At 39.3% G+C, this 70,000-nt stretch overlaps 4 protein-coding genes across 8 annotated transcripts in view; 3 read left to right on the plus strand and 1 right to left on the minus strand.

Annotated features, from left to right (window-relative positions):
* gys1 (glycogen synthase 1 (muscle)) overlaps positions 1-1,672 on the plus strand; it is an 11,327-nt gene extending 9,655 nt beyond the window's left edge. For all 4 annotated transcript variants that reach the window (XM_027143749.2, XM_027143748.2, XM_027143746.2 and 1 more), the window contains exons 15-16: positions 402-482; positions 862-1,672. In XM_027143749.2, coding sequence (XP_026999550.1) covers positions 402-482; positions 862-1,074 — 294 coding nt within the window. In that variant the 3' untranslated portion in view covers positions 1,075-1,672. The remainder of the gene's footprint in view (positions 1-401; positions 483-861) is intronic.
* Positions 1,495-5,837, minus strand: aspdh (aspartate dehydrogenase domain containing). Its single transcript, XM_027143751.2, has 8 exons — positions 5,585-5,837; positions 4,224-4,280; positions 3,546-3,690; positions 3,321-3,405; positions 3,080-3,229; positions 2,551-2,774; positions 2,222-2,361; positions 1,495-2,138 (listed from the first exon to the last, which is right to left on the minus strand). The coding sequence occupies exons 2-8, from the start codon at positions 4,276-4,278 to the stop codon at positions 2,101-2,103; spliced, it is 837 nt and encodes a 278-aa protein (XP_026999552.2). The 5' UTR covers positions 4,279-4,280; positions 5,585-5,837; the 3' UTR covers positions 1,495-2,100.
* A 1,772-nt stretch (positions 5,838-7,609) lies between these two features.
* On the plus strand, positions 7,610-9,535 carry tmem86b (transmembrane protein 86B). Its single transcript, XM_027143756.2, has 3 exons — positions 7,610-7,770; positions 8,019-8,262; positions 8,797-9,535. Exons 1-3 carry the CDS (start codon positions 7,720-7,722, stop codon positions 9,255-9,257), a joined length of 756 nt encoding a protein of 251 aa, XP_026999557.1. The 5' UTR covers positions 7,610-7,719; the 3' UTR covers positions 9,258-9,535.
* A 25,679-nt stretch (positions 9,536-35,214) lies between these two features.
* stk17al (serine/threonine kinase 17a like) lies at positions 35,215-47,341 on the plus strand. Of its 2 annotated transcripts, XM_047800909.1 has the most exons (8): positions 35,215-35,619; positions 39,375-39,587; positions 42,935-43,079; positions 43,842-43,968; positions 44,537-44,585; positions 44,838-45,017; positions 45,827-45,896; positions 45,927-47,341. In XM_047800909.1, the coding sequence occupies exons 1-8, from the start codon at positions 35,507-35,509 to the stop codon at positions 46,116-46,118; spliced, it is 1,089 nt and encodes a 362-aa protein (XP_047656865.1). In that variant the 5' UTR covers positions 35,215-35,506; the 3' UTR covers positions 46,119-47,341. The 2 variants fall into 2 exon arrangements, with proteins under 2 accessions (XP_047656865.1, XP_026999526.1); XM_027143725.2 differs by having other exon boundaries at positions 45,827-47,341.
* Positions 47,342-70,000: the final 22,659 nt, after the last annotated feature.

Below are 70,000 nucleotides of genomic sequence, written 5' to 3' on the forward strand. Positions count from 1 at the left end.
GTAAGTCGTACACGCGCACACACGCATTTACACATACAGGTGATATCTGGGACAGGTCAGTTTCTCTTACACACACACACACACACACACACACACACACACACAGGTGATATCTGGGACAGGTCAGTTTCTCACACACACACATACACACGTACAGGTGATATCTGTGACAGGTCAGTCTCTCTCTCTCTCTCACACACACACACACACACACACACACACACACACACAGAGGTGATATCTGCATGGTCAGTCTCTCTTTTACACACAAACACACACACATGTAATGTAACCAAACTACACAGTGAAAATTCTTTCTTTATTAAAATTCTGTATTTTAAAACCCATTTTCATTCGTTCATATATATATATGAATGCTCACTGTTCTTTCTGTCTCTCAGTATTACGTGTCTGCTCGTCATATGGCTCTGGCCAAAGCCTTCCCCGAGAGTTTTATGTACGAGCCCCATGATCCATCCTCGGTAAGCATTCTTTCCAAGATGTTAAAATAATTGTAATTAATAATTTAAAGAGTTTAAAAGAGCAGTTTGTTCAGAATTCTGTGCTCAGACCATACACATGCAAAAATAAAGTTTCTACAAATTAGGAATCTGAATTTTTTTTCTGACCATGAAATAATGCTTTCACTGAAGAGGAAATTTAGAAGACTTACATGGTGTAAGCACAGGCGGTCATTTGGTTGTAGGAGATCACTTAGGGTTAATGTTTTTATTGTGATTACATCGTGCGCTACAAAAATCAGACTGCCCCTTTAAATATTTCCTTATAAAGCGTTGTGTGCCAGTTATTTAGATGCATGTGGTTCTTACACATCACACTTTTTTTGGTTTTTGTATGTAGACTACGGGCTTCCGTTACCCCCGTCCTGCCTCAGTGCCACCCTCTCCTGCCCACTCCCTCCATTCATCCCCTCATCACAGCGAGGCCGAGGATGAGGACGAAACGTACGACGAAGACCTGGAGGCCGAGAAAGACCGGCTGAACATCCGACAACCTTTTAATCTGCCGAACAAGAATAAAAGCCTGGTGGATGACCTTCCTGAGAAAAACTAACACTGTATAAACACACGCACGTGCACACTAACACGCACACACACAGATGACCTGGTCACCGCCTGTTGGTTATTTCTGGGGTTTGAAAAGTAAACTGAGGTATTTATTTTAGGAAACTGTCGTATTCACATGAGAAGTTACTGTATTTTATTTCCCAAAATAGGCAAACTATAGTCTTCTGCACTTCTTTTTATTCGAGGCTACGTAATACTGCATCAATTAAGAAGTTTAACTGTAATGGTAGCCAGTTGCTTTGTGTGGAACATCCGCCTCTACTGTTCTATAGTATTATATCTCAAAAGGGCCAGTTATGCTGATATACTGATACTAAAAAACAGTGGGATTGTAATACAAGGCAAAGCATTGTACCACAAACAAGCATTAGAAAAATAACCCAACACAAAACACGCTGGATCCGTCTGAATGTTGTTTTTTTACTCCGTTGTTGATGTCTAGCCTTGTCCCAGTTTTATGCTAGTCGAGGCACAGCGGAGGCAGAAAAACGGTTCTCTGTTTTTGAGACAATAGTTTCAGGTCATATAAACACACTGATGCTGTAGCGTTACCTCTCTGTGAGAATAAATCTGTATTTCTCAGACATCTTGTCCTTGGACTCTGTTTTCATAACGGGAATAGAAACTGAATGGGAGAAATGTTCATTTATTTCAATGGAATTTTCATGTTTTCAGGTTAACCTGTCTGTCTGTTTCTCTGTGTGTCACGCGTGTGTGTGTCTTTTGTCTGTATGTTTTGTATGTTGTGTGTGTTTCTGTCTGTGTGTGTTTTTCTTTCCTTCTGTGTTTTTTTTCTGAATGTGTGTCTGTCTTTGTCTGTGTGTGTGTAGTGTTTCGCTGTCTGTATGTATGTGTCATGTGTGTGTGTCACGTCTGCCTTTCTTTCCTTCCTTTCTCCCTTCCTTCCTTTTTTCTGTCTCTCTGTATTTCTGTCTCTGTGTGTTGTGTGTCTGTGTTGTGTGTGTGCATTTCTTTCTGCCTGTGTGGTGTTCTGCAGCAGTCCTCTTCCCTTTCAGCACAGATGGACTCTTCCTCCATGCCCTCTGCAAACTGAAAGACAACCTGTTTTATCTTCAGCTTTCTCACATGCAACACACCCTCTGTAACACAGTCTGTTGTGTTCATATTCATACTCAGTAAACTGCTCCAGAACGAACTGTAGGTGGCGCTGCCTGTAACTGCTCCCAGTTTGGCCGGGTTACGCCTCACCGTTTTCACAGAGAAGCCGTCTGATCCTGTCACCTCCACCTCCACAATGTGATAATCAGCCAGACTAGAGAGAGCGAGAGCGAGCGAGATGATAATTTGAGCTAGAGGTTTACAGCAAAGTTTCTGGATAAAATACACTACCGTTACTTTGTCAGCTACTTTATCTTAGGTCCAAATGTAGACAAGTAAACACCAGTCAATGTTCTGGGGGATTGATTACACCAGGGGTTTAGTAGACTGCTGAGTGACTCACGCTGTATCTGACACGATCTCTCCAGTGACCCCACAGAAGCCCAGGGTCGACGCAGCGATGGCAGCTGCCGCCATGGTGTTCACGTTGTTAGGGGCGAGGGGACAGAGTTCAGCTACTGAGCCATGAAAAATCACACGCCTCCCTTCTCCTTCTGACCAATCAGAGAGCAGGTTTCCAGCCAGCCGGAAACAGGAGGGGTGTTTGGACATGCGGATTGAGACGGCCTGTAGTGGAGTCATACAAACTCTTACACAAACTGAGCTTTTGTCTTGGGTCTTAATTGCTTAGGTGGAAATTTGGACAGTTAACCACTTATGCGATTTATTTATTCTGAATAAATATTAAAGCTTTTGAATATCAAGTTCCAGGGTTATATTGGGGTTAAATACGTACAAAATTAACTTTCTATTATGTAAAAGATTCAAGATTTTATTTGTCACATATACAGTATACAGCTTGCAGTAACATCTAACTGTGGCCTAATCCTCCTTGCAAAAAATAAGAACAAATGACTAAGAAGACACCTCACCTTTAATAATCCACTGTCGTTCAGTCTCTGGATGTCCTGCCCGCCCCATAATGCACCACTGGGCACATAGAGTGTGTGTCCATGCCGCTTTGCTGCCAGTCGGAGCTCATCATTTAGCTGAGAGTCTGACAGAGCTGAGGGACTGCCTACCTGTGGTGTAGAGAAGAACAAGTTCTGCTGAACTATACATCTCTCAAATTTAGTCATCGATATCAGGAATAAATCAATACAACGCCGTTACCAGGAAGTGTGAATGTGATAAGAATCGTGCTCCAAAATCTTTCACTATCTGTGGATGACAGACCTCTACTATCACGTCAGCATTTCTGGAAAGGAAAAAAACACCAATGTGAAAAGTTGTCCTGTTCTTAGAAATAAGATACAGTAGATTCATGAATATTGTGTGTGTGTGTGTGTGTGTGTGTGTGTGTGTGTGTGTGTGTGTGTGTGTGTTTGTGTTTTTTACTTGTCAGTAAACTCCGAGAGCTTAGTCAGTATGAGATCATCAGGAACCGAGCCATTGAGTTTATCTGCATTTCTATTCCAAACAAAAGCCAAACTGAGTCCAAATTCAAGACCTTCCTTCTGCAGACGATCCACCAGAAACTGACCTGAACAATAAGAATGATTTAAATTAATTCTTCTTTACATTTTCTTTACAGGTTCAACAGAATGGAAATCAATTTATGGGCCATTTTCAATCAGTATAAAGAAATTCTTTTCTGTCTGTGAGTCATGAAATGAGTCTTTTAGGGTGAGATGTGTTTTTCCATCTGTTGATAACCTTCTATAGATTTTTAGTGGTTGAACATAACACTGGGGCACTGATGGCTCAAACAGTTAAAGCACTGGGTTCTTGAGCAGATGATCAGGGTTCAAACCCCAGAACTACCAAGATGCCACTGTTGGTCCCTTGAGCAAGGCCTTTAATTCTCTCTGCTCCGGAGGTGCTGTATCATGGCTGACCCTGTGCTCTGACCCCAACCTCCAAAGTTGGGATATGTAAAGAAAGATTTTCACTGTGCTGTAATGTATATGTGACAAATAAAGGCTTCTGTTCTATTTTATAACACCTTCAAATATTAGATGCTAATGATCAGGCACTTGAGCGTCTCAGAGCAGTGTGTGCTTTTAAAAGACTCACCTAAATGTCCGTATCCCACGATTCCGACTCTTACTGGTGATGATCCCTCAGTCATGTCTGCACAGAGGTGAAAATATAATGAATTGCAGGTAATGTCTGTTATCTGAAATTAGGTTTTGCTGTTATACCGGGTCTATAGTATATACTGTTCTAAACTATTTATTTATATCCAGGAATATTGTATACATATTACATGTAATACATAATAGCAGAAAATACACAATATTTTCCAGCAGCAGGATCCTGCAGAATCCCTCGGTCTCATCACCGCAGCCACGGGTTTGAGTCCCAGGCAGAGAAGCAACTAAGCCACTGGGGGTTAACTCTCAGTACCGGTCCCAAGCTCAGCTAGAATTACATCGGGAAGCTCATCCGGTGTAAAACCTGTGCCACGAAACGATCCTCTATGGAGACCCCAAATAGAGAGCAGCCAAAGGACAAAAACAACTGCAGAGGCATTTTTACGAATGTTGTAGTAGCCAAAATCAGATTTTCTGAATTTCTGATCAAATTATCTTCCTGTCTTACTGGTGCTGCAGCTAGAGTGCTTAGATGATCCAGGAGAAGAGATTACATTACACCTGTTTTAGCTCATTTGCATGGGTTACCTCTTAAGCACAGGATTCATTTCAAGGTCAACATCTTTCTGACTGTTTTTCAGAAGTGGTTCCAATTTCATAGTAAATGTTACTCTCCCAAAATCTGGAACCGTTTACCTTGAACCCTATTAAGTAATATTAGAGAACTGAATAATAATTCATATATTTAAAGAAATAATTAAGACATCTTTTGAAGCATTTCCTTAATATACTTTTATATAGTTATTATATTCTGTATTATTATTATTATTATTAATATTATTATTATTATTATTAATGTTAAGCTTCATTTTATTTATTAAAGGGGCTATACAAATACAACAACAACAACAACAACAATAATAATAATAATAATAATTATTATTATTATTATAACTATTATTATGATTATTATTAATTTTATTATTATTATTATTATTATTATTATTATTATTATTATTATTATTATTATTATTGCTGTGACCATGCTTGCTCTCTGCAAGCTTTCATTGCTAATTTACATTTACAGAGGTCTTTGAACCACTTTCAGCTTGCTTCAACTTTACCTCCAACATCTGAGTTGTATGCATTAAATGCCATGCATTAAAATAAAGTTAGGCATTAAAGTTGACACACAGTGTAATTCTTCTAAACAACCAGGCCTTCTCCTTTCAATAACTCCTCCTATATTTCCTTGTATCAGTGTATCTCCAAGGCTTCACTCTCACCTATACCTAAATAATCTCAACAAGTATTTCATAACATTGCTTGCCATTTTCTCACCTTTTCTCTACTTGTCTCGCTTTATCCGTTTTTCTCACAGGCTCTTTCTGTGTCTGATCCCAATGAAGTGTTTAAACCAGAAGGATTATGGGAGGTTGAAGTTCATTGTATCGCGTTGTTGTTAATGATTGACTCGTGCACCAGAGCAAAGATATACAGTTTCTGTGATTTTTCCTGCTCCAGCTGCTTTTCCCCAAAAAAATACCATGCTGGATTGACTGATGATCCAATAAAATCCTGTAGCCTGTATATTAGAGGATCATAAATCCATACACACACACACACACACACACAACACATACCATTCATGTCAATGCAAGCACAACACACTCAGCTTTTTTTTTTTATGAGTTTCCACATCCTCAGTGCAAATCAGTGTAATCTATAACTGATCACAGTATATTTATGCTTATCAAATACATTTTACTGACAGCCAGAGCTACAGTATAAATTCAACATCCACTTTATTAGGAATACCTGTACACCCTGATCATTTGTGTAGTTTTCCAATTAACCAATCATATAGCAGCACTGACTCCAATGCATTAAATTATACACAAACATACAGGTCAAGAGCTTCAATTAATGGTATAAATAAATAAATAAATAAATAAATAAATAAATAAATAAATAAATAAATAAGTAAATATGTAAATAAATAAATAATAAAAACTTCAGAATGAAGACTAAGTCTCATCTCTGGGACATTAACCATAGTGTGGATGTTGTTGCCAGTTTGCTTTGAGTATTTCAGAAACTGCTGATATGCTGGGAGTTTACACAGAATGGTGTCGAAAACTCCTGTGAACAGAGGATCTGCAGACTGAAACACCTTGTCGATGAGAGAGATTAGAGATGAATGAGCAGACTGCATTACAAATGCACTTGAGGTGAGTGAGCTACCACAGCAGAAGCCCACATCAGGTTCCGCTCTTGAATAGGAAGCTGAGCCTGTCATAGACATAGACTCATGTAAACAGGACAGATCAAGATTACCCAAAAAAAAAAAATTCCTGTTCTTTTTCAGAGAGTCTTTCAGTCTTCAACTAAGTTTGGCTGAGTAATACAGCATGTGACAGTCATCGATGTCATAATCTTTTAACATCCAGTATATCCATAAAACCTAAAACACCAACTGTCTTTTTACTTCCCTTTTATTTAACGTTAACGGTTTGCACTCCCCTGTATTGGGACATAATATTTAGATCTCTCTCTCTCTCTCTCTCTCTCTCTCTCTCTCTCTCTCTCTCTCTCTCTCTCTCTCTCTCTCTCTCTCTCTTTCAATCTCTCTCTCTCTCTATCTCTCTCAAAAAAGTCACTATCCTGTATGTAATTGGTCTGCTTTTCTGTTTTTATTACAGTCAATATCCACCACAAAAAGGAAACCATGATTACTATGAATAAAATGCTTACTAGAAATTGAAAAATGGACAAATGCTGCTATATATGACTACACATGATACCAGTCGAATATGTCCTCTGTAACCAACATCGCATGTAACTGACAGTTTTTACTAGTGTAAAAATCATAGGAGGTTATACCAGGGATCACATGTACAACTATAGGTGGTTATACCAGGGGTCACATGTAAAACTATAGCTGGCTATACCAGGGGTTACATGTAAAATTATAGGTGGTTATACCAGGGTCACCTTACAGAAATTTCTCGATATCAACATATTTTTAATATGTTTATGTGGAGCGTCTGCTATAAAAGTCCTCGTCTATGTGTCGCTGCTATATAAAAATAAGATTAGATTCAATCATTCAAGAGCAGCTCTAACAAATTATTTACACTGACCAGAAGGCTGCACTCATATTGTTCTTTATTTCACTTACTACAAACTATATACTGACAGAAATGACCAGATTAGTGATTTTCATTTCTTTTCAGCTTCTGTTGATTCAGATTTATTTATTTATTAATAACCTTTGCTCATCCTGATGATGTTTCTGCAGGGTCACATGTTCTGAATAATGGGGGCAGGTTGTTCGATGTTTATTGCTGCACAATCTGACAGATAATGAATCACTCATATTGGTCTAAAGTTCAAACTCAGCTCAGTCAGTTAGACCCACAGAGACACCGCTTTCAGAGGCTCTGTGTCTGTGTGTGAGAGGGAGAAGGAGAAAGATGGATATCCTGGAGACGGACGCTTACGATAGGAGACAGCGCAGGAATACGGTAAACTCATACACACATTCTCATATGTACATGTGTATGTATACGAAAGATATCCAGCTCAGAATTTGTGTGTGTGTGTGCGTGTGTGTGTGTGTGTGTGTGTGTGTGTGTGTGTGTGTGCACCTGATTATTTCTTGTCTATCCTATCAGATACAATATAACCATAATATTCCCTTTACTGTACTTTTATTTGGGGGAAAATGTCTCACTATACTGTTTTCATTTCTTCCCCATTTCTTCATCTTCAGTCCTGTGTGCTGTTTCTTTTCCTCTTACCTTTCTTCGCTTCTGCAGCTCTGTATTTCTACCTGTGGATCCCAGATTCCGCTCCGTCCATCCTGGCCGCAGGTGTGAAGGCAGCCCCTGTGCTCTCATTGGCATTCGTGGTGCTGAAATACAACGGAGGAGGGAGCCTTCTGGGCGTGGCTGGAGGACTGGTGATGTCAGCGGGAGGAGACATCTGTCTCATCTGGCCAGATCTCTTCCTCATGGGTAAATAAAACGTAGTGTAATGCTGTGTATCTTGTCCACTGCCCGTGATGATATGATCATATAATGAATCAATAATGTACTGAGATATGGCACACTATGATTTCACTCACTGGTCACTTTATTAGGAACCTACTCATTTATGACTGAATGTTCAGCACAACACCTCAATTCATCAAAGCAGAAATTCACATTTGGTTTGTTAAGCCTGTGCCCACTGTTGACGTGTAGTGCTCAGCCCTTAGCAAATTTTTCGGACAAAAACACGGGAAGTCTAGAGCCAGGCCCAGGGGACTAGGCGGGGGGAAACACTGAACAGGGTGTCAACCCATCACAGGGCACATTCGAACACACCCAAACACAATTTAGAGAGGCCAAAAAGCCTAAAACACATCTTTAGACTGAGGTGCTATGTGTTTTTGGATGCAACACTATCAGTGTTTGATCGAAGCACCTAATTCATGGATATAATTTGTAAAATATTTGGATGCAAAGCTATGTTATATATCTTTCTCATTTCCTTTCTCTGTCTTTTAGGAATGGCCTTCTTTGCTGTGGCCCACCTACTGTACTCTCTTTCATTCCTTACTTCACATTATTCCTCTCAATCCTCTTCTTCCTGTGGCCTTTACTTCTTCTACCTCCTGCTCTGGGGAGCAGGTGGTGGAATTTACTTATATCTCCTGCCCTTCCTAAAGAAGTCTCCGGCTCCTGAACTTTTTGTCCCAGCCGTTGGAGGTTATGTGCTTCTCATTGTTCTAATGACGACTTTTGCGGCACGAACGAGGCGGCCTCTGATTCTGCTGGGTGGCCTGGTCTTCATGGTGTCTGATTTCACCCTCGCCCTGCAGCAGTTCAAAGTGGTTGAGCATCTGGATTATGGCAAGCATATTGTCATGACAACATATTACCTGGCCCAGCTGCTGATCGCCATTGGTGACGTAAAGACGATGATGGGAAAGCAGGCTGAAGAGCTCCTCAAGTTTAAGAGGTTATAGGGGCTGCATGCAGACGTGGGCATGTGGGACTTACGCGGATTTCGTACAGACAGACATAATATGAATCATTACTTACAGGAGATTCTGTATTTCTATGTTTACATAATGTATAGGTCTGTATTATTTAAATACGTTCTGTAGGATTTAAAGGGTTCGTGAACATTTATAGCTACTGACCATGCTTATCACCTGTGCACAAACTAGGACATGTCCAATCATTGAAAACCAAACAACAAAAACTTTCTATGTAAGAAGCATTGAATAAAGTTGGGAAGTGTCCATATCTCTCCTAAATCCCTGTTCACTATTTTCAAAGTTTCTATTATACAGTATATTGCTTTGTACAATTATGGAAAGAACCCATAAGGCCATTGTAGTCAGTCCTGACGTGATACTGATGTGTGTGTGTGTGTGTGTGTGTGTGTGTGTGTGTGTGTGTGTGTGTGTGTCAGTCAATTACATCAATCAGTCCTGATGATTAGCAACATTTAATTTCCCCACAAAGGCCTGGACGATGATGTTTGCTGACTTTTCTGCAGTTGCCCCGCTTACAATTCATAACAACCTCCAAACACATTAGTCATCTGGTATCTAAGGCTGGTTATTGGCCCTAATGCTATTCAACATACACTAGACTTACTACTAAAGAGTACGAATGTTGTCAAATGGAGAAGTCATTTTGATGTATGTGTTTTGTCTAGATTTTTCATGTTTATTCAAAAAAAATTCCAAGTGTAGAGAGAAACACTGACCTTGATTATATCATGTGTATAATCATATTTTGCTTATTTATTGGAGACATGTAAGCAATTTATTCCTTTATGTTTAACTCATTTATACTAAAATGCATGTTACACACACACACACACACACACACACACACACACACACACACACACACACACACACACACACACACATGCACAATATTTTACCTTTGTTGATAAAAACTTGTTGGTATAGCATTATTCAAGGTCATGTATAAGTGGCATCTTTGGATAGATAAATAACTATCTAGCTATCTACCTAACTAACTAACTAACTAGATAACTAGAGAGCTAATACAAATTAACATCAGCTAGCTAGCTAAAAAGAAACCTAGCACGGTTCTGAAATCCAAACACCTTGTTCAGTTAGCTAGTAAGCTCAATTTCTTGAATGTTAGCCTTTATTTATTTTTATTCGAGTGAATTATTAATAAAGTAAGAGCACTTTTATTCCAGTCAGCGTGTTTTGTATTTTTAATATGAATTTATAAGCGATGTCCACCAGGTGCCGCTAAAGCTCTACTCTCTACTCCACTCTAAATTTTCCTGATTTTCCTCATATAAAAGTTTCTAAAAGATGATAGCAAAAGTTACAGCAATATTCATGACATACATATCAAACGTCGTATGACACTATGTTTATTGGATTAAATGCTTCTTAAATTCATCACAATCAGCTCTGATGTAGGAGGAGGAAAAGCGTCCGGGGTCACAAGACTGGAACAAATGAGCATTTTCTGTCATAAATGCTAACAGATAATGTAGGGTTTCACATGAGTAAATTTATCTCTGACAAAAACTAATTGCTCACACATTCTTCATGCATATAGTCAGTTTTTCCAGGGGCACCATTAGGACTTTTGAACCCACTTACAGGTCGGGCCTCTCATACCTCATTCTCCTGGATTATTTCTGTTCCCGAGGGTCCCCTTGTCCTTCCAGGATATTGTAATCATCTCACATTTCTAACACTCTATGTGAGATTTTTACCAGAGATGAAGTGATACAACTCTTTCTCTTCTGATTCTGATTTTCTGATCAGACGATTTCCAATCTCATACCATATAGTTTTATTGAAAATGTCGTATACATTTACATTTACGCAGACATCCTTATCCAGAGCGACTTACAAAATTGTTTTGAAGTCTCTGGTTCACTAGGTCACAGACTTAGCATACCGTTTATCTTTAAATATACACATAAAAGAAATTTTCTGTAATGCTCATTTATTAAGCTCAATTAAGCTCACCATGTTTACACAGAGTATATAGCTCACCATGTTTACACAGAGCTATAGAGTATATAGCTCACCATGTTTACACAGAGCTATAGAGTATATAGCTCACCATGTTTACACAGAGCTATAGAGTATATAGCTCACCATGTTTACACAGAGCTATAGACTTCCTGTTAGATCAGACCACTCTGCTCATAAGCACTTACCTTGTGACAATAATAATATACGCTTAGCATCCACTTTATTAAGAACACCTTTACACCTGTACATTTATGTATTTATCTAATCAGACAATCATGTGGCAGAAGCATGAAAAAAATCATGAAAAAATCATGCAGATACAAGTCAAGAGATTCAGGAATGCTCTGTGCTCTATACTGTACATCTGTGCTTTCACAAAAAAAAACTTGGCATGGTTGCTTCTTTCAAATAGGCTGATATGAGTATTTCATAAAAGTCCTGATCTCATGGGATTTTTTTCTCACACAACAGTCTAAGAGTTTATACAGAATGGTCCGAAAAACAGAAACATCCTGGGTGCAGACAATCTGCAGGCTGAAATACCTTTGCTGAGAGAGATCAGAGGAGAATGAGAAGACAGGAAGTCTACAGTAACTCAAATAAGCACTCCATGCAAACTTGGTGAGCAGAAAAGCTTCCCAGATGCTCAGAGGATCACATCATGAGGTTAATAAATAAGCAGGTGTCTAATAGGTGTTCCTATTAAAGTAGCCAGAAAGCATATAATAAAGTGTAAAGTATATTTTCATTATGTTTTATATATATATATATACAGCTGCAAAAAACAAAATAACTACTTTTTCCAAAATTCACAGGCAAACAATCACTGGTAAAGATCCGACATTTGATGTTTTCTCTGGTATCTGATTTTTTTTTTCTGGTTTCAGTGAGATATCAGATACTATGTATTGGGTTGGTGCCCTCTCTCTCTCTCTCTCTCTCTCTCTCTCTCTCTCTCTCTCTCTCTCTCTCTCTCTCTCTCTCTCTTTCTATAATTTAACATCCTTTCTTCAATCACAGAAACACTAAAGATGTAGACTGAATTATCACTTATTCCTAAATTACATTATGGACTCAGTTTCACAGATCATCTCCAACACTTTCTCCTTATCCATCTATCCTTCTTTCACATCATTTCTGGTATTAAATATTATTCATGTACTACCTTATTTTCTCTCTCTCTCTCTCTCTCTCTCTCTCTCTCTCTCTCTCTCTCTCTCTCTCTCTCTCTCTCTCTCTCTCTCTCTCTGTAGAAACATATTCCATTACCATGTTAAGGTTTTGATACCTTTATGTAAAATTCCCGTAACATGATTTATTAAACATTCCATGTTCCTGGAATTGGAATTTCCTTCTGCTTTTCTCGAATCAGATCAGATCGGCTGTGGTTCCTGCGGCTCTGTCGACAGATAAGGGACAATTTTGTACTTGGCTATCAACTAAAGCCATCAGCCCAAACAATGGAGCACAGGGACAATTACCGACATTATGCTGCAGCTGCGGTGTGTAAATAAAGTTAAAAACCTCACAGTACATATTTTAGTTTAGGAAAGTAATGTGGTTGTAAAAGAAAAACAGGTGTGGGGAACCAGGCAAGCATGACACCTGCATGGGGTAAAACCATCCATCCATCCATCCAATGCCCCCACACCCCACACCCCACACCCTAATGTTCCATGTGTCTTAGATCAAGTGCTATAACTTTAAGGGAAAACCCCACTATAAAAACTAATTTGCGATACACTAAGCGATTATTGTGCTAATTATTTGGTCTGTGACTGTCTGCCACTGCTAAAATTATGTTAATACAAGATCCAATGTAAATTTAAAAGCAGAATTCTGTCAGAAAGGCTTTGAGATCATCGCGTATCTGTGTTATTGGGCGAAGGTGAGAGATACAGGACTAAAGTGCTGCCGCATCGCTCTATTTACGTATAGATGAAGCAGCTATCAGCGATGGCATTGTGGGGAATGTAGGAAACCAAATCAACAGGTCAATGAAAGACGGTTAAACAAACAAACATAAAAAAAAAACCCAGTGAACTCAGACAACCTTTACAAAGCAAACCTTGTACATCATTCATATGGTCACATGTCAATTGTTAAGATATGTATGTGAGAGCTGGACAGACTAAAGGAAGTAAAGCGCTGCTACATCGCATTCTTTAGGTTGAAAAGAAGCAAGGGATAAATCATAGTATAATATAAATCATAGTATATATAATAGTGTTGTGCCTCATGCATGTCAAGCTTCTTATATTAGTAACTGGAAGGTTGTGAGTTTAAATCTCCTGCCACAGAGCCACTAAGCAACATATTAAAACTAAATTTCACCTCAAACCTAATCACCAAATGGAAAACGAGCTCCTCGCAGGCTATTTGTTTATGTCTGTACACCAGACGCAATGAGGGAAAAGACTTTATTACAAAATCACTGAAAGTAACCACTGTATCAGTGCCACAGAGTTGACATTGTGTCATTACACGTTATGAAATGTCGCACCAGTGAGTATGTCAAATCATTTGCTAACACTAAGGCTTTGGTTTTACACGAACAAACCAGTATACAAATCCGGGTTCAGCCGGTTCACAGCTGCAGCTTTAACAGCATGACTAAATTAGAATAAAGATGATTGATTATCTTCTTATTATCACCTTTTATATTAATGAGCCTAAGATCTGTCTGAGATATTACTGCTTATTATTATTATTATTATTATTATTATTATTATTATTATTATTATTATTATTATTATTATTACAGTGGAACTGGTGATTTAGGAAACAAAATTCAATGTCACATTATCCCAGATTCCATCGCTGAGACCCACAACACCCAGACTTTCTCATGTTTATGTTCACCAGACTACTGAATACACACTCCAGGACTCAGGATCTTTTTGGGCAAGACTTTGACCTGATGTTAGACTTTCTGGTTTTGACATCACCTTCATTCACCTCTTGTTTTGTTCCTAGATTAAAGATCATCATGTACCTGCACTTGTGTCCACGATGAATTCTTGACACTCAACATAATGAGTGAAGACATTATCTATGCTGCAAACATTTGCACCCTGAACGCAAAAACGGTTCATTACCTCTGGGTAATGTACAGTATGTTTCAGCTCAATTCTCAGAGAATTCTCAATTCTCTTTCTCAAAGTACTTAAGTGTAATGTTTAGTATGACTGCAAGCAGAAAATGTATCTTATAGTTTTATGATTTAAGTACTGAGTCTAATGTAAAAGCTTTTTTTAATCAAAATCTCTGCTTCCACAGCTCCATACTTTCAAATTTTACTTTGTTGAGAAGTCTGTTAACACAAATATCTATGAATATTAATGACTTGTGGGCAGGGTTTACTGTTGGTTGGTTAAAAATACTGTGCTGTACATGTGAGAGGCTAAAAGGAGTGACTTGGTGTCAGTGCAGGATGTAGTGTATGGGGCTAGAAACTGTTTATTAAAATGAAGCACCTGTTCAGTGCTACATAACCACACCAGCTTTCAGGTCTGCACCCAAACAGGATGTTGCAAATTTTGGTTCTGAGGTGAACATTCGCATGCGACGTCGAGCAGCGCAGACAGAATGTTAAGCCATATGTATTGTGCCACAGAGAATCTTTCGTTTTCACATCACACTGGCTTCGAGATAAGAATACAATGCAGACAAACCCAAAAAAATAAAAAGGGTTTCGTGCTATCGTTAGTAGATTAAGTTAGAATCCCAAAGATGACACTGGGTTGGGAGTCTATGAGAGCAATTTTGGATCATGGTGGGAGGGATTTCATAAACTATCTCCGCTGTCAATCACAGTGACACTAGCCAATCAGTGGTGAATATACTGTATGTGGAAGAGGGAAGAGAACAGAAATGTGTTGCTTGTAAAACATGCAGTTGGTTAGTGAGTAGGAATTGGCCAAGACTAAATGAAGGACTAATAATGGAGACAACCAAAACAGAATACGGCTGATAACATTAAAATATAGCATGAATGGAGAGAACATACTGGAAGCCACTATGTACCTTCATTAAAGCCAAAGTTTCTTTCTCCACAGAAGTAGTGATCAGAGCATATTAACAATCAATACAAAAAGAAAATCTGCCCTTATTGCCTATTTGCTTAAAAGTACAGTGACAGTTATAGTTTTAGCTTTCACCAGGACAGCACCGCTCAGATTTTGCATGCTCAGAGATACTGCAGGAGGTAAAAATAGGATCTGGTGGAGAAAAACATTCCAACCTGCAAAACACATCAGAAACACCCAAATCCAGCCAAGTGCAACATAAAGTGGACATGCTTACAAAGCACCACCTGCAGAGGAATGTATGCGGATGTGTGTGTGCTTGTGTGCGTGTGTGTGTGTGTGTGTGTGTGTGTGTGTGTGTGTGTGTGTGTGTGTGCGTGTGTGCGTGTGTGCGTGCGTGCGTGCGTGTGTGCGTGTGTGTGTGTGAACGTGTGCTAAGGGATCCTCCGGTGGTGCATTTTTTCCTGTGTGTGAGGATAGGTTTGGGTTTCTCTGTTCTCTGGGAAAGTCATCAAGGCTGACTGGAACGCAGAAGATTGCGATGATTAAGACACTATTGCGCACAGGTAGCAGCTGAAAGTGTAAGTGTATGTATGTAGAAATAAACTAAATAAAATGGAGATATTTCTGATATCTGTAACTTCTCTTGATATCTGTACTCACTCACTCTCTACCGCTTTATCCGAACTACCTTGGGTCACGGGGAGCCTGTGCCTATCTCAGGCGTCATCGGGCATCAAGGCAGGATAGGTTGGGATGGCACTCCTTTAAGTAGTTGGCACTCCTGGACGGAGTGCCAACCCATCGCAGGGCACACACACACTCCCATTCACACACTACGGACAATTTTTCCAGAGATGCCAATTAACCTACCATGCATGTCTTTGGACCGGGGGAGGAAACCCCCGAGGCACGAGGAGAACATGCAAACTCCACACACACAAGGAGGAGGCAGGAATCAAACCCCGACCCTGGAGGTGTGAGGCGAACGTGCTACCCACTAAGCCACCGTGCCCCCATTGTAAAAATACATCTTATACAAATGTATACAACACATCTGAGTGAACTTCAAACAAACTCAAGTGCAGACAAATCAATTTTATTGATTAGCTAGATCACTGAACAAGTGACAGCTCCAGTACGTGTTTGTCACCTGGAAAACATATTGAACGAAACGATGGTAGCTTAAATAATGTAACAACATATTCACGAGCTTGTTAGCTAGCTGAGTAAAACAAACACGTTTACGATCAGCACATTGTTTAGGCTCTCGTCAAGAGGACAGCAAGTCACTTTTCCTCATGAAATGTGCTAGAATGAAGATTTTACAGCAGCTTTGCTTATGAGTTTGTCTGTGTTTTTACGCCGATTCAGAAACTTTCGCATCTCGTCCGCGTACGCTAATTATTCCACCTGTTAAAAACCCGCCTTCAGTCAAGACCCAAGCATCGAGTTTTAAAAAAGTTTGAACATCAACAAGTGAAAAATGTAGCTTTACGAAAGTTAATACAGTGAATTTGTTTAAAGTGTTCAATGCGAATATGAATACGCCATTTAAATCGTGAACGTGTTATTAAAGGATGCACATATTCAAATAAGAGGAACGCTAATGTTCTTAAGGGTTTTTTTCTTCTTTTCGAATGTTCAATTTGCCAAAACTTTGCTCAGACAACTAGAGGCGTGAATTGAGACTGGAGTCCCACAGACAACGAAAAAAAAAAGTTTCCAGAAGGCGGGAGGTTTTTACTTTTGTGTGGGCATGAGCAAGTCCTCAGATTTAAAGCACAAATAAAGACCTCAGCAACCGCCTGGTCTGAGTTGTGCCAGTTTAAGTTAGGCTACTATTTTGTTCATATTTTTGGAAAGAGAATCAGTTCTATTTAAAAATATCATGGTCATGTAAAACCAAAATACTAACCCAAGACTAAACTGATTCAATGATAACAGTTCAAAACAAAAACCTCTCTGGAAGATATGGGGTTGTTTGAGCCACTATTCACTGGCTTTTCATCCATCTCTCTCCCCCCCCCCCAATTGGTTTTCCATTTTCATTTCCAGTTTTAATAATCATATTGATGATAATATATATATATATATATATTTTTAAAAAATCTGTTTTAAGCCACGCCCACTTCAGGTTTCAATTTCAATACAACTACAGTGCAAATATTTGATACATGACACAGATACCGATACAGGTTGTGTTACTGTAAGTGTAGAGAAATGTGTAAGTCTGGAAATCAATATCTTGTTTCTTAAAAGTAAAACCAACCATAATCAACCTTAAACTATAGAATTATTAAACACAGGTACAATTCTGGTTTCCATAACGACTCCCTTCATTCATTTACCTCCACTCTGAAAATGACCCCTTTACTCAGTTGAATATTTTGCACCAGACAGAGCAGTACTGTAAAGCGGTGTGTAAATAAACCTTGAATGTGTCCTCTTACACCCACTGAAAATGATAATAACACACTGGTGAAACATTATTGGAAGCCTCGACAAACTTCTTTTAAACATGACTACTGGTTTAAAGGTCAGCTTTGCCCTTTAATTCACTTCACTGAGCAGATTTCAGAAGGCAGATCAGCATCTTCGAGCACATTCTTTCTTTCTTCTGTGGTCATAGGATAACATACGAGCCAGGCCAGAATAGAAAAACTCAACATCCAAAGCAAACAGCCACAGAGAGAGACTTGCTATTTGTTCTTGGTTGTACTTAGAAGTTCTGACCACGGCCTTAGGGAAAGTGTACACTAGCAACTGAGGTTAGAGGCTGTCTGATTGGATAGCCATTTGACCTGCAGGTCAGAAATATGTCATAAACGTAATTCATACCCTGCATGTATGTACGAAGAAGTGTACTTCTGTCCCCTCGAGGAACTCGGTCTACGTCAGTCATTAGCAGTAAGATCATGACCTTTAACCTAGATCGTTTGTGTACTTGGCTAGCTCTAATATAAATGGTTGGTTCCTCTTTTGGGGGAAGAAGCGAAGCTTGGGAAGTAAGTCGTGGGAAAATGTTCCCATCTCCAGCGGCCAAAAGGAATGCTTGATATTGACCTTTGAGCTCAGATGGAGGAATGAGGAACAAGGAACATCCTTTTCCTGCTTTCAAACCACATTTTCAGGTCAGAGCTTTTGTTACTATTATGGACGTGTATTATGAGGAAACACCACAAATCGGGCATTACAGGTTTCATAAATATGAAATGACATACTCATCTAAAATATCTTTGCTGTTGAGTGACAACTAAAAATTCTGCAACCAGGATATAAGGCTCTTATAATGTTAGATTTTTTTTTTTTTAAGGAATATTCTTTTGTACTGGACTTCCTATGGGCACTACAGAAGACCATCCACTCTAATATCAGGAGATTATTTGAATACCAACGATGGTAAAGAATAAAGATATTTGGATTTCAGAGGAATTGATGAATGAGACAACAGATCAGAATTTTAACATTAATTTCCTGATATTTACATAGAGATGTATTATGAAATGGGGCATGGAAGCTTTTATTATCACCACATACTGTATACATTGGAGCACAGTGGAATTCTTTTCTTCACATATCCCAACTGAGGAGGGGGGGTCAGAACGCAGGGGTAGCTATGATACAGCACCCCTGGATCAGGAAGGGTTAAGGGCCTTGCTTAAGGGCCCAACAGTGGCTGGGGCTTGAACCTCGACCCTCCGATCAACAACCCAAAGCCTTAACCACTTGAGCCAACATTAAACAGCTTAGAAAATGAAAATGACCACAGAATTTCTAGTTTAAGCGAAAGTATTGAAACTAAACAAGTTAAAGCATGTCTTAACCGAGAAACTTCATTTTAAAAGGAAATGGAAAATATTTGTTTGGACAAATATTCTGTTTACTGTGAAAGATCATTTCCTAGTTTCATTTCCTAGTTAATATTTTGTAGCCTATCCTTTGCTTGTAGTAACCACATCTAGCCTATGAGTCACAGACATAACCAACTGCTGCATTTTTCTGTTGTGCTGCTTTTCCAGGTTCATACCACAAGCTGTCAATGTTGGGCCCTTGAGTAAAGCCCTTACCCCTGTCTGCTCCAGGGTACTGTATTTTGACTGACCTTGTGCACTGACCTCAACTTCCTGTGAAAGAAAAGAATTTCACTGTGCTGTAATTTATATGTGACAAAATAAACACTGCTTCTTAATCTGTTTAACGTTGTTTGTTTTTTTTTGGGTTCTTCTTTCAGTTTTCTCTTCAGGAGGTGAAATAAATGCTCAGTTTAGTCAGTGGCTGGTGATTGGCTTGGCAGACTAAATCCTTTCCCCTTATGAAGTCTTTTGTTATGTTGGCATTGTGTTTTGTGCTATTGTGAGGAAATTCCTTTCGGTTATATTGGATGCATTTCTCTTAAAATTGGTAGACAGAATGCTAAATTCATTCTGCTGCTTCAGTCATGATTTCCAGCATCAATAACGATTAGTGAATCCACTAAGTGAGGTCCAGACCATGACACTACAGTACTACCACCACCATGTTTCACAGACAAGCATGCATATTTTGGATCATGATCATTGTTTGCGCTACACTTTGTCCTTTCCATCACTTTGCTAGTGCTTCATCATATTTCTGTTCTCAAAATCTTCACTGAACAGTGGTTTGTTATACATTCACCCCATGCCCTGAGGAGGTTATTGGTGATGCTACAGTCTGTTCTTTTTGACAATGTTTTAATTATAAACTGCACTTGGTTTCATTTGCTAAATTATTTTGATGGATGCTTAGATTTCTTTTAGGCGATATTCCGATTCATCTTATCGGCTATGCGTGATGCTTGTGTAATGGCTCGGATCAATTTTCTTTCTTTTTTTCGGAATCATAATGGTTTCAATTTCTCACACAGACAGCTTTCTGGTCTTTGGAGCTATTAATTGTTTGAGAACTCAATCTAACAGGGCACACCTGGGCAACTAGGAACAAGAAACTCCTGTCTGTCACATGTTACCATATTTCTGATCAGTGGAAAATGGGTGGGTTGAAACACAAGGTGACAATTTTTAGCTGTTCAACATGTTTAGATGGAATTATTAGGAAAATAAAACTGAAACGATTGTCTCATTTTAATCATTTGATCTCAAACCATATATTTCCAGTGTACAGCACTGATAAGATATATCAGCCTCTAGACTTCCATTACAGGAGTTTTTTTCTGTGTGTTCTCCATGGTCCAGTAAATAGGAATTTTGTTTGAAAAATGCCTTAAATCTTAATCTTCATTTCTGAGATGAGAGGAATGACTGACTCTCCTTTGACCTTCTAACTACAGAGCTAACAGGGCTTTGTCTAATTTTTACCAGAAACAGAAAATTACTGCCCTGTCATTCCAAAGGTGTAAGGTGGTGTTGTTCAGATGAAAGGAAAAAGTGGAATGTTTTGATCTCTTGGAGACAGTTGGATGAGAAAGTAAAAGAAACAAGTGAGTAAGAGAGAGAGAGAGAGAGAGAGAGAGAGAGAGAGAGAGAGAGAGAGAGAGAGAGAGAGAGGGTGGGAGGAGAGGTATGTGGGTGGATGCCACACCTGCAGCTCAGGTATGGAAGGGGGACTCCAGAGGTTTTAACACTAACATGATGACACATCAGATGTTAAGGATAATGTTTCGAAGGAGTGGCAGCAATTCTCTCTCTCTCTCTCTCTCTCTCTCTCTCTCTCTCTCTCTCTCTCTCTCTCTCTCTCTCTCTCTCTCCCATACACAAAAACAAAACAAAGTCATTGTTTCAAGACAGTGTCCTTTCTTTGCCTTCTCTAAAGTGTATTCTTGTAAACTATCTAAACTTACGCTTTCCTCTACCTGCTGATGTTACATGCTCCTTCCTGTTTCACTCCTCTGATGTGCGGATGTTTTTCACACACGTATATCAATCTACACAACTCCAAACATGAACTTTGAAATCTTTATGAGCTTTCTTCATAAACAATAATAAACTCTAGACAAGACTTGAGTTCATTGCATGGCACCACACACACACACACACACACACACACACACACACACACACACACACACACACTTATTTATTAATACATGAAGCGTCATGCTTTTAAAGTTACAGTTTATTAATTTTGTCCGATGTCCATGTGGCAATTTAGTTTCTACAATCCGGTAAAAACTCTCTTCAGACTTTTTTTTCTCTCACATGAAATTAAAAAAGAAAAAGAAAAAATACCTTGTCTTGTTTCCATGATTACAACATTCCGACACTGGTGATTTCTTGCATGTACTGTATATTAAATAATATCTCTATAGAAATAGAAGTTTTTTTTAAACATTACTATGAAAAACATTACCTAGTAGGCTAGGTAAAAATAGAAAAACCTGAAATAAAAAAACCTGCAAATTCTTAAAGCCCTGAGTATCTACTTTCATATGAGTCATTAAGCAGCACTGTGTAGTGAGACATGACAAAGACTTTCAGTGCAGAACAAGATCACAACAAAACAGGAGCAAATTCCATTCTTTGGCCTCTGGGAAAAAGAGCTAAATAACAATCCTTTCCTTAATCTCTTTCTGTAATTAGACTCAGATTATATATCTTGTCACAAAATACATATGACATAATGTATTTTGTGATGAATTTACATTTACAGCATTTAGCAGATGCCCTTATCCAGTGCGACTTACATTTTTATCTCATTTTTATACAACTGAGCAATTGAGGGTTAAGGGCCTTGCTCAGGGGCCCAGCGGAGGTAGCTTGGTGGATGTGGGAATTGAACTCACAACCTTCCAATTGGTAGCCCAACACCTTAACCACTAGGCTACCACCCCCCCCCAATTTACAGCCAGAACTAAAGTCAGAGCTGCTTTTATAGAAAATTCATCAAGACCTACTGACCAATCAGATTCAAGAATACAATAAATGTGATATTAAACCTTATCACAACAATTGAAACTTCAATCTTATTTTTCATTCAAGCCTTATCAAGTATTCCATAGAGGCATGAAGAAACAAACAGAAAAACAACCTCTCATGCTTAGAGAAATATGCCACAGCATTCCATAAATGCCACGGTTCTTTATTGCCTTTTATGTCCTTTCTGCTAAGCAGTGTGTGTGTGTGTGTGTGTGTGTGTGTGTGTGTGTGTGTGTGTGTGTGTGTGTGTGTGTATGTGTAAGTGAGTGTGTATTGCTTTGGCGGTGCCGGCATAACTTTAAATCACCTGTGTCATTCCAATGAACCTATTTCTCTCTGCCCAAACATTATAGCATGAGAAGATTTTTTATCACATGACTAGAAGACCTAATGAAGCCTGGGTGTTTTTTTTTGCATTTCTCACATGCATGGCATAAGCCATATAAGCTCTCTGCTACCAAAATAGGAAATGTCACCTAGCTTCATACTTCACATTTTGCACATTGCTGCTCAGAAATCATTCCAATAAACACCATGTAAGTGTCTTATTAAATGGTCCGGAAATGTTTCTTTTAATAGTATGTGACTCTGCATTGGATTTGTGTCATATGGAGCATGGTGTGCATGTGCTATGCTAAAGGAGGAGGTGTGTGTGTTTTACAGTTTTGCCTAACAAACCCATCAAGCAACCCAGTCTGTCTGATTGAAAAATGTACAGCTAGCAAAATTGCTGATGAACCTAGCAAAACTTTGAGAAAAGCTGCCTATCAAGTCAAGTAAAGAGCCTTTAAAAAAAAAAAATTCAAACATATATAGCTGATGCAATACACAATGAAATGAAACATCCTGGTGATACAAAAAGACATAACAGATAAATATTTTCTGCTTGGATATTTGTGCTTTGAGTGGCTATTTCCAATTTTTCATTTAATTGGGTGTTAAAAATTTTCTGCTGAGGCCTGCATGTTTATTCAGTAGCTGTGAAACCCATTTTGGCACACGGTTCGGAGAAAAGGGGTTCAAGGAAGCCATTTTACACTAAAGCGCAGAATATAAAAAATATGAAAGATAGTTGTCACATTCAGGGAGTGAATAGTACTTGCTGGATATTCCTGCAGCATATTCCTGCAGTTGGAATTCTCAATATTCAATATTGAGAATTCCAACGAATACCAGATTACACTTATTTATTTGTGATGCAAGCTAGTTTACTAACAGTTAGCTAACTGAATAGCTATGAATCGCAGGTGAACATGGGAGCATTTCTAATTTCTCCATTTATACCTTTTTAAAGAAAAAACATTTCTTCATGTTTAATAATTTCATTATTTTACATAAATTACCTTAACGGTAAATTTCTCCGGATGAATGTTGAACATTCACATTGCATTAAAACAAACAAACAAACAAACAAACAAATAAACAAATAAATAAATAAATAAATAACCTGTACAACGCCACTGAAGAAAACCCATAATGGTCATATTCTTTTGTAGCAAACAACCTCCAGCTGTGCCTTCACTATCTGCCATGAACTACATGAGGAAAGCACGATTGCATCTGAAATAGAACTTAAAACAAGGCTTAGTGTTCCATTTTGAGTCAGTAATAAAGACCTTAAAGTGACACCGAACTGGAACTGCTGAAGCAGGCAACATACTGAACATGATACACCGAAAACTGCGATAACTGCTTGAATTAGCGTTAGTTACCCAAAAGAAATCCCCACATAGTTCAAATGTTTTTTTTGTAAAATCTGCATTAAAATGTATACAGACAGCAAAAGTTTTTTGGCAGGTAACCCAAAACCTCATGAAAATCTAAACCCACTATGAGCTACCTCAGAGGCTTACAATCGCCCCTAAATAACAGTGGAAACAAAATCGCAAGTGGAAAAACTAAGAGGCCAGTCAGTTCAGTGTGACCTCTCAAGATCTTTACTGTGATGATACGCTAAATATGACGCCATATTGTACAAGTCTACAGGATCCAATGAAAGCAGCTACTTTGCATTTAAAAGTTCAAGCTACAAGCTCGCCATACCACTCTTTCCATGAAGTAGCAAGCTAAGAAAAATGCAGCCAGTTACACTAAAGCTACTTTGTCAAATTGAGAGAGAAAAAAAGTAACGTTAAAAAATTTACTTTGCATTTGAAAGCTATGCTTCATGCTACAGGCTAGCTCCAGCCAAACTATAAGCTATTAAGAAAAAAATAGCTAACGACTCTTAAGCTAATTTGTCAAAACTGATTTTTACTTCATTTTATTGTTTATTCACAATGCTTATTCAGTTTGTTTCTATCTAACTAGTCTAAAAACATCAAGCAAGTTTGTAGTTAGCTAGACATTAACAGTCTAATTTCAGATTGGAATCAAGAGTCAAAGAGTCTTACTGGAAAACCTTATTTTGAACTCATCTACAATGCTAATAGTTAAACTAGTATCATTGTTACTCGTAGCTAGCTTCACCCCAGCACAGTTTAACACTGTTACCTTGTACACTTTAGCTCATATTGCTACAACTAGCTATTAGCATCCAGCTAGTTTGTATCAGCAGAGTTATTATTATTCTAGTAAACATTTTACAGATTAACAATAAAGCTGTCATTAGTTAGATTCTAGATTAGTTTATTGGCTCCTTGGTGAAAGAGACCCTACTTTCTTGCACATTGAGTAGATTTTAGTTTATATACGATTACTTTTACTACCTCGGATTATAATATAATTAAAACTGATTCACAGACTGAAGCCCGCAGTAGCTACATCACTATTTTATTTTCACACATAGAGAAAAATGGGACATTCCAGAGGATGAGCAATGTCATATCTTTTAAGCTCATCACTTCTTGGGTTCTCTAAAAATAACTAAGGAATGTATTAAGATAAAAATGCTAAATGCTAATTTCTTCTACTTTCTTTTGGCAAAGAAGATGTACGTGCTGGTTAAATATCAGCCTCCGTCTGCTTGTCCTCAGTAAAAGCACATAGCGAACACTTTCCATCATCTTTATGTTGAGGATGAACGTGCTTCACAGCACATGTCCTCAAAACGGGACAGATTCCTCAGTAAAGAGCTCTGGGTTTCCGACCTCTCCACTCCTCCTCTTACAGCGTTGGACCACGGCGTTGGTTTTTTTGAGTGTAATTGCATAATAATTCATGTAGATTATATTGTTAAGGGAGCAGTTTGACCTAGAGTGACCCAGTATCATCTATTATGGTTGGGGAATGCAAGTAGGCAACTGGTCACATTTATTCATGCATTATTATTATTATTATTATTATTATTATTATTATTATTATTATTATTATTATTCAAAATAAAATTTATTTATCAATGGAAAACTCCCAGGAATCATGAAAGATTTCATGTAGTTGTCATGAGCTACAAGCTTATTCCAGGTATAATTATTTTCCTAAAAACAGTGTTCAGTTTCCATGGTTTCTGGTTTGTTCCAGCCTCCTAAAACCAGTAAAATAAAGTAGGTGAATTGGCGACACTGCATTATTTGGAAAGTCGTAATTCACTTTGTCACTTTGGACCAATACGGAGGTGTACGTTCTCTTAATTAACTCCAAAAAAATATTACAGTGAGGTCCAGGAAGAAAAAGAATGCACATGGGGTATGTTCTGTTTTTGAATATTTTTAATCAATTTATGGTGGTGGCACGGTGGCTTTGTGGTTAGCACGTTCTCCTCACACCTCCAGGGTCGGGGTTCGATTCCCGCCTCCGCCTTGTGTGTGTGGAGTTTGCACGTTCTCCCTGTGCCTCGGGGGTTTCCTCCGGGTACTCCGGTTTCCTCCCCCGATCCAAAGACATGCATGGTAGGTTGATTGGCATCTCTGGAAAATTGTCCGTAATGTGTGATTGCGTGAGTGAATGAGAGTGTGTGTGTGCCCTGTGATGGGTTGGCACTCCATCCAGGGTGTATCCTGCCTTGAATCGGTTACGACTTTGTGGTGGCATTTATGTGCTTTCAACTAGTAAATACAATCTTTCTGACATGACTTGAATGCACCAATAATCTATTAAAAGCGTAGTGTTTAAACCAGATGTTTAAATCTGATTGGCTCTTGTAGTTTATGATGCAATAATACTTGCCGCACTTGAACTCAGATCAACAGTTTATTAGGAGAAAACCTAAAAAACAACAACACAGAATATTTTTACAATCATTATTTAATCAGGCTACCATTCTCTTAAAGAGGATAATTCTGCACATTTTGTGATATTTAAGATGGCCTTAAGTGATACTTCTGGGGTTGGTCAAGTAACCTGCTAATCTTCTGTTATGTGTCTCTGGCTCCAAGTAACCTGCTTCTCCTTTCTCTCCCTCTCTCTCTCTCTCTCTCTCTCTCTCTCTCTCTCTCTCTCTCTCTCTCTCTCTCTCTCTCTCTCTCTCTCTCTGTGTTTGCATGTTCCTACGCACATATATGTGTGTGTCTTTTGCCATACCTCACCATCACATTCTAACACACGTCTGAGAAAAATTTCTATGAAAAAGTCATCATCTGATCCGAGACCTGGTATAGTCTCTGTCTCACAGTGCGTGTAATATGGCTCTACGTCACAACACTGGTCTGGGATCTGCAGGATGGAGCCGTTTCCATGCAGATGCTCTTCAGGTCAGAGGGTATTAGCGTCAGTGGTAGGGATTCCTTAAGAGCTTTTGTCAGGGGTGACATTCTTTTTCATGTCGCTGCGTCTCTGTGTCAACAGTGGGAGAAAGAAGGTCACTGAAGAAGCTTGCGCAGCTGAGGAGAGACGGGGGGACAGAGAATGTGAGTGTCACGAGGTACTATGAGTTCTGGACATTGCTGCGCAAATAAAGCTAATGGACTGAACACACACTCATAAAAAAGTCAAAATGGCCTCTGCCCTTGTCATTTGTCAGGGCTGAATATGAAAAAGGCAGAATGTATGGCACATTTTCTCAATTCTTTCTTCTCCGATTCCTTTCATAAAGCTGAGAAAATATGAAAGTGTGTGTGTGTGGTGTGTGTGTGTGTGGTATTGTGTGTGTGGGAAATTTAGCGAGCAGTTCTTTTTCTGGGAAGTAAAATAAAAACAGCTGAGTGTCCACACACACACACACACACACACACACACACACACACACACACACACACACACACACACACACACACACACACACACACACACACACATACACACACACTTTTGCAGGAAACTGTGCTGCAAAGATGTATAACTGGGATGATGCATGTGAGACAAGGAAAAAACACTTGCAGATTCTTATCAGATAATAACAGTAATAATTGAATTCAAAATATATAATTTAATAATAGTCCTTATAATTAAAAATATTTAAGGATATATTTTTTAAAGTCTTTTTTTTTTACTTTTTGTGTGTTTGAGGGAAAAGAAAGAAAGACAGACTAATATGAGACATCATTCATACAGACTGTATGTACACAAAGGCTGTGTTTTTTTAACGCCTGCATACATTTGGTCTGCTCTCACAGCATCTGCTTTTCGATGAGAAGAAAAAAATAGTGGTGGGGTTGCGTGCTGTGTAAACCAACAGAGAGTTTAATGGGGGGAAAAACTCCAAATGATCTGAGTAAATCCTGAATAAAAAATAAAAGGTATGATATAATTTGGGTGGGAGAAGGAGGGGGGTGCATTTGGCATTTGTCAGCTACTGGTACTCAAGAGCACCTTTAGCTGAGACAGGAAATCCTGGAAATTCCTAAAAAAGACACGGAAATCCGTCAGCTGTTCGACGCAGGGATTGTTTCTTTCTCTCTATCGCTTTTCTCTCTCTTTCTCTCTCTCTCTCTTTCTTTCTTTCTTTCTTTCTCTCTCCATCAGTCCGAGCGCCGAGCTGATCTGAGCAGCGAATCAAAGCATCATGAGCAATGATGTCAACTAGTATTTATAAAAAACAATATTTGCGGTATCATTCATAGCCAAACAGTGACACACATCCAAACATTTCTTTCTCATGAAATGGGTCAGTGAACTCATAAGTCCTGGGGATTAAAATGCAAAGCCTGTGGTTGAATTGAATTTCTGTAGTTTCATCGCATATTTTCCAACGCAGTTAACTATTTTTTTTTTTTTTTTGGAAATCCATCTCCAAACCACCAGCCTCTCCCATTTAAATGATGGAGTTCCCATGCAGCTTCTCTCTCTCGCTCTCTCTCTCTGAATGCTGATCTTCCTGGCACTGAAGTCTAAAGGCCAAAAATTACACTCAATTTTTAATTTTATGGGAAAGAGGAATTTGAGTTGATGTTTTTTTTTTTTTGCTGAGTTCACATGACTAGTAAAGAGTGCTCACAACTAGTGCAGTTCACACACACACACACACACACACACACACACACACACACACACACACACACACACACACACACACACACACACGCATAATTGTCTTACTGTTATGAGGACCTTCCACTGACAAGCAGTTTTCCTTTAAGGGCACCAGCCAAAAGCACCAACAAACACACACACACACTTATGGAATCATCACTACCTTTATTATAAGCTCCAACACACACCTGGAGACCAAAGGACAAGAGCGTAACCTCCTGCCTAGACGTCTCCGTGGTAACCAAAAATGTTTGTTGATTTATCGATTGATATTAACTAGGTACAAGTTAATGCAAATGTACGTAGCCATGCCATTTTATAATAGCTTCTTTGCACAAGAACAAGGACACACACACACACACGCAGAGCCGGTTGCGTGTGTAAGTGGTTGGCTGCCTTTGCAAATGAGCTCAGAAAGCAGGATGTGGGCAACGTAAGATCACGCTGTTACCTGCAAAATCTTTCATCTTTTTTTTTTTATTTTTCTCCTCAACTGCTCTGCTCTCGTTTTTTTGCTGCTGTTCACCTCCCACTCACTGCAGAAACACAAACTGCTGAGACTTCAGTGGAACTAAACCCCTTGTATCAGCAAATGTCCCACATCTGAGAAATCACTTAGCAGATAAATGTGATTTTAGTTTTTGCGTCATCAGGACCACTTTTTTAATCACTATCATGTCAATGCTTTCTTAATACAGGTGTGTATCCTTTATAAATTGCATCTATACATCCTTTTAGTACACTGTATATTACAGGTATGTAGAATACCGAATGTTCTACTATGTGCTGATGTTTAGTGCAAAAGTTTATACACCACCATTGAACAACAAACGCAACAAGACATTAGCTGGTGACAAAATATCCAAGATATCGGGATGTGCCATTACTGTAAAAAAACAAATAATCAAGCATTTTATTGTTTGGTGTGAAGCAGAAGGCGTAAAGCTGGTTTATTTTCCGATAAGAGCACAAGTTGTTTTATTCCACTTATACTACAACAAATGCCAATTTTCATTTATTTATTTTCCATTTTAAAATTGTTTTAATTGTTAGTGGTTGAAGATAAACACCTTTGACCACCTGACACCACTAGGCTACTACATCTATATATCAGAATCAGAATCAGAATCAGCTTTATTGCCAGGGATGTTTACACATGCGAGGAATTTGTTTTAGTGACATAATCTCCACAGTGTAACAGGATGTCATATGCAGTATAGAAGAAATTGCATGTACACATTTACAGGTGTGTAAATGTGCAGTTTAAATAACATATGAAATATGCATATGCAAATAAGTATACAATATATACAATTTGTATGTACACATGAAGTAAACAGTAAAGACAATCTGTATGCATGTATGTACAGAGTGCATGTATGAAATGTGCTATTGAGGTATACATAGTGCAAATATTAGGAGTTGTGTGTTCCATGGTGTTAATTGTTCATCAGATGGATTGCTTGAGGGAAGAAACTGTTCCTATGTCTGTTCCTATAGGTGTTTGACTACCAATTGGAAGGTTGTTAGTTTAATCTTAATTCCCTTAATCCTCAATATAGATAAACAGGGAAAGACAAAACTTTAAAAACTTTAAAAACGTTAAAAAACTTTCAATTTCATATTAACCACCATAGTAGAGCACAACCAAACAGGAGGAAATTCCATATTTTTGGTCTATGGGAATAGAGATGAAGTCATAATATTCTTATTATATTTTCTAATTGTTAATGTGGGGGTGGTGGGGTAACAGGGTGGGGGTACTTGCCTCTCAAGGTAAAAACCAGGCCCAAACGCAGGGATAGCGATTTGGATAGGGACTGGACTAGAAATGACACCAAAACTCAAAACTATGTAGCTAAATACACAAACTGGAGGCACTGAACACAAGCTAGAAGACTCTGTGCTGTGAAACACAACGCATCAGGGATAATTACAATTACAGATACATGAGGAACTTTTTTTTTTACCGTCAGGTGTTTACATCACCGTGTACTGTACCATGCATCGTATTTCTTTGATTGAGCTTTAAATAATATTTAGTTACCGATTTATACTATCAGTGAAAAAAAGACAAGACTGGAATAAGATTACTCTTAAGATTAGCTCACAGTTTCCAATATCAGGCTGTAAAGGGGGTAGAGGGTTTGGTGTGTGTATGTATACGCACATGGATAGGTGATGATGTGAACTAAAGGATGTGTTTGCTCGGACTGCCTTCAGTTTTCACCTCTGTGTAATTACTGAAGGCTCTGGGGTCAAATTCACATCTGTGTGTGTGTGTGTGTGTGTGTGTGTGTGTGTGTGTGTGTGTGTGTGTGTGTGTGTGTGTGTGTGTGAGTGTGCATGTGTGTGGAAGAGACACAAGGTGTGTCTAAAACAACGTTTTTGTGGTTTCTTCAAACTGGAGATCCTGGCTGGAAAAACACTAGAAGCTGCATATTATCAGTAATTACAAACATGCCGTTTTTCAGGAAAACTGGAAACTACAGAGTTCCCATTTTATTTCTAGGCTGAAATTTTTACCTGGCTAGCTAGGGGAGGTCACTTTCTAAAAACTGTGATGGTTACAAGAACGCTCATCACATCCGAGACTTTTTAGTCGTCTAGTTAAAGCCGCCTCGACTCGATTACTCCTGAGTAATCAGCTACGAAGCGACATTTGATCCTCCATCCCTTGCTAATGACTTCATTCTGTGCTCAGATTCTGCTTCGGGTTTCTCCTCGCCGTTTGTTTTTTGCCTGTTAAAAGGATTAAGAAGAACACGTGAGAAGAGAATGTTTGGGAATTACTGACATGCCTTTTAACAATGCAGAGACGCTCAGCCTCGGGTCCCATGATGCTCTCTCACGCATAGAAGCTGTTCATAGCTTGCGCAGTTCAGGAAGTGCAAATGTGTTCCTCTGTCTGACCTTTAACCTTGACACACACATATACACAAACACAAGCAAACATTAAGTCTTCAGGGTTAATAGGCTAACAGGCTACGTAAGAGAGACGTAAGCATTTTTAAAAAATATTTTTCTGTGATTTGTAGACAACACACACACACACACACACACACACACACACACACACACACACACAAATCACACAAATACACAGAGACTAAGTGGTAGAGGTCATCAAAAAGGTGTGAAATGAGCGTAGCATTACATCAGTCTTCTACTAAGTCAGCAGAACTGATGTTAGATGATAGTGCAAACATTTACAGTATATGAATTGACACACAATGCATGGTGGGAAATCCCTGATCAACTACAGTATGTACTATTCAGAAACCTGCATAGTGGTTTGTGTGTGTGTGTGTGTGTGTGTGTGTGTGTGTGTGTGTGTGTGTGTGTGTGTGTGTGTGTGTGTGTGTGTGTGTGTTAAGAATAGACATTGTCTCAAAGCAGCTTTACAGGACATAAGAAATATAGTTCAAATACGTTCAAGATTTATATTAGACTTAAATGTGTTTTTATTTATTCATAATGAACAAGCCAGAGGTGACTGTGGCGTGGAAGAGGAAGGAACCTCGAGAGGAACCAGACTCAAAATTGAATCCATCCTCATTTGCGTGACAGTTTGGGTGACAATCGGCCTACAATGCATGTTGTTTTTTTTTTAATAGGGAAGCAAACCGGAGTACACAGAGGAAACCCCTAAAGCATGAGGAGAACATGCAGTGACTTTAACACCCCACCCTGGAGATGTTTGCAAATGTTTTAACCGCTGAGCTACTAAGATATTTGTTTGAGTGGAAAATGTGAATTTTATGTGTAAGCGTGTTTTGTTTACAACATGATGCCGCACCAGTAATTTTACAGTTTTCCTGTATTGTAAGATTATTTATAATCATTTAAAGCATTTGACAGACTTCCTTATCAGGATTGCCTTACATTTTATCTCATCATTATACTGAGCAATCGAGGGTTAAGGGCCTTGCTCAAGGGTGCCGCAGTAGATGCGTTGTGGGCCTGGGATTTGAACTTGCAACCTTCCAATCAGTGGATCATTTATTATTTTTTTGCATATTTGACACATAAATAAACGTAATTAACATTGCATAACAATACTCAATCTCTACTTCTGCTGAAAAGTACAGACTAGACTTGTATTCGACAAAGACCGGTGACTATCAGCTCGACCTGTTCATAATAATAATAACACAACACAAGACTTAATAACAGCATACACACAGCCCAGACATTATACGCTCAAACTTATGAAGCAGACACATAATGATGCCTTGCTTTAATTCTCCCTCTGAGTGTCGTCTAATGTGTAGGTACACTTCCTCTTTTGCATAACCACTTGTGTTCCTAAGAGTGTACATGACTTCTGAAGGATTCAGGATCAAATGATCTTTGACTCGACCTGAAATCTGAGGTTAGTGAAGGTTATTTCACAAGTTGCCCAAAAATAGACACACTGACACTGTAATGCCAGCTTTTTCCCTCAGCATCACATACTTTTGGGTTTAATTAGGACCATCTGGAAAATGGGATTGAGAAGCACACACACATATGCACATAAACACACACAAAAAAACACACACAAAAACACACACACACACACACACACACACACACACACACACACACACACACACACACACACACACACACACACACACACACACACACACACACACCACATCCAAAGTGATCAGAAATAGTAAAGACATTTTTGTTCAATTGTATAGTTACTTGCCTTCACAGTTTCCCAGACTTTAGTTTTTTGGTCATTTTGGTCAACTAGTTAGTTGGGGTTTGGAATTATTTAGCACCAACACACTTTGTTGTTTTTCATACACCTTTTCTAATTTCGTCTTAATTGCATAAAGTAAAGAAATCGGCAACCTGAACTAAACTCCAAACCTCGATTAAGCCATAATTCACAATTATGACTTTTTACACACCCTCTGATATTTCTAAAAGTATAAATTTACTGGTTTTAGTCTGACGGATTTGCCATTTGGGGGCTCTCTCGTTCACTCGGTCTCATTTGCAGAGGTAGGTCATGACCCTTGCTGACTACCGCTCCAGTTATATGTCTGTCAGTTGGCTGCCATCAACACAAAAACAGACACACACACACACACACACACACACACAGAGATTCCTGGCCAGCTAATGATGAGGTGAAAGATTTCTAATGCTGAACAGTAGTTGGGATGACTCACTTTACCAAGCTGTTCACTCCAATTACCTACTGAGGTTTTGTGTTTTACAAACACTCCTCTCTAATTCTCTAACACTCCTCTCCTCGTCTCTTACACACACTAATATCTTATATTATTTACACATAGATGGAGTCTACAGGCTTAACCTTATTTTATCAGCTCCTTTAGTCATAGTCATGCTAATCTACACTTACGTTCAGTCCCTAAAACGTTCTGATCAAAAGCTTCCTGGTTGAACAGACAAGAAGGAGAAGAGGGATATTTTTAGTATAACGTTAACGTTTGATTGAGTTCGGCGCAGACTCTGTCCTGAGTATGAGTATAACGATACATCTCAGGTGGTACAGCTCAATTTCAGGCACCAGTTACGGACTAAAAAACCCTGCAATTAGAAATGAATTACGTAATGTGTGTGTGTGTGTGTGTATGTGTGTGTGTGTGTGTGTGTGCGTGTGTGTGTGTGTGTGTCTGTGTCTGTGCGCACTCAGTGGCCACCCTATTATGTGCAACTACCAAGTACCTATAATCACTGCCTTTTTTATCATGGTGTGCTTTGTAGGTAATTACTGATTGTACTGTAGCTCATCTGTTGCTATGTTTATCCTCCTTATCCATCAGTGGAAGGGGGCCACAAATTGCCAGATATTATTTGGCTGGTGGTTCGTTCTCAACAAAATTGACGCTGACACGGTAGCATTGCGTTTGTGATGCTAGTACGACTGCATCAAGTACCGCAGTACTATATCGGTTCAGCATATACACTTAGAGACAAAGCTCATCTCTTTCTAAACACAGTCTATGTTAAACGCTCTCTATCCTGGACCCTGGTCGTGTATTGTTTTGGGTTGGTGGACTGTTTCTCCATGCAGGTGACAAGGTGAATGAAAACATAAAATCTAACGTTATGACAGCATCAAGAACAACATTTTGTGAAAAATGAACATGCCACATAAGGGTCTGAGATTTTCCAATTTTGTAACAGGTGTAAATCATAAACCATCAATATCAAAGTTGTCATGAATATAACTAATATCCTTATACTAATATCCTGTCATACTAACAATATTATAATCAAAGTGTGTGAAAAGTTGTAAAATGGAAAAGATAGATAGATAGATAGATAGATAGATAGATAGATAGATAGATAGATAGATAGATAGATCAAATATTATTGTAAATGAGATGTATACTGATTAAATGTGTGTGTGTGTGTGTGTGTGTGTGTGTGTGTGTGTGTGTGTGTGTGTGTGTGTGTGTGTGTGTGTGTGTGTGTGTTAGATACACATGCATATGATATCAGTATGCATGTGTGTGTTTAATAAAATAATTAATTTGCATAATTTTATAACAACCATTTGTTTTATTTTATGCAATGCACTAGCACTTAGTTTCCTGAACCACGCGTTTAGAAACATAGCCCCGCCCCTTCGGGTCGATTGGCTGTTGAGTTGCCTTGCAGCAAAAAAAAGGGGCGGGGTTCACGGAGTCTTATTGTTCAGAGTGTTTGCGCTCGTGCTCAGAGCTCAAGGCACGTTCATGGACGCAGGACGTTGCTGGAATATTTAATCGCGGCTTTACAACTAAATAACTTGCAAAAAAACAAAAACAATTTTGTGCTCTCTGTTCGCTTTCAATTGAACGTTTTTGTTCTTGAATAATCTAATCTTCTTCAGGCAGGTCAGCCTGCTGATGCGTGTTCACCTGATGGAATAGCGCGCGTTCCCGTGTCCAGTGATTAATTAATAATTAATTAATAAATTAGTTACGCACTTCTCAACGCCGCAATGTTGGACTCCTCCGTCATGAATAAGATCGGAATGGTGACTAATATCCACACAAGAATCCGCACAGAACCTTTTAAGAACAACTACGACCTGGTCGGTAAAGAACTCGGCAGGTAAGCGCACACCTTTCCCTCGGGAACGCGCTCAGTGGTTAAACTAATGTTTTTACCTGTTTAATTGGTGCTTATTAACTTCCCACAGCTCAGTAACCATAACTTTACCCTTTTATTTAACCGATTGACTTGCATATGTCGTTGTCAACGTTACATTTCACTTGGTCCTGCTTGATAAACTCTTTCTAGGCTTAATAAAGACATCATGTAAATCATAATGTGGTATAAATAGGTTTTAGTACAAACCGGTGGTTGCCAGGTGTGCAGCTTAAATGTAAGTGTTTAAATAATAATAATAATAATAATAATAATAATAATAATAATAATAATAATAGAATGGCAATTTAAAGTCCTGATTTTATTTGAAACGTTTTTGCATCACCAGACCTGTTTTTATTTATTTATTCATTTTGCACTGAAGCTATGAGTTTATGAAAGTCTGTCCCAGAATAAAGCGACATAGATTTCTGCTAAAAGTCCTGGTGGAAAGAATAAGTGGTAATAAATTCAATTTTGGACCAAATATCGATTTCAAAGCCAATTTTTTTTAATGTGAGGTTTTTTTTTAATTGGTGCCTTTTTTTTGCTATCTGTGCCTGAGTTTGGTTCTTAAGCTGAAAAAAAAAGATTTCTGTTCAGTTTTTTTGTTTGGACACAATTCCCAAGGCGCAGCAGCAATAAAAAGGAAAAACGCGTCTGGATGCCAGAGATGTATCTGAGATCCCCCATTTGCTGTGGTTTTAGATAAAACAAACGTTAGGAAAATTCCAGCACTGGGTGTTAACATTGTGCATTTAATCAGTTAGTAGTAATTAAACTTCAGCAGGGCATTTTCACTGATGACTATCTGCCGGTAGATGGGTTTCAGTTTCTGGCTAGAAAACATGGAGATAAAATCTGTTTGCTTTCATGGATTCTTGGAATGCTTTTTTTTTTTTCCCCTGAATGAAAACATTCATGACCCCACATGCATGTGTCACTGGGCGCATAGTTCTTTATGTAATGCATGCTATCTGATCTTTAGCTGAAAGAGAAATCCAGATCTGAGGGAAGATCGAGCTCCATGAGTGCAGACAGTAAAAATATTGTGCTTACCTGCTGCACCCAAACACCACCTGCTGCATGCATGTAACACGCACGAGCATGTACACACACATCTTAGCCATTAGACTTCAATATCTCACTGTAGATGCTTTTCCTTTACTTGTCATGTTTGCACATTCTGTCTTGTCATTCATTTCGTGTCTGCCCGTGAACCTCGGCTGCCTGCTCATTTGGAAATTGGTTTGAATAGATGCAAATGAACACATGTTTTCTTTGTTGGTTGGACAAAGTAATGTCTCCCACTCTTTCTCTCTCTCTCTCTCTAATGCATTTAAAGTGTTCAGGTCATCACATATCGCTGCTTTGGAAGTGGACAGAACAGAAAGAACAGGAAACGGGTTCCTCTGCAGAAAGTGCTCCTCGCTTCGTTTTTCTGATTCATGCTGCATACGAGTCTTCTGCGAGTTGTCCCACTTTTGAGTGCTGCGTAGGACATTGGCCTGATTTCAGCTCTGCCTTTTTTCTTTCTCTGGTTGAGTGTCATATTAGGATCTTTCCCTAAGGGGCTTAGGAGTTGATTCTGCCCTTGTTCTTGCTTTACTGTTGTGTGCCAATCAGGTACAGCAGCATGTCCAGGTTTTTAGAAATATGGAGACTATTTAGAGGACAAATCACTCTATGGAATAGCACCAATTAGTTTTATGTGGGACACGCTGCATTTGCAGAATATTTTATTTGGTTATGAATTCTATAAGAATAATTGTGCACTCAGAGATGTGAATTAGTCTGAACAGTGCTGAAGCCTTGGAGTGGCCTTTAGTTGGGGCATTTCCATGTAATTTGGACTGTATCCATCACTGTATCCAATGCCCTTTGCTGTATCTATTACTGTACCCAATGCCCATTGCTATATCCTTTGCTGTGGTCACTGGACTGTCCAATTCTGTAGGCACTGGGTAGCCATTGGAGGTTGCGTTATAATGCCATGGCCACAGGACTGTCCATTGCAGTATCCATTGCTGTGTCTTGGGTTATGCACTGCTTTAGGCGCTGGATTGCCCGTTACTGTACCCTTTCCCATGGCTTCTACCATGACCATTTAGGCAGCTAAACTTACTTCAAGGATGAAGGCTTATTTTAAGGTGGCAGGTTGTTAAGGACGTCAACTTGGCATTGTTTATTAAGAGCTAAGACATCTATGGTTGCCTTTCTATTCTCTGTTTCTCTTTCAGCACTGACATGGAGGGGGGGGGGAGACAAGTGATAGTGTTGGTTTAGTTTCGTGCAGGATTTACAACCACCACTGCATCTGGGTCGTGTAACCACATAGCGTGTTTCCTGTCTGCATAGTGTGTGAAAATATCCTTTTAAATCCTTAAAGGTAAAAGATTGCAGACCAGTAGGGCTAAGGGGCAAACAAGGACACTGAGCCATTTAAGGGTGGTTTAAAAAAAAAAAAAAGACTCTGCGTATCGAGAACAGTCAAATACCAGATGCCGAACGAGTGGTAATTACAGCCTGCAACACTTTGCCCAGTGGTTGTGGTCTTAGTGAATTATGACGGTCAGAGTCATGCCCTCAGACTTTCTTCTCACCCCACAGCATTCTTCTTTTGTGTCGGACATGAGTAGATACGCCGAGAGATGGAGGCACAATTTATCAGGTATATAGTGGGTGGTCTGTTGTCCCCTACCACCCACATCCACCTCCTGTGCTTCATACAGACCATAGTGTGTCTTATTGTGAGGCTTTCTAGAGAACAAACAGTGAAGGCGGAGTTACAAGCAAATTGTTCTTTTGGGTGTCGGACAAAGGGTCGTACAAACTGGTGGCCTTTGTATTGTGTGGGTGGTGGTGGTGGTGGCTAGGAGTTGACTTGTTAAAGTAATCGCTGAAGTGTGGGTTAGACATCTGATGTAGGCAAAGACTGTGTGTGTAGGAGTAGGAGGAGATCCTTATGTCCCATCTGTTTATGTCCCAACTGTCGCTTTTGTCTCCTGATTGTCATTCTGTCAGAAGAAGAAGCAGCACAGATAGCGAGAAAGAGATGGACTCCGTATGAGTCAAGTGGTTTAAACGATAACCGAGCAAGAGCAGTGATGTAACATCTGACTGATGTGTTCTAGTTCTCGATCTCATAGATGCAAGAGAGCCTTATCAAGGTCATTAAAGCCGCAGGGATTTTCCCCCTCCCCCCATAATTAGGAAGTGTCTGGTCAGCTTGTGGCATCACAGGCGCGTGGATTTTCTTTCTCAGTAATTATGAAAACGGTGTATGCGGCAGTCGTGAGTCATCGCGGGCAGCAGGCGAGTCGCTCTTCACCTTGTGTGGGGACGCGTTTTCAGCTGATGAAGCTCTGATCGGAAACTTTCCCATACGTACACAATGTCAGTTCAGCCTTCTAGGCAATTAAGTGGGTTTCCTGCAGGCTGAAGCTCCGGTTTTAGAGTGCAACGTATTTCTATATAATGCTGGCTCTTTACCGTTATTAATTCAGGTCAGGGTTTACCGCAGAGCCAGATATTACATGGTCTGAATTTGTGTATTGGATTTACTAACTCAAATGTCTCTCAAATGTTGATCGTTATAATTATTAATATTCCTACGAAAGATTTAGTCAAAGACACGTTTTAAAAAGATTACTTGATTATGATAACTAATCGTTTTTCTCTCTCTCTCTCTCTCTCTCTCTCTCTCTCTCTGCCCCTAGAGGGAAGTTTGCTGTGGTGAAAAAGTGTGTGGAGAAGGCCACACGGAACGAATACGCTGCCAAGTTCCTCCGCAAAAGGCGGAAGGGTCAGGACTGCCGAGCTGACATCCTGAATGAGATCGCCGTGCTCGAAGCGGCCAAAGCCAACCCTTACGTGGTCGGGCTGCACGAGGTGTACGAGACCAGCTCTGAGATCATCCTGGTGCTTGAATGGTATGTCTCTCTCTCTCTCTCTCTCTCTCTCTCTGTGTGTGTGCACCTTGGAGCTGTTTCTGCTGGTTTCCACTGAAGCGAGTCAACGCTTCAACTTAATAACCAGCAGAAATTGGAGGAAATGCTAACCTTAAAATCACCCCTCATGGGAATGTAGTGTTCTTGTATGTTTTTTTTATTTTCTCTTAAGCTTGTCCAGGTACCAGATCAACTCACGCTCTCTCTTTCTCTCTTTCTCTCTCTCTCATGATCCGATTCTACCTGCACCATAGTGGCCCATGAAAGATCAAGACGATCTTGTCATGTGTACGTGCACAGAGGTCTTGCAGAATAACCCCACAAGCTCAGACTGAAGCTCTGTCAGTCGATAACCATCTATAACGAGGCTCTAATTAACCCTGCAAAACATTTCCCAAACTGCCTTCACTGTCCTTTTTTTTCTTTTTCTTTTTTCTTCTTCTTCTTCTTCTTTTAGATTTTCCCTTATTGTTAAAGCTCAAAAGCTTTCACCGACTCTGCACTTTTTTCCCCCTGACTGTTTCTGTAACACACAGCGGATGCTGCTCGAGTGTGTTAGAGATTTTGAGAAACGGTAGATTGCATCTGCGTCTGACCCACTTCCTGTGCACAGTTCATCAGCTTCTGCTGAAAATCAGCTGTACGTCAGTTATAATCCTGACGTAGACGTGTGTGAACACACACACCACACACACACACACACACACACACACACAGCACACTATAGCCTTATTAGGAAGAAGTTCTTTAATTTAATCATTCTTTTTGCCTGGAGCTTTATCTGCCTATTATTATGACACGTCTTCTTCCTGTACGTGTCTCTCCCCTGTTCTGTTCTGCATTAGCTTCGAGTAGTTTTTGAATTCACCGTGTTTCTAAGGCACATATACGAACTTAGAATACGATGACCTGCAGTTTCTAACGATGATGCGTCAGTTTCTAACAAAGCTTCCTTCCGTCCATTTAATTTTGCAAGCTGGGGCAAAAACAACCTTCCTTTGCTTTAACAAATTTGCTCTTTTTTTTTTTGCATAGAAGCACAGAAACAGAGAGAATTGTGAGCAAGAAAAGAGCAGGAGTTACAGAGAAATGATTTGTTTCCATTTCCTTTGGCTTTTCTTGTTAGGCTTTAACCGGCTTCTAAAAACAGAGCACACACACACACAGCCACAACCACATCCTCAGTGCTGAGCACAAACACACACAATGCGACACTGACTATATCACACGCTTCTTGCATTTATACTGCAAACAGCGGTGAAGTGTTACAATAAATGCAGCCCGAATACCATCAATTCACCGGCTGACTCTCGTTTTGACTCCTCGCTAGCCCGTTTCTTCTTCTTGCTTTTTCTTCCGTGCTTTTTTCTTTTTTGATTTTTTTTGTTCCGTTCCAAAATGATGGCATTATTACACAAGTGTTGTAATAAAAAAAAACTCTTTAGTTTAGTTTGTATCGAGCTCTGAACAACTCGCATCATCTCAAAGCAGCTCTACAGAAATACTGTATAGAAACGGATGAAAATATCGTAGAGGGACCTTGAGAGGAAGGAGACATCGAAGTGAACCTCGTCCTTATTTAGGGGACACGGGACAGGAAATGACGTCAAAGTACTGTAAATAACGTCCAGTTTGTGGTTCAGTAGAATAAAGCAGCCAAGAGCTCCCGAGGAACTAACATGTCAGTGTTATTTCTGAGTTCGTTACAGACCCAACATTAATTCCTCCCTGATGAATCCTCGAATGAATCATCGCTTTAAGGTGTCTTGTTTCTGCACGTATAGTTTCTGGTGCTCTTCACCGAGCAACAAGTGCAGCATCTAGTTCTGGCTTTTGCTGAGCTCCCACTGCTGTTTGTTGAAAGTGCGTGCAGGAGTGAGACTATCTAATTAACTCTGAGCCGACGGCCAGGCAGATAAGCCTCGCTCAGGACCCCAGTTATTTACACAGCTGACTTTCAGCGTTGTGTAACGAATAAAGTGTACAATGTACACACAGGCAAACAAAAAGAAAAATCCCACGTACTTTGCTGAGCTGTAATAAAAAAAAAGGGGCTATATCCCCATTTTCTCCACAGTTTGGACGTATTATACGACACCTACGAAGCGGTGAGGGTGAAGACAAGGCCATGGTTCCCTGAGACATGAGTGCTGCGCATGCTGCAGCACAGGGCAGTGTAACACTGGAGGAAAGCTCTGTCTCAATCTTCCACATACTCCAGCTCACAGATGCTCGTGATTGGCTACATCACTGTGATTGACAGGAGAGAGAAAGTGGATTTCTCTGCCTGTCTGTCTGCCTGCCTCACCCTCTGTCTGTCTGCCTGCCTCACCCTCTGTCTGTCTGCCTGCCTCACCCTCTGTCTGTCTGCCTGCCTCACCCTCTGTCTGCCTGCCTCACCCTCTGTCTGCCTGCCTCACCCTCTGTCTGTCTGCCTGCCTCACCCTCTGTCTGTCTGCCTGCCTCACCCTCTGTCACCCTATGTCTGCCTGCCTCACCCTCTGTCACCCGCTGTCTGCCTCTCACCCTCTCAACATCTAGTATGTGATTAAACTCATGTCAGGACACAAACATTAGCTGATCTGAGTTGAACAGCTGTGTCGGTAATAAAACCTCGACAGTTCTAGTTCTACAGATCACTTTGTTGGTTTGAGTTGTACGTCGGTAAAATCTCAGTCCGTAGGAGGAGGAACATCGACCCGTAGGAGGGTTTGAAACTTCAGTGTGGGCCAAAGGGCGCTCGCATTAACGCCTGTAAATCCACTGTAATTCTGTCCTGTTTGGAGCTGAGAGTGAGTGATTTATGGGTGTGATATCTGCAGCTCTTGGCATCAGGCCTCGCTTTGTGTCTGCTTCCTTATAATTTTCCTGCCAAAGTGATCCAGGGATGTTGTTATGCAATTTCGGAAAGCGTGTGTGTCCGGGGTGTGGGTGTTTCTACCGCCACCGTGTTACAATGTTCTTCACACCCGGTCCTGGTTGGTTTGTTCATGTTGAACAGAAGAGATTTTGAAACCAATTGCAAGTCAGTTTGCGGAGATAAAGTGATTCAGTATCGATCCAAGTAAATAGTGAGTCAAAAGGATGTTGCACATGCACACATGCTATTTCTTAACTCTTTCTCAACTCTATTTCTGCTGTAATAACTTCTCAATCCGATGACCAATATTTGTTTGTTCAGTAGGCATTAAAGAATGGGATTTTGGTATTTCCAATTGAATATCTTTTTAAATAGTGAGATTGATCCGATATCTTATTTTTTTTTTTTCCCCCGCAAATGGGTGTTTTTCTAACCCCAACGCTTTTCTTTCTACCTCTGTGTCTTTCAGTGCTGCCGGAGGAGAAATCTTCGATCAGTGCGTCGCCGATAACGACGAGGCCTTTACGGAGAAAGACGTGATCCGGTTGGCCCGGCAGATTCTAACCGGAGTGGCTTTCCTTCATCGCAACAACGTCGTTCACTTGGACCTAAAGGTGAGCAAACCGCACGTGTGCCTGAGCACGTAACCGTGTACGTAAACATGCCGACGCGCCTTCGGTCTTTATCCCGCGTGTCAAGTTACACAAACCTAGAGAAGCCAAGATTTCACATGGTGTAATTGCAGTCAGAGTTCAGGGTCTCGTAAACCTAAACATTCGAGCAAAACCCAACAGATTGCAGTCCATGTCAAGGTTGTCCTGGTGACGAGAAGATAAACAGCGATAAACCTGTGCTAATTACAGACGTCGTAGCCGCTACCGATTTCAAGACGCTCGCACGAAACGTCTCGACAGACTTCTGAGAAACGTCTCAGCCGGTGGAGTTCAAAAGAAAGAGCTGCAAACCGAAAGATTTATTAAGTTGGTAAAAAAAAAAAAAAACTTGTGCCGGAAAAAAGTTGCACCTCATCCTTAAGTCATACATCAGCTGTATTTAATCGGAGCAGCCAAAACCTCAGGTCACTGGTAAAGAGACGAGCGAACGCGTATGTTAAAACTAGACAGTGCAGATGTTGGAAAAAATCCCTTTTTCCCCTCAGGAAGTCTTTTAATTTGACATACCAGGCCGTCATATTTGCTGCTAAAATCATCCTTTTTTTTTTTTTTTTTCCCCAAATCGTTCCGTGCAGGCGCAAGATTTTTAATCTCATCTTGAAAAAAAACAGTAGTGTGCACGAGCGTATGAGGATAAGGTCAAATCGCTCCACGCCGACGTGTGAACACTAACGCTTCATGTCTGTGTTTTGTCTGTTCCAGCCTCAGAACATTCTGCTCACCAGCGCTCAGCCGCTCGGGGACATCAGGATCGTAGATTTTGGTCTGTCTCGACACGTGGACAACAAGTCAGAAGTGCGTGAGATCTTGGGAACTCCAGAGTATGTAGGTGAGTCATTCGGGTTTATCTGCAGTGTTGAATGAAGGTCAGAAGGAAGTACAGATCAGAACCAGAGTTTTGGATTGAAGTATAAGGCCACACTGCTCTATTTAAAAGCATGAGCGTGGGACATGCTGACAGTTTTCAAGGTCACGTCTCCTCGAGAATACGGCAACTTCAAAGCGGTACGAGGCGAGAAATCCCAAATTTTTTGGTGCAGCTTGCAGTCTAGTGTTTCAGTTCTTCGCCTCTCGACTCTACTGAAGGTTCGGGAAACACTAAAACTTTGTCATTCTTTCACGCTGGAGTTTCTGTGCCCAGGGAATAGCAGGCTGAAACTTGATCTCTTCTCAGTCGTGCTACTGGGCAATAACACAAACTCCCACCTCAGGGTTTACCACAGCTGCCGTTTCACTCAGTACATTTATTCCCACTGGAACGTTTTTTTTGACTTGAAACTGCTGCCCGATTAAAATGTACACAATGTATTAGCTTCATCTCTATTAGTGCTTAATATTTTACTGCTAATATTAAATACCATGAATAAAATATTCATATTTCTCTTTTTCACACCCAGCTCCTGAGATTCTGAGCTACGAGCCAGTGACCACAGCTACAGACATGTGGTGAGTAAGACGTGAGCGTGTGTGTGTGCGTGTACGTGAGCTGTGCGTGCGTGCGTGTGTGTGTTTATTGCTTTATGAGGTCACTTTGATAACTCGACTAGCGTGACAAGGCATTTCTATAAATATTGTTTTATCGCTGCTTATCATTAGAACAGTTTGTATAACGAGTTTCACACAGCAGCCAGGATACGTGTCTGTGTAAAAGGTAGCACAGAAATTGCCGAGTGTAACACGAGGTTTTATGCCCTGTAGGAGCATCGGCGTGTTGACGTACGTGATGTTGACGGGCGTGTCTCCTTTCCTGGGCGAGGAAAAGCAGGAGACGTACCTGAACATCTCCCAAGGAAACGTGGACTACACAGATGATGTCTTCCATGGGATCTCGAGCCTCGCCGTGGACTTCATCCAATCGCTGCTCCAGCTAGACCCCAGGTATGTCAGGAAGGAGCAGCCAATGTGCCTTTAAAGGCTCATTTTCACAACGCACACTGATTTAAAATATGAAGCTACAGGACACACACAGCCAAATGTAACAGCAAGTAAACCTAGAGGCGGTGTTGCGTTCCCTCGTCCGTCTGGTTCCCTGTCTGACGCCCAGCACTGGCCATTTCGGCTCCATCGCAATGACTAATGGCAGCCCAGATCTGTCACCATCTTGGCTCCATGCGAAATGATTGAAGCCTTTGCCTCTGCACTCACTAAACCTTCACAGCCACAGATCATCAGCGATATGAGAGGAAAATGAGAGGCTAAATAAAAGCTATGTGGAAAAATTCCTCTGTGTGCGAGTAATCCCAAAGTGAAGGAAAAACCTGGGGAGAGGGAAAAAGGGCAGCAGTTCTACGTTGTTGTCAAATGGCTGGAAAAAGCTTTAGGGAAAAAAAAATGCACAAATTGACACATTCATAATAATCGAGACGATTTATATAGCAAAAGAATTCAATATAATAGAAAATGTAGTCAGAATTCTGAGAATGAATCATTCGAAAATTACAAATAATGTAACTCAAATAAAACGAACAAATAAATACAAATAAAAAAATGACAGCAGGGAATCGTAGCCCTGAAAACTAGAAATTACAATGTACAGTTGCTGATAAGATGACAAACGATACAATAATCTTTACCCAATAAAGTCAGTGTATATTAGCAGAAGCTGGAATTTCACCTCACAACTTACTCCAACTTTAAATTGTTAAGACCTTTCTAACGATTTGACTACCTTTTCCTCCGTTGTCTAGAAATCGCTCCACAGCAGACGAGTGCCTGGGTCACCCCTGGTTAAACACGGACTCCAACAGCCACATCGCTACCACCATCACCTCCACATCCACCTCCACCTCCACCTGCACAGCCGACGAGCAGGAAACCAGCCAATCAGAATCCGAGCCCGAGAGCCCCGATTCGCTTCCCGACATCCCGCTGTATCCCATGTGCCCAGGACAAGGGGAACTGAAAACGGGCCGAGACACTTTCACTTTTACAGAGTCGTTCCCGAGTCGGCCTGAAATGCAGCAGGAGCTGATCTGTTAGTGACAGCCACAACGTCCAATCAGACGGGAGCTCGGTTTGTCAGCGGCGTTAAGAGAAGGCACTGGTGTGAAGTGTGAGCTGGTTTGCTCAGGTGATTTCGGCCCTGGTCGTGTGTGACTTTTTTAGGTGTGCCCTTGTGACTAGAAAGATGTGCCCTTTAATAAGACACCTATAATAATTGCAAATTGTTAATAATTTTTTAAATAATAATAATAATCAAATTTAAAAGCAAGTTTCTCACCATACAAACACAAAAGCACATCAGTGTAAGTAGATGCTTCTGTGGTTACTGAGTCTGCTGGTCGGAATTGAATCTTGGGTAATTCTTACCCGAAGAGCTGAACTCTGAACACCAATGAAAGCTCGTGAGCGCAGAGACGGCGGAAAGACGTTCGGCGCTCCGTCTGCACTTACAAGGTCACCGAGGTGCGAGACCGGAGAGAGTCCTCGCCATCGGATCTTTGATCAGATCTTTCTCTTGGCGCGCTTCAAACTTTAGCTTGTGTTTTTTTTTACATTTTTTTCCCCTAGCACTTTCTGAAATATAAATAAATAATTAAAATGGCAAATGTGTCAAAGACTTTGGTGTAGATAAGCACAGTTTAGAGTTTCGAGTTAATGTCCACACGTGTACGTGTACGTGTCCATCACTCCATCACTGTAACCACTGTGTAGATCACCGTCTCCACCATGTGCCACAAACACCCACTTTTTCCTTCCTATAGATTTAAAGAAGGTTTTGCTGTGGTTGCACAAGTTTTATGTATAGTCCTTCACATTAACAGGCTCTTATTGTCTTCTTTTCTTTTTTATGTAAAATTTTCATGCTCTTTAAAGAGAAAAATCGGCATTCTCACAAAATGCGGTTACTTCATCTGTAAAATAACTGTCTGTCTGTGTGTCCGGGTGGGGAAGCGTTCGGGTTTCGGTTTAATTTAGCGACTCGACGCTCATTGGATAATTCAGAAAACGTCTGGGGTTCATGTGAGTTAAATCCATTTTGTTTGTTTTAAGAAAGAATATTGTGTAAAGTATTTTTCTATTTTCCATTTGTATTTGAAAATATTGAGTATGTAAGAAAATATAAAGATTGTCTTAATTTAGAATTTTATGTATGCTTATGGCAAGTTTGCACTTGTGTCCACTGGACCATCTCTCGATGAGTTCGATGTTATTGGCATTGCTGGCAAAGTATTGAAGAATAATAAATGTACATTTTTGTATTAATTTGTTTTTGTCTGGTTTGTAACTATTTTAGAAAACAAATCAATATTTTACTGAAGCATTTTATCGCAGCAACACATTCGTACTGGTCTACTTTAGGCCACACCCACTTCAGATCAGAATTTGAATGCAGTATGTTACCGCAAGCTATATTTTTCCACACAAGCTATTTTTTGTTTCATAGTTCAGATGAGTTTTGTTTTGATGCACTGTAATAAGGCAGTTTTACAGACTTAAAGATTTAGATCCCTAATGAGTGAGATTGAGATGACGACTGGCTGAGCAAAAAGTCCCTGAGAACCTCGAGAAGAACCCATCCTCTTCTGGGAGACATCAGATAGCGATATTTTAAATTACTGTCTACAGTAAAAGCATGAACTTAGAAATGAATAGTCTGCTACAGTAGATGGCCAAAAGTTTGGTTGTGATCGTGTCTTAGTCAGGCCTTTATGCAGGACACTTAATTTCTTAAAATAAATTTCTTAATTTCTTCTTTATTTTATATAGCACCTTTTTAAAAGTACATCTCAAAGCGCTTTACAAAAGCAAATAATACAACAAAAATACACCACATAACATAAAGATTAAAATTAAAGCAACAAAAATAGCTTCGATTTATAAATGTTTTAAGCTTAGATTTATAAATACCAAGAGATTTTGCTTGCCTTATCTCAGTTGGCAAAGAATTCCACAGTTTTGGAGCTAGTGAAGGGAAAACCCCATCTCCCATCGATCGTAAACGAGTTAAAGGACCAGTTTCAGAAGAAGGAAGGTCGTGAGATGGAATATAAGGAATTAAAAGCTCAGTAAGATATTGAGGAGCCAACCCATGTAAGGCCTTGTAGGTAAGCATGAAAATCTTAATATCAACCCTAAACCTAACGGGGAGCCAGTGCAAGGACTCCAAAACGGGAGTAATGTGATCTCTTAACTTTGTTCTAGCTAGAATTCTAGCAGCCAAATTTTGCACTACCTGCAATTTGTTTTAGGTAGCTTTTGACAGCCCAGCCGACAAGGCATTACAGTAATCGATATGTGGGGCAGTCGTGTCCTAATGGTTAGAGGGTCTGATTCGTAACCCAAAGGTTGTGGGTTCGAGTCTCGGGCCGGCCACGACTGAGGTGCCCTTCAGCAAGGCACCGACCCCCCCAACTGCTCCCCGGGCGCCGCAGCATAAATAGCTGCCCACTGCTCCGGGTGTGTGTTCACAGTGTGTGTGTGTGTGTGTGTGTGTGTGTGTGTGTGTTCACTGCTGTGTGTGTGCACTTTGGATGGGTTAAATGCAGAGAACAAATTCTGAGTATGGGACACCATACTTAGCCATATGTCACGTCACGTCAAAACATAAAAGTGGTGATCAGTCTCTCAGCAACAGAAAACGACAGCAATGGACGTAATCTGGCAATTTTTCTGAGATGGAAGAAAAGTTTTTAACTAAAACCATTACACACTGTCATGTCTTCATGAAGCGTGCTTTGTGCACAGGTGTATTGTCGTGCCGGAACGTGTTTGAGCCTTTCCGTTCCAGTGAAGGCAATTTGTAACACTACAGCACACAAATATATTCTATACAATTGTGTGTAAGTTTGTGGTATCAGTTTGGGTAAGGGCGTGATTGTCAGGTGTCCACAAACCTTTGGCCATATAGTGTTTGTACTAGGGTTTTGTTGTGTTTTTTTTTCTCTCCCCCTAGAGCACCAAAATGAGTTTTTATCTTGTTAACAACATAACATGACTGATTAATCTGCAAACCTATCTGCTGCCTGATTAGCCAAACAACCAGAACAGCAACAGGAAATTCCAGCCTGTAAGAACACAAATAGTTACAGCACTGACATGATCTGCCCTCGTCTGTTTATTCGCTCTCTCATGGAGGCTTCACGCACTCTTAAATACAAAGTCAAACAATAGTGAAAACTTCAATCAATTCCTGCTTTAATGCTCTTTTCCTGCAAACTACGGCTCTTCTCCAACACCGAAACAAGAAGGTCTCAGGAGTTTCCGTTTTCCCTGAAGAAAAGGAGGAACGTCCTGCTGTTTTGCAGTCTGGAATGTGAAAGTTGTGACGCTCTCTCTCTCTCTCTCTCTCTCTCTCTCTCTCTCTCTCTCTCTCTCTCTCTCTCTCTCTCTCTCTCTCTCTCTCTCCATCCACATTGACGCTCTGTTTAAATGTCCATGTTTTAAAGAAATGAAAATAACACTGGACATTTTTAGACTAGAACATAATTTTGCCCAGACATGGAAAATTAGCGATTAATCTCACACACTTTTGGTTGCTGCGTTTAAGATTTGTCTGAGGAAACATCAAGTAGAAACCTGTAACAGTGGGTTTCCTTTCAAAGTGCTTCTAATTAAACATCTTAAGATAGCTAGAACCTTTAACCAAAGTGTTTATTTTATATAAAGTGATCAAATTAAGAGGAATAACTGGTTTCAACTTCAGGACAAAAGCTTAGCATAGCTAGCAACATCCTCCAGCTTAAAGTGTTATAATTATTATTGCTATGTGGATAATTAATAAAAAGCTGACTGCTCTGTTAGCTAGTCAACTAGCTAGCTAGCTAGCAAGCCCCTTTGATTAGCCTAATAGCCAACTGGTTAATGCTGGTTATCGTACCCTTTTTGTCTAAAACAGATGTGTTTGTTTTGCAAAAAAAGTTTACAGAAAAATTCCAGAAAGACTTAATCCATATAATTAACATGCAGTGGACTCCTTTAGTGAAGTCCAACTAAACGTACATTCATCCAAAATGTTTTAGTTCTCTCTTTACCTCTACCAAAGCGAGAGATGCGGCAGCGCTTTATCTTTATCTGTAATCTTTGCTTAAGTAGATCAGCTTCAAATTTCATGCTAATACAGTCATCGATGCCATCGCAGTCCATCGCTAACTAGCTGCATTGCACTGATGGTACTTTACATTCAATATGTGTGCATGTTATCCTTATACAAGCGCTCACAAACACACGTGTTTTTAGCAGCCCTCTGTGTTTGATCCGTCTTTACAAAGCCTTTCTCAGAGCCGAGTGTCTCATGTGGTCTGAAAATTTGATCAATTTGGGACCACATTGAAGTTCAAAAGTACACTATAGGTGTTATTTTGCAGCTGTGATATAAGATCCCCACCTCCATCCCACCCCGAGAGCCACAATAATATGGAACCTTCCAAGAAAAAAGGAATCTGGGATACAAAACATCCTGAAATAGAGAGGAATCCCAGGAGGTCGGTGAGATCAGGAGAACATTGCACAACCAAAAGACAACAACATTGAAAGTGGAGACTTCTGTAGTGTGGAATTATGCTAAATGAATGTGTTTGGGTGCAAGAGAATGTGTTTCCACAGAATAAGAAACTAAATTTAGAAGTGTGCTTTTTCAATCAGTATAAACAAACGAATTCTTTTCTAGCCACAATCTGATCTAAAACGAGCCAGGATTCTGTTGGTTTTCAGTGTGAGATGTGTGCTTTTGCCTTTGCTGGGGTAAACGTCTAATGTTAGACTTTTATTGGTTGAAGATAACGACTTGGGGCATCTCAGAGAGCAGAAATGGGTTTGATATCACCATTTCTTTGAAGATGCAAAAAATAAAAAATTGGTTTTCTGAGCTTTTCTATGAAATCATTGCCTCGAGTAGGCTAGATAAAAATAAAAAGATTTTAAGCACCATTGTGGGCAGTGATATGACAAAGACATTCAAGAAAGAAAGCTCACACAACATTAATACACAGCTGCATTGTCATGATGAGGCAAGATGTATGTATGGGTTCGTTAGTTCCACGGTTTAGGGTAATAATAAAGCCATAAAGACATTCTAGACAATTGTGTGCTTCTAATTGTTTGGTAGAGAACCACATGTCGGGTGTCTTGATCAAGTGTCCACATACTTTTGTCCATTAGTTTATAAGTGGGAGTAGTGGTGGCTCAAGCGGTTAAGGCTCTGGGTTGTTGATTGGAGGATTGGAGTTCAAACCCCATCCCTGACATGCTGCCACTGTTGGGCCCTTGAGCAAGGCCCTTAACCTTCACTGCTTCAGGGGTGCTGAATCATGGCTGAACCAAACCTCCAAAGTTGGAATATGTAAAGAAAGAAGTTATTATAGTTATTTTTCCAAACTATATTAGAGATACAATGAAGCTCCAGTTATTCATATACATCTGCCTGATATAGCTATAATTGATAGAGTTCCATGGAAAGCCATCATCAGCATCCAACAACGTTCTCACAAAGATCAAAAACTCTGGATCTCGGATTTATATCGATTATATCGTTAAGTGTCCAAGATTTCTCTGTGTGAACCAGGAATGACTGTAAACAGACAAAACCCACAGTACACCTCATCACTCAGCGGTCATCCCAAATCCACATGATCTCAGTCTCTCTTGTGTTGTCTTTTTTCCCCATCTCTTTCTCTGCCACCTCAATGAGCTGATAATAAGGAGCAGGGCCGTAAAGGAATGTCCTGCTTACGCAACACGTCAGATCGACTTCAGAAAAAAGTGACAGAATCACTAAAAGGTCAGGACAAGAAGCAGTGAGAAAAGTGGGAGTCAAGCTGAGAGACAGATGGAGAGGAAGTAAAGTAAAGAGGAGAAAAGCAAAGCATGAGAGGGTGGAATGAAAACCAGAACAAAAGAAAGAGAGAGAGAACAAGAAGAGACAGAACATCTAAGCAAGCCATGGCTAATTGCATGCCGCCCGGAGTTGGAACCATATGAAATATTCATGGTATGGTAAGGTTGTTTACCAAAGAGGACTGCTATATATGATGAGTAATGATAAAGAATGAAAGATTATAGGGCATGCAGGGGAGGAAAAACAATGTGATAATGTGAGTGTGCTCGGAGTGATCAGAGTTAAGAATTATGTTTTTAAGTTTTAATAAAAAAGGCAAGAATTTTATATTCTGTAGATTAGTGGTGAAACACTGCATGATGGATGATTCCTCGTCCACTATAATTCCCAGGTCAGTGTTTCTCATTTTAATGTTTAGCATTGCACTGATTACTCAGGAATGCTGATTAGTAGGAGCAATTGGTCCGATTAGGGAAAATAACAAAATCTGCCGAGCAGTTGTTCGCTAAGACCAGGGTTGAGAACAACTGCTTTGGGTGAATCAAACTTCCTAATTTCTGAGAACCACAAAAGATTTTCATGAGAAGGATCCCATCCATCCATATTCTCTACCACTTATCCTACACAGGGTTGTGGGGAACCTGGAGCCTATTTTGAAACGTTATTAAACATATGAACAACCTCACAACAATCAAAATAATACCGTTAAATCATTTTTGCTAACATTTTGCTATTCATTTGGGCAAGTCATGGCCTAATGGTTAGAGAGCCTGACTCATGACCCTAAGGTTATGGGTTCGAGTCTCGGGCCGGCCACGACTGAGGTGCCCTTGAGCAAGGCACCGAACCCCCCAACTGCTCCCCGGGCGCCTCAGCATAAATGGCTGCCCACTGCTCTGGGTGTGTGTTCACGGTGTGTGTGTTTTCACTGCTGTGTGTGTGCACTTTGGATAGGTTAAATGCAGAGAACGAATTCTGAGTATGGTTCACCATACTTAGCCGTATGTCACTTCACTATATGAGTTCTTAATTTGATCAGATTCATAAGTTTCCTGAACTGCAGAAACGAGATCCATTCTTTGGAATATAGACAAAAACATTGGCTCTTGGGTATCTTTTGAAATGGTAAAATTTTACAGGGATTTATACATTTTTAAACATCATAACCATGATATTTAGATCTAAAATGATTGTCCCTAAGAAAGTAGGTATTACAGAGGACAGCCCAGTACTGGTATGTATAACTGACATTAAAGAAAGCTTTAAGCATCTCAACTGGTTCGTTTCAATCCAGAAGGGCATCGTGTTTTATGTTACATTTTGTCATATTTTTCAGCGTCAGTATCATACATCAGTTACATCACACTGTGGACCTTGTATCTGTCCTGTAATGTGTTTTATATGTATGTATTATATTGTTTGTACAATATCTTATTTTACAGTGTCAACATTATACATCAGTATGGATATCTTACATTATATATGGACATCTTACATTATATTTGGACATATTATATTATAGTGTGGACATCTTACATTATATTTGGACATATTATATTATAGTGTGGACGTCTTACATTTTATTTGGATATATTATATTATAGTGTGGACATCTTACATTATATTTGGACATATTATATTATAGTGTGGACATCTTACATTACAGTGTGGGCAGTGTCGTGTCTGTTTGTTTGTTTTGTTTTTACTGTAAATTACATAATAATACTGAAAACATTTTTATTAATATACTAAAGCATCTCAATAATTTCTGCAATTCTGTACCAAATTCACAAGAAGTCAACCACAAGAGAAAATAGAAGAAAAGTGCACCAAAACAGGTCAGTGAGTCTGTCAGGCCATAATGTGTTTCTCAAGTGGCAGACACATTTCTACCCTGTGTGTATGAGAGAGAGAGAGAGAGAGAGAGAGAGAGAGAGAGAGAGAGAGAGAGAGAGAGAGAGAGAGAGAGAGAGAGAGAGAGAGAGAGAGAGAGAGAGAGAGAGAGAGAGAGAGAGAGAGAGAGAGAGAGAGAGAGAGAGAGAGAGAGAGAGAGAGAGAGAGAGAGAGAGAGAGTTAGTTTTCCTTTTGGTTGTAGATTCTTCTATTTTCTTCTGTGGTAAGAAACAAAGGTTTAAGTGGGTAAAATAAGCACAGGGACACAGAGAAAGAGAAAGATAGATAGATAGATAGATAGATAGATAGATAGATAGATAGATAGATGGATAGGGAGAGAGAGAGAGAGAGAGAGAGAGAGAGAGAGAGAGAGAGAGAGAGAGAGAGAGGGAGGGAGGGAGGGAGAGAGAGAGGGCTTAAAAAACGTTTCTTACAACTGTTCTCTTTCTGGTTTTAAATTATAGGTGTTATTTTTCTAACAGAAGATTTAGAAGTTGACAGAGCGCTGAAATCTGTGCAGTAGTTCATTCCATCAATGTGTGTGTGTGTGTATGTGTGTGTGTGTGTGTGTGTGTGTGTGTGTGTGTGTGTGTGTGTGAGAGAGAGAGAGAGAGAGAGAGAGAGAGAGAGAGAGAGAGAGAGAGAGAGAGAGAGTGCAATTATATGTCTACTGGTCTGTGCCAATGTCCCGGTGCCACTATCAGGGTGGAGTAGAGATACTAATAATCATAAAAGCACTCCTGTTAATGAGTTGTCGGCATTTAAGAATGAAACATCGCCTTTTCCTTTTTTCATCTCGGTCTGACATCTGTATTATAGACAAATTTAAAGATATCTGACATATGAGAACTAAATCCTGACCTTATTCTATTTAACTACCTTAAATAATGTTTTATCAGCTAAATCATTAACAAATGTATGACAGCAAAAGAACGTGAAGTGTGTTAGTGATACTGACTTCTGAAATTGTTTAAATTGGAAAAGTGTATTGTGAAAAACTACAGCGCTAAAGTCACTAAAACTGCTAATCAGATGTTAGAAACATAACCCTTCATTATCCTATTATGTTAAGTGTTACACCTTAGGGTTTCTCTACAGTTTTCTACAGTCACTGGATTCACAAAGATTTACTTACTAGAGTTTCTCAGATTACACCCACCAATCCTGTGCCTAGCCCGTTGGTGAGTGACCGGAATGGTATGGTACGCTTATCAGTCAAGACACGTTCAACTTCACACATTAGGGATTGGCATGTTTAGACATCCTCAGCACTGTCTAGTCTACACTTGCAATGATGTCTATGGCATCACACACTCACTGAAACTAAGTGAAATAAAGAGGAGTGGTGATTGTGTACAGAACACAACCATCCCAAACCATGGCTCATATCCAGCATCTCTCCTCCTCATGTTCATATTTACACACCTCATCATTGCTACTGTACTACTGTGTGACACTGAATAAGATCTAATAACCAGCCTGATGAACACTCACTATTGTTACAAAGCAGAAATCTGGGTGTAGATCCTTAATGAGCAAGCCAGGGGCAATTGGTGGGCAATTCAAAACATGAGGAAAAAACCTTGTTATAATTTTACAAGTTTTAAATATGGACAGCAGTGTGCAAAAAAACATTAGGTATGGGCATCTAATATTGTCTGATATTACAGTGTGGACATCTTACATTTCGTTGTGGACATTTTACCTTACGCTGAGGACATTTTACATTACATTGTGGACATTTTACATTATAGTGTGGATATCTTACATTACAGCTTACATTATAATGTGGATATTTTATATTACAGTGTAGACGTCTTACATTGGTGTGGACATTTTACATTTTATTGTGGACATTTCACATTATAATGTTGACATTTTACATTTTAGTGTGGACGTTTTACATTACAGTGTGGACATCTTACATTATAATGTGGACATTTTACATTTTAGTGTGGACATTTTATGTTACAATGTGGACATCATGTATTACAGTGTGGACATTTTACATTACATTGTGGACATTTTACATTATAGTGCAGACATCTTACATTACATTGTGGGCATCTTACATTACAATGTGGACATTTTACATTTTAATATGGACATTTTACATTACAGTGTGGACATTTTATATTACAATGAGGACATTTTATATTACAATGTGGCCATTTTACATTACAGTGTGGGCATCTTACATTACAATGTGGACATTGTATATTACAGTGTAGACATCATATATTACAGTGTGGATATTTTACATTATAGTGTGGGCATCTTACTTTACAATGTGGACATTGTATATTACAGTGTGGGCATCTTACATTACAATGTGGACATTGTATATTACAGTGTAGACATCCTATATTACAGTCTGGACATTTTACATTATACTGTAGACATTTTTAGGTGTAGGTGTTTTTTGAGGTGATAGTAATGTTAAAATGTACCACATACATTTTTAGGGCCCTGACAGAAAGTTTAACAGAAAGTAGGTGTATTGTTTTTACCTTTAATCATATTTTCCTAACTGTGTTTTGTTCCTTATAATGATTACAAGGTAAGGAATCCAGTAAAGCATCTGTCAGCAAGCATGTGGGTCCTACAATGAAGATTGCAACGATAATGCAAAATTGTAGATGCCATGTTGCACAATAGAAGGAGGTAAGCATCTAGAAGTTTCTATATACTGGTTCCAAGGAGATGGACTAAACATTACGAGCTTATATCCAAGCACAAAACATGTGAATCTTTAAAAAATTGCCTGTGTATATATTTAAAAAATAGCCTGTGTATATAACTCTGCTAAGTCTCTACAGTAGTAGTTTTAGCCAATGGTGTGCTTAAGCCCTGAGCTATTTATGCTAGCATGAGGATGTTTATTTGTAAATTATAACATGGATCGCAATGATACGGCATCCCGTTCGCTTAATTCTAATTCTCGGAAAGCTGAGTACTGTTGCTTATGTTCCATCAGGAAATCAAGAAGAAAATCTTCAGCACATTAAATTATCAAGACAATCACCCCTGTTTCTCTTTTTTCTCCATGGAACAAGCTAGTTATCTTTCCATCAGTCATACTTGTGTGTGTGTGTGTGTGTGTGTGTGTGTGTGTGTGTGTGTGTGTGTGTGTGTGTGTGTGTGTGTGTGAATATCTTCTCTGATTTCTAAAATAGCTCGCATCATTCGCCATATTTCCGTCACTGTTATATTCCAATATTGAAAAATGGGCCTAACTTGAATGAGGTCTCAGGCACAAACTAAACTTCTCCTTCACTGGTATTAAATCACTAGCAGGGTAGGTTCAGTAGAATTCCAAACCCTTTCAGTTAGGAATGTGTGTAAGGAAACAATACATTTTCTCAGTCTCTCTCTCTCTCTCTCTCTCTCTCTCTCTCTCTCTCTCTCTCTCTCTCTCTCTCTCTCTCTCTCTCTCTCTCTCTTGCCCTCTGTCTTTCTGCTTCCCTCTCAGTCATGAGGAAGTAAAAAACAATATGTGAAGAAAATCATCAGTTATTTTAAATATCAATGATGTTATGTATCCTGAGTGTACCGTATGTATCTCCAAAAGACGATAAAAAAAGAACTGTAAAATTCCCAGATTTGTTTGGACAAAAGGTGTTGATTATTTTTCTATTACAGCAACTCTGAGACAGTTTCTATTAAACTGCACAAGTTTGAATACTGTATGTTGTTTAAACACAATCTAATTCGACTGATACTCAGACATAGCTAATTGTTCATTTAAGCATAATGACCAAAAATTTATCAACGTTGATGTGGTGATGCGGTTTTAATGAGACGTTTATAAAATATTCATGGAAGGATTCTCCAGTATCTGTACTTTTTCATCACTAAAAGAAATGGTAGACTTTTTGTGTTGATAAGAATCTTTTTTTTATAAAATAATGTAATCTTGTAATATTTTCATTCATTCATTCATTCATTTTTTACTGCTTATCCGAACTTCTCGGGTCACGGGGAGCCTGTGCCTATCTCAGGCGTCATCGGGCATCGAGGCAGGATACACCCTGGACGGAGTGCCAACCCATCGCAGGGCACACACACTCTCATTCACTCACACACTACGGATAATTTCCCAGAGATGCCAATCAACCTACCATGCATGTCTTTGGACCGGTGGAGGAAACCGGAGTACCCGGAGGAAACCCCGAGGCACGGGGAGAACATGCAAACTACACACACACAAGGCGGAGGTGGGAATCGAACCCCGACCCTGGAGGTGTGAGGCAAACGTGCTAACCACTAAGCCACCATTTATTATTATGATTATTTCTACCTCCAACCCCTTCCATACCCCCGACAAGCATTTCACTGCATGTCGTACTCTGTATATATGTGTATGTGACAAATAAAATTTGATTTGAGATCCTCTTTGTGTAGATTATGCTGACTTCCTAACATCAGATTTGGAGAATTTTGTTTTCAGTGAAAAAGTGATGAAGAATGCAACATCTACTACATATATATAGTTCCTATATAGTACTACATATATACATCTACTATATATATATAGTTCCCAAAATGTCAGAGAGGTGTTTAATATGATCTTATGGTTTACAGTTGAAAGGAATGTTGACAACCATACACTCGAACGCCTCAGATTAGTGTAGTAGGTGTGGATTTATCTTAAACGATTATTGTTACAGTATATCTCAGTTCTCGGAAACCCAGTGATACTTGTGATTATAGTCTTCAAATGAAAAGGTTTCATTTTAGTTTCAGTATGTGAATTGAACCATGGATATGTCTAATCAAAGTGCATACTGGTATTGTAGCTTGTCCAGATTTCTCAGGGATTTTTTTTCAAAATCTTTGTCTAGTGGGAATGTTGTGACATTTGGTGTATTGTATCACTCATCTCAAATATGCCATCAATTTTGTTTTGTTAGCAGCTATAGACTATAAATAGTATATAAAGATTGACTATTTATAAATAGTTTAAAAAGATTGCCGGGTTTCTTCCTGATATAACTCAATGATGGATGATTCATTGGAATGTACATGAACTAACACTTGTGAAAGGTTTGGATTTGTTCGGTGTGGTATGGTGTGGACCTGCTTCTCATTATAAACAAATTTTCTAGGAAAGTCAGTGACTATTTGCTTTTAAATGTAATTTTCTTAGTATCTAAAAGATTTATTTTAATTTTGGATGTGAATTGACTCTGATACAGAGCTGAATATGACAAACCAAGAGCTCCTTGTAGCCTACAACTACAATGTACTGATTAATTCTCTCACTGATCAAAATGTAACCACTGCCCAGATAGATAGATAGATAGATAGATAGATAGATAGATAGATAGATAGATAGATAGATAGATAGATAGATAGATAGATAGATAGATAGATAGATACTTGATTCTGTACCCACTGATTCCTGTTCTTGGCTTGGCTTGATTTGTTGTGACTTTTGAGATGCTTTTTTGCTCACCACAACTGTAAAGAGTGATTATTTGACTGACCACAAGTTGTCTTTCTAACCCTTCTCTGACCTTTCTCATCAACAAAACCTTTCTGCCCACAGAACTGATGTTTTTTGTTTTTTGCACCATTCTGTGTAAACTCCAGAAATTGTTATGGTGAAGATCAGAAAAGACCAGCATCTGATTACAGCCATGCAACTATCTATAATCAAAATAAGCTTTGTGTTACATCTTGTGGAATGTCATGTTTCTCACTTGTTGTTTCCTGTCTGTTTCCCATTCTAGCTTATGTGTTGCCCTATTTATACCTGTCGTTTTGTGTCTGTCTTTGTCAAGTCATTCAGTGTTTCAAGTCAATGTAACGTTAGGGTTTAAGGCACTTTGCTATGTTTATCCATGTCATACCTTGTTTCAATGTTACCTTCACGTTTGAGGTATTCACATTTTGTTTACTGTGTATCATGTCTAAGTTACGTCATGTTGTTAGTGTAGTTTTAAGTTAAAAAATACAAAGATTGTTTTATCCTGCATTTGGGTCTGACGCGGCGTCTCTCTAAAAACGTGATATATATAGATGTATATATTATAGCACAATCCATCTTGCTCCCCATCCTGAACAAGCTTTTAATGCTGGGGCTTGATCCCATTACATACTGATCAGTAAACCATTGAGCCAATCAATGTTGTAAACACAATGAAGCTCAATGAAGACGATCTGGAACCTTTTGTTGTTGAGATGATATTTATTTTAGGGCTCAGGTTCCCAACTCTGGACTTAGAGTAGCATTTCTAGATCTTTACGGTTTACACTAATATTATTCCCTATAATTAATCATATACAAATCAGCACAACGGAATCATCCTCTCTTGTAGATGAAAAAAAGGATGAAAAGTTTTAACGGCCTTGCTCAAGGCTTTCTGACAGTTCTGAACTCCTAACCTTCCAGTTACTAGCACGGATCCGCTGCCCGCCAAACCAAAATACATTTTTATAAGTGTCTCAGAGGGCTCATGTGGTTGTAATGTGTACGGCTACACGATGTGTTCTGTTCTTACCACCGTGAGTCACCAGATTAGCATGAGTACATGACCGAGTGATATGCAACCGATCAGCTATCATTTTTATCACATGCTAGTCACTGTGTTTGGGATTGTATATGATGTTCAGTTTCTCAGAGCTCAGATATGATTATAGACTTCTACTTTTTCTGGGTCATGTGCTATATACTGTCTCTTCACATCAACGATCACTTTGTTGTTCATGGTGGAATTTCACGTTCACTATACAAGTACACTAACATAAACCACCTAACTGATCAGAACCATTTATTCGACAACAGCATAAGTTCCTTTAATTCTTCATTCAGTCGTTCTCTTAATTGTGGCTTTGTGTTTACGTATGAGTGAGTGTGTGTGTGTGTGTGTGTGTGTGTGTGTGTGTGTGTGTGTGTGTGTGTGTGTGTGTGTGTGTGTGTGTGTGTGTGTGTGTTTGTGTGTGTGTGTGGGTTTGTGTGTGTGTGTGTGTGTGTGTGTGTGGAGAGTTGAATGTCCTACTTCAAGATCCAGAACATTAGGTCAGATTTCTTGGAATCGGACTGAAAAAAAAAATGCCCAGGTGCAAAATCAGGTAGTTTCACATCAAGAACATGAGCACATTAACACCTCTGCGCCCACACACACCCACATACACACATAACCACAATTATCTATTGTAGCACACACACAAACACACATTCCAACAAGCTGCAACGAGATTTTTCAAGAATCCAGAATGCTGTAAAAGATCTTGTGACAATTTAGAATTTAGTCCCTTTAGCAAAGATTATTTACTGCGATTGTTAACAGTAACGTTCGACTTCAGCATTAATAATAATAAGAGTTACAGTATAATATGCAACAAATATGTTAACAAAGTCATTATGAGTTCCTGAGTAATATCAGTTTATTGGGGTCCAAGCATCTTCTTCTTCATCTTCTTCTTTTTATTATTATTATTATTATTATTTAGAGATGTCTTCTTTCTTAATTTCCAAAAAAAAGAAAAAAAACACAAAAAACACAAAAACTAATGAAGTTGTCCCGCAAAGGTTGGGCTAAAAATAGGTCAGGCCACCCATGCCACCAAAATGTCAACAACAAAATGCAAAAAATCATGTAGCTTTTAAACGCATGCTGAAGGCAACGTTGGTGTCGAGGGTTGACTCAAAACAGCTTTCGCTGGAAATTCGTGTAAAATTTGTAAACTCACTCCTGTTGGCTTTGCTTGGCTTTCCATTGACAAAAAACAAGTTTTGAACGGCTTCTTCTGCCGATGCTAATTTCTTGCAAAATTTCAATTCATAAGGGAGGGAGTTTGTATGCCAAGCTTCAACTCTATTATGTATGTCTGATATGTCGATAAATCATCTAGAGCCTCCAACGGGGCAAAGTATTACTTTAATAATAGTACTGAAATAATATTAAGCAGTAAAGCTATTATATTTCCATCCATACCTACATCTTTCCATCCATTCTCTACACCGCTATTCCTTCTGGGTCATGGTAACCTGGAGTCTATGCCAAGGGACTCGGGGCACTGAGGCAGGGGACACGCTGGATAGGATGCCAGTATATCTGAGGGCACAATCTCACACACACACTACAGACAATTTTAGACATGCCAGTTAGCATTTGAACTGGAGGAGGAAACCAGATTACCCAAAGGAAACTTCCGAAGCACAGGGAGACACAGGCGGAGGCAAGAATCAAACCCCGGACCATGGAGGTGTGAGGCAAAGGTGCCAACCACCAATACTAAACGGATAAAAAAAAAATAATTAAAAAGCAGTTCAGACCGGTGTTAACGGCTGAAAACGGCTGCAGATGCAGATAACACAGGAAAATATTTAACATGATTACAACAAAATAATCTCACCACAATTCATAATTCATTATGGAAAAAAACAATGAGGGAAGAAGGAGCGCATTCTCGAGTAGATTTATTTACCCCCCCAATACCCACCACTTCAATTGTTTCAATGCATTTGTGACACCACCCACATTCCCTGCTCATGTTTCTCTTTCTTTTTACATAAGCCTGCTAATCGAGATCATTGTTTGGCAGCATATTTGTGAAGAATGAAGTCACACCAGTGGGGTGAGGCTGGAAAATCCAAATGAAGGTACACAGCCGTTATACAAACTCGTTATGAGACGTCTAGCAGTTGACTAGCAGGAACGTTAAGGAACTAAAGCACGTGTACCTTCAGGGTTCTGTGTGTGAGCCTAACATCTTGTCACACATATGTAACGTTATCAGAACTGTTAGTAGGGTTTCCCAATGTCATTTGGATTTCCAGTTTCTGGTTAATAACAGTGCTCAATGGTAACTTCTCACAAAGAACGGTGGATGTAACCGTCCACCGACTCAGGATTAACCCAAATACAGAGGTGAATTACATTGAGTCGCTAGTTTTGTAGATAGCCACAACTGTAGCATATCTCACAGAATTCAACATCATTCAGAATGATATTTTTAAGCCCAACTGGACAAAAGCCACCCATTAAACCATGTTAAACAGAGCTAAATAATGACAACAAAATGCTAAATAAATAATGATGTATTTAAAACTCACTCTAAACTCAGATGAGCAAGAAATCCATGAATAATATAATCAAGCCAAGAACACAATGAGTACAGATGAGTGTAAAAGGAATTTAGGTATAGTTTATTTACAAAACTCATTCATAATTATGTTCATTTAACACTCCTTATTTTATTTAAATGTGCCTTAAAATCAACACATTTACTTCATTGGTGCTACTTATATAAAGCATAAATATTTTAGGGACGGTTATTGGATTAAATAGGCTTCAGAAATACAACCAGCACAAAACAGATATTACTGAACTGGAGAAGAAAGAAATAAGGAAGAAAACAGTATACATGATGATTACAATACTGACATGGATTTACTCTTGGATCATAAGTTAAATATGGTTGCTGTACTGTTTACTAGGTTAATAGTTTGATATCAGTAATGGAAAGATCAAAATCAAGTTTTTTTTCCACATAATATTAATTCATTTTCTACCGCTTATCCGAACTACCTCGGGTCACGGGGAGCCTGTGCCTATCTCAGGCGTCATCGGGCGTCAAGTCATGATACACCCTGGATGGAGTGCCAACCCATCGCAGGGCACACACACACACTCTCATTCACATCTCTGGACAATTTTACAGAGATGCCAATCAACCTACCATGCATGTTTTTGGACCGGGGAGGAAACCGGAGTACCCGGAGGAAACCCCAGAGGCACGTGGAGAACGTGCAAACTCCACACACACAAGGAGGAGGCGGACCCCCAACCCTGGAGGTGTGAGGGGAACCACTAATTCACCTGGCCCCCTACACATAATATAGTATATGCAATATCTGGATTGGATTATAACTCCAATATCTGGTTTGAATTAAGGTGGATCCACCGGCGTACATCTTGGCTAGTAGGGCACCATTCAATCCCTATATATATGTAATACATTATATATATTTATATATATATACATATAAACATTTGTATTTGTTTTGTAGTGAAGTTGGTGAACACTAGTGAACCCAAACAGGAAGAATGTACACTGAAACTCCACAACTGCTGTACCAGCAGTCATCAACATGTACAAATGTTTTTTTGTTTTCTTTTTTAACATCACCTAACCCCATTACACCATTCCTCAATCAATATTTCACATAACAAACATTCTGCAACTCCCTGTTTCTCTGCTTTGTTTATATAAGAGATGACTTTGCAACCAAACTACAACAGACATCCTAGCAACCACTGTATAAATTAGTTTCCATTAAAAGTCACGGCTAATCGCTGATACGTTTAACTTAGCACTTGGTAACTCGGTGTATAGGAGAGTAGCACTGTGGGAAGTGGTAGCTACATGGTTAAGATGTTTGTTGGACTACTCCTTTGAAGGTTGTGAGATTAAATCCCAGGACCATCAATCTGTGCATTAAATGAGATATGTACAAGTTGCTTTGGATAATGGCGTCTGTCACAGCAACAAGATTGTCACAGCTCGTCTTGCTGTAAACAAGCAACAAGATTCTTAATTTGTATGAGCAACTCTTCTAAGAATTTCTGTTAGATGTCTCATTGTGAAGGCATTCAGCAAGGCCTGTCCCGGCTGATTCCGTTCATTACCATTCCATGGTGATGAAACGAATTTCCCATAATTGTCCTCGATGCTGATTTCACAATCATCGTGTATTAAAAACACTTTAGAATGATAATACCGCAACACCTTTGCGTGAGAGTGTGTATGTCTCCCAAGGCGTGCCATTGCCTTGTGCTGTGTTTTCACATGTTTATGGAATTAATAGCACCACATTATGTACATTTCTGTTCTTCGTTGACCTGTCTGTGTATATTGCAGTGTATCCTTCTCACAGATCGCTTCGTGAGTAGTGCTTGTTAGTGTTTACTCCACCCTTTGTTTTCACTGTAGCAACCAGGGCCCGTATTCATTAGGATTTTAAGAGAGCTCCTAATTTAGCTTAAACATTTCTTACTATGAATCTTATCTTAAGAGTGATTTAACTCTGACCAAAGAAAAATACAAACACTTTTATCATCGAGAGGAGGCGGGGCTAAACCTGTTACTAGGTATGACACATTTTGATTAGTTGTGCAATAAAAAAAATAGGAACTCTTTTAAAATATGGTAAACCTTCACTTTGTCTCTATGATAAGATATTTGAGGCTACATCATTTAGGGATTACGTTCGTGACCGATCATATTAGAGATGCGCTAACATCCGTATGTTATAAATGTAACATCTCCGACACAGTGCAGAAATATGTATATGTTATCTCTAATATGACTGATCACGAATCTGTATCATCTTATTAACTCACTATTATTATTATTAAATATTGTAAATCTTGTAATTAGTAAATATTGTATATCTATTAAAAGTCCTCCTCACTACTCCTAACACTTTTTGACCTTAAGGCTTAAAATGCTTCATGAACAACTTTTATCTTTACTAGGATCTGCTCTTTAATCTTAAGGGGAAATGCCCACATTTCTCACTAGAAGAAACTCTTTACACTAAGAATTTTAAAAGGTCACTTTGAATGAAAGAATCTGCTAGAAGAATAAATGTAAATGTAAGAGATAATCACAGGTGCTGATTTATTACAGAAGTACAACAATGTGGTTTCCATAATACTGAAGAAAAAAACCCTTTTTCGACAAGCATCCCTTCCCGATTGGGCCTAACAGTTGAAACTGACTCTCTAGAGAAGTCAAGGGTATGGTTCATCTATGTGCACTGAGCACATTCAGCCACATGGCTGTGCAAACCAGCTGTAGGCTAGAAGAAGAGAGACCTGGGTCATTATATTCTGCCACAAAGCAGTACATTTGCGCCACAGTGTGGTAAAATGAGCACAACGCACGAAAAATTCCTTCTGCAAGAAGTCTATAACAAACTCGGAAATTACACTGAGCCATTCAATATAATATGGTTTTGTAACTCCTCTAGACTATAAACTGTTGTAGATTTACATTATTTACTGTCTAGTGTCACCCGAATGAGGATGAGCTTCCCTTTTGTGTCTTTGTCCCTCATGGTTTCATCCTCATATCATCTCAGGTAGTTTTTCCTTTCCACCATTGACTCCGGCTGGCATATTAGGGGCTTCACTGGCAATAAAACCTTAATATTAGTGAAAAATTCATACATAGTAAATGATCATAGACTTTCTGATTAACATATTTATCAGATGTTTAACAGAAATAGAAACATGGACGTGCAGGAGCCATACAATGATCAAAAATATAAGTGAGAGAGAGAAGAGGGCAGACGCCCTTATCCAGAGCGACATACAAAAGTGCTTTTGTATTCATTGAATACATTAACTGACAGACTAAAAACACTGTTCAATGTTTTTTTTTTTAAATACACACATACAACAAACATGGGAGAAATGGCCCGTTCAAGTTTTTCATGAAAAAGTAGGTCTTTAGCCATCGTTTGAAGATAGCCAGTGACTCAGCTGTCTGGACTCCCAGTGGAACTTCATTCCACCACCTCGGTGCCAGAACAGAAAAGAGACTTTTAGTATACTTGCCTCACCCTGAGACGGTGGGAACCGTCGAGCAGCGCTGGTACAGTAGCTCTGAGGGTGCGAGGTGCAGTAGCTCTGAGGGAGTGATGAGGGCTTTGACGTAAGAAGGAGCTGGTCCATTTTTGGCTTTGTAGGCAAGCATCAGTGTTTTGAATCTGATGTGTGCAGCGACCGGAAGCCAGTGGAGGGACCACAGCAGGGGGGTGGTATGTGAGAACTCAGGCAGGTTGAAGACAAGTCGTGCAGCTGCATTTTGGATTTGCAGAAGACCAATTGAGTTTATAGGTTGACCTGCCAGCAGTGAGTTACAGTAGTCCAGTCTCATGATGACAAGAAACTGAACAAGTACCTGAGCAGCCTGTGTGGACAAAAATGGCAGAATCTTTCTAATATTACAGAGAAGGATCAGACATGAGCGTGTTACATTAGCAACATGCAAAGAAAAGGATAGTTGATTTTCTATGGTTACCCCAAGGTTGTGAGCTGTGACTGAAAGGGAGATCAGATCGCTATGCAGGGATATTGCAAGATCATGAGCTGGGGATGAATCACCTATAATGTACATCAATTGATTTTTAGTTGGAATGAGCCTCAACAGACATGCTGTCATCCACGCCAGACATGCTGAGATCTGAACAGAAGGTGGTATCTGAGGGCAGGAAGTCCTAAAAGCTTAATTCACCAAAATACAATTTGTTATTCGGAAAATGTTCAGAAATTGTTCTCTTTTTATCAGAATTGGCATCAAAATAATATAAAAAAAGATTAGATTCTTTTCAAGTACAGTAATTTCTTTAAACCAAGCCTTTTGCAACATACATGTGGACGTAGTGCTTTATCTGGTGAGACTGCCAACATGTTACAGGTGACAACGTTAAGACTGTTACAGCCTAGTCTTAACATCTCACAATTTGTAACATTAGCTAAAAAGCATTTGAGCCTGGGTGTTGCTAAGCTGTCAGACCACACATGTGGGGATGTGGTAGCCTAGTGCTGAAGCATGGAGCGATTCTGTCAGCAAGAATGTCCTGGATGCAGTAGTAGACATAGCATCCTCTCACTTCTCAGCCAAGGAACGAGAAGGATGAGCAGTTATAGGTTTAGAAAAAGGGCTTTGCTCAAGTCCGTGAAGTTCGAACCTGTAAACGTAGCAGACTAACCTGAGAACGGCGCATGACACGGTCACGAAAAAATCACATAAACACATGAGTGGTATGTAGCCAAATCTAACTATGTGAAATACTTAGTGTGAGCATATAGTACTGACGAAGTCTGACGAATAGGCGAACGGCAGGAATCCCAACTCCTGCCCCAGTAATGCATGTTAGAGGAATTGCACAAATCTCTTAAGATTCCATATAAACTCATTTACTCCACTGTAATTCTGCACTTTATTCTTACTTTATCTAACTCACCTGCAAGAAAGTTTTTTCTTTCTTATTATTTCTTTACATTCTTTTGTTATCTTAGTTCTTAAATGTAGTTTGTTTATATACACAGTATAACTGTGTACATAATAAACAAATAAAAATCTTAAATCCAACTTCATCGTCTAACATTGTAGAGTCAGACGTATACCCTGCTTGCTTAGAGAGGAAAACACACTCAATTATGCAGCACATAATAGTTAAACAGCATCAATGGAAAAAGCAAACTGAGGAATATATGCCAATACTGAGCAACACAGCAGAGAAGGTTCATAGAGATAACTGGCCTGGTGAATGGCATTAATATGGCAATGCTAAAATTCCTAAAAGCTAGTGGTTGCTACTACAGTATTTACATTACATTCACAGCATTTGGCTGATGAACTTATCAACACCAATTTCTTTCTTTTTTAAAACATAACTGAACATTTGAGGGTTAAGGGCCTTCCTCAGGGGCACAGGAGCAGGCCAGAAAACTTGTTGGTCCGGGAGCCTTTTAAGCAATAAGCCAACACATTAACCACGGAGCCATCACTTCACAAACACCTGTAATGTATAAACATCTACTTATCACAGCGGAATAGTTAACACAAAGAGTCGATCACCTGTCTACAAGCTGCTATGTAGATAGTGCCGCATAGCAAATAAGAGTATAATAAGTAGAGGTCTTGGTATGGGTATGCACATGTAAACGAAGGAAGACACCCAGGTGATTCTCACTGCCCCTGGTGGTTATGTGGGGTGAAATCGAGCTGTGGCATCACTCTCTATTTCTGTACAATGACCTATTACCCAGTGTCCTTCAGGATGCCAACAGATGGCTGTGTCACTAAGCATGTTGGACAACACCATGGTTACAATCTACTGTAATCATATACAGTCTGGAATACAGAGTGTCTGAGTTACGGTAAGCGATGGCTTGGGTGATTGATCCATGGGGCTGTTTAAAAATAATCAACAGCCTTTTTGTTCAGGCTTGTTGTACCTACTGTATTCAACTACAGTAATGTCGCAGTTTCAAAGAAGAGGACTGGGATTCAAACCCCATCACTTAACTGGTTTTCAAGCAGTTACAGAGTGAATTATAACATCATTGAAATGATTTATAATCATTAAACCCATCTTTGATCGATGACCATGTATTTCAGCATATCCTGTAATTAGCACTTGTGCATTTACTATCTAAGTCTGGTTAGATGCTACACAATATTTGTTAGCATGGATGCCACCAGATACTCTATAGGTAACATATCTAGCTAGCTAACTAACTTACAAGCACTATTAGCTTGCTTACATGGTGCAACAACCTTTGCTACAGTAAATAAGCTTATATTAGTTTGTTTACAAAAAACATTGGCTCATATAGCTTGGCTTGTTAAGTTAGCACCAGTGCCTGTGTTGGCTCTGCTTGCCGTCTTACATTTTGCATCTTGACAAAGTCATTACAAGAGTTCTCAGGCCATTACATTTTTGCCAACAGCAAAGAATTTCAAGGCTATCATCTCATGCTGCCTTTGGCCATCTTTCTTATTAAGCACACAGTGATAGATTCTTCACGCTGTTATTTTCTACCCTTCGCACCCGGGTAACAAGTTGGGTTGTAAGCTCTTCAGTTCAATTAAAGCTGCAGCTCTATTTGTTCCTCACATCCTCATGCATGTACATTTGCGATTGATCTCTAAATGGGTGACGATCAGGCTACATATTGATAGCAACACTCTATATAACTTGGGGCTCGATCAGTTATAGTGTGAATATCTAACATTCTTCTAAATTATAAACCTAAAACTATAAAACTGTAGGTGAAAATATTGTCAATTTAGGATGCTATAATAACGCATAACATTTTAACGTTCATTAAAGTCAAATTCTCACATAAACTCGGTGTCACAAAGATAAAACATTTATAAAATTAAATCATTTCTTGTCAATATTGGCAGATAATTCCAATGTTTTTTAATTATATTATGACTAGATTACGATACTGTATATGGCTAGCATTTATATTCCAGTTAATTGGCTTAATGTTAAAATCACATTTCTTGACACGTGCGTAATGTTGGTTCTCATTTCTCTCCTTTTCTTAACTTAAAAAATTCCCACTTTTATTTATTTATTTGTTTGTTTGTTTGTTTGTTTGTTTGTTTTTCCTTTCTTTCTTTCTTTCTTTCTTTCTTTCTTTCTTTCTTTCTT

This window comes from Tachysurus fulvidraco, chromosome 15 (genome assembly GCF_022655615.1).
Source record: "Tachysurus fulvidraco isolate hzauxx_2018 chromosome 15, HZAU_PFXX_2.0, whole genome shotgun sequence".
Lineage (NCBI taxonomy): Eukaryota > Metazoa > Chordata > Actinopteri > Siluriformes > Bagridae > Tachysurus > Tachysurus fulvidraco.

Bases quoted from the DNA above. Each gene is read 5' to 3' on its own strand.
- aspdh (XM_027143751.2), bottom strand. From the start codon at position 4,278: ATGACTGAGGGATCATCACCAGTAAGAGTCGGAATCGTGGGATACGGA. The intron at 3,230-3,320 runs GTAACGGCGTTG...TCTACACCACAG, and splicing joins TATCACATTCACACTTCCTG to GTAGGCAGTCCCTCAGCTCT. The intron at 2,775-3,079 runs GTGAGGTGTCTT...ACTCCACTACAG, and splicing joins ACGACAGTGGATTATTAAAG to GCCGTCTCAATCCGCATGTC.
- tmem86b (XM_027143756.2), top strand. From the start codon at position 7,720: ATGGATATCCTGGAGACGGACGCTTACGATAGGAGACAGCGCAGGAAT. The intron at 7,771-8,018 runs GTAAACTCATAC...CTTCATCTTCAG, and splicing joins GGAGACAGCGCAGGAATACG to TCCTGTGTGCTGTTTCTTTT. The intron at 8,263-8,796 runs GTAAATAAAACG...TCTGTCTTTTAG, and splicing joins GCCAGATCTCTTCCTCATGG to GAATGGCCTTCTTTGCTGTG.
- stk17al (XM_027143725.2), top strand. From the start codon at position 35,507: ATGTTGGACTCCTCCGTCATGAATAAGATCGGAATGGTGACTAATATC. The intron at 35,620-39,374 runs GTAAGCGCACAC...CTCTGCCCCTAG, and splicing joins GTCGGTAAAGAACTCGGCAG to AGGGAAGTTTGCTGTGGTGA. The intron at 43,969-44,536 runs GTGAGTCATTCG...TTTCACACCCAG, and splicing joins GGGAACTCCAGAGTATGTAG to CTCCTGAGATTCTGAGCTAC.